This window comes from Mytilus trossulus, chromosome 5 (assembly GCF_036588685.1).
Source record: "Mytilus trossulus isolate FHL-02 chromosome 5, PNRI_Mtr1.1.1.hap1, whole genome shotgun sequence".
NCBI classification, from domain to species: domain Eukaryota; kingdom Metazoa; phylum Mollusca; class Bivalvia; order Mytilida; family Mytilidae; genus Mytilus; species Mytilus trossulus.
The window spans coordinates 7815483-7877476 of record NC_086377.1 but is presented as its reverse complement, the minus strand read 5'-3'; the positions used below and the strand labels follow the sequence as shown (position 1 = coordinate 7877476).

Below are 61994 nucleotides of genomic sequence, written 5' to 3'. Positions count from 1 at the left end.
ACTTCAGTTAACTGTGAATGTAGAATTTTTTGCAGTGTTAGAAAGTGGTGAAAATTCTAAAAAGGCTATCATTATCCCTTATGGCCAGGAAATACTACCGTGCCACCTTAAGGGGGATATATATTTTTACACTGAATCAATAAAGGAACTTTTTTTACCTATACAATTTGTAAGTTTATCAATACAAAGTTGATTAAGGGCAACTATGATAAAAACAAGCCTTAAATTCCACCCCTGAGAGTAAAAATTGCTGATTCAGCAAATTTTGCCTGATCTGTAGGTAATAATGTAAAAATTTACCTAGAAAGTAGAAATTCATTATTTTTATAAAACTTGCACTACATTTTTAATTATAAATGCTCGCTTTGACTTTTCGCAGTGTCTGACACATGTGCAACCACTGGAATTTGAGACGCGACATTCTTCGGTTGCATGTACATCCTATTATTTTCACCGAAATAAATAAATTGCATAATTTCTTATTTTTTTCAACACAAGTACAGCTATACTAGTTTTCTTGAGGTTTAATTTGTAGTTCTGATGCATCATGACACCAGTTGGAGCTTTAGGGGAACTAGTAAGAGGTTAAGGGGTCCTTACTTATTCATTAAGCTCTCATACTGGTCTGAAATAGAGATAGAAATAGGGGTTTCTTTACATTGAATATACCTTATTTTTGACAAAGAATGTATTTATGATGTTATATCAGCAAGATTAAATGGTTTATTCATTTTCCATGCAAATACCATTAGTTGTTAAGATTTTCTGACAGTGAAAAGCACAATAAAGGCAAATTGATTATGTAAGGGGACATAATTTAACTTAATGCATACATGAGAAATAGACAAACAGTCAACTTAGAGATGTGTTCTAGTACATGTATTGTCAAACAGATTTTGGAATAATAGTTAACTGCAATCTAAAGACTCTTGTTGTATTATTCTTATAATCTGAAAATGTTTGAAGTAATATAAGGCATGCTGTAAAATGTGGAATGGACTTTAATATCAGTTTTCATGATTTGGTGCTAAAACTGTTTCTTTCAGTCAGATTAACCATAAACAGAGTTGGCAATCCACTAATTCCTCCTGAATCATCATGTTTGACTTCTGTGTTGATTTGAAACATCACATATTTGGGTTTTGTTCACTCCTTAAGAAAAAATGGTAAGATGAAAAAAAAGTGAAAATCTGCCAGATGGGGTAGGGATGTAATGTTTCATTTTTTTTGGGTAAGAAATGAGTGCAGACTAGTATTCTTTATTGTAATATGTTCCAAAATAAGAAGTCTATGCATCATAGGTGTCATGACTGGTTTCAAGTTTGTTATGTCTTGGTTAAGGTGGCACGGTAGTATTTGCTTTCCAGAATTTAGGTTGCTCTTTTGTGTACCCTACTTAGGTAAATGTATCTAAACAGTGTGATTGGACAAAAAATACAGTATCAACTGAACATACTTTCCCAAACTGAGTGATGAATCAGGTGTAGAAAAATATGAAATAATTTTATATACAGATGAAAATTATTTTTTGAGAATTTTTTAAAATTTTGCATTCACTGCACCATAAAAGACCTAAAAGTACTAGTGGCCTTAGGATTTTAAAAATAGCAAAAAAGGTAAACGGTCATGGTACATATCCAAATTCATTTCTGAATGGTAAAATGAAAGTACTTCAGTTAACTGTGAATGTAGAATTTTTTGCAGTGTTAGAAAGTGGTGAAAATTCTAAAAAGGCTATCATTATCCCTTATGGCCAGGAAATACTACCGTGCCACCTGCACGCGTTATCTACCTTCTTTGTAAACAAAGATACTAGTTTAGAAGATCATTCAGGCAAAGACATGAATTATATCCGGATTTAAGAAAATTTGTGTACACCCACACGTACTAACATAATAAACCATAATTTTAGATGTATTATACTAATGTTAACGAGCCCGGGATAAGGTACCGGTATTTGATGTATATATATTAACAAATGTAAATATGTTAATAAAACTTAGTTTTAATGAAAAAAAAAAAAAAATCCTTTCAACTTTGCGGATGCAAGTGATGCCTTGTAGTTGCGTAAGCCTGCTCTTTTAAGGAATCTACAAATGTGTCTTTTAAATGCAGGATATATGACTCTCTATTAACACAGGGTCAGCCATTTATCACCCCTTCCGATGGACTATCATCGTTTCCTTTACATACTCTTAAATGTGGTCAAGGGAGAGCCAACAATTCAGTCCCTGAAATGTTCTCCCAGGACCGGGGATCGATCCAATTAAGAACATTCGTGTTAGAAGTGCGATCCACTGACCACTACACCACGGCTCTGAATTTTGCTTGATCTTAGTTGAATATTAATCAAAACTCGATTTGTACCTCAGTTATTTCTATCTTCTTCTGATTTAACCATTGAGGCGTCAGACCATGGTAGAGAATGTAACATAACATGAACATGCTCTTAATTCAATTAATTGAAACAAATAGATAAAGGTTGCATTCATAGTGACAATAAATTTAAAAAAGGAACATATTCCACCATTGCATCACTTGCGTTGTAATATTTCATCACTCTCGATCGTAAACATAAGTTTTAAGTTATAGTCCGGCCGATTGGTGCAGATATAGAGCAGAATTGCTCACTTGATGAGGAAAGCATGAAACTTTGCATAGTAGTTCTTGGTAATATACCCTTTGATTTCAGCTATGGACCCACTCTGAAAAATCCAATATGGCTACCATTTTCAAGATGGCGGAAAAAACGGTATAAAATTCAAGATTGTCCTAAAAGTATTCTATATAATTTCGGAAATTAAAAGTAATGATTCTTTAAAAATGGACTTCATGTTCTTAAATTTGTTATCAATTAATTTTAAAGTATAAAACAAATAATTTGGGTATTTCTATAACACATAAGTTGCAAATATAGCTGCATATACAAAAACAAATAGTGAAATTAAAAATGTTAATCAATATCATTATGTTACATGTTATTGTAATTGTTCTTTAAACGCTTTCAGTTTTAATGGTTGGAATGAAATAGGTTAAAACGAGTCGATTGACGTTAATATAGGTCGGTTAAATGTGGTGGAATAGTAGGTAACTCATCTGAACATTGAGGCAGTGCCGAGGCCACATTGTCTCGTGTCTCTTCAATGCCACGTCTTACGTCACTTATCGCGTTTGCATCTGCCGTACCCCACTACATCGTAAAAATATTCTATGTAATCAATAGGTGTACCTTTCTTCAGGCGGATTAGATGATTGCCATCCTTTAAAATGGTTAAGGGGCAAGTATTTCCTTTTCCAACTACGTGCTTAACCAATTTGCAACATTTCAGCGAGCATGATCCTAAAATGCAATCCTGGTCAGCTCTTTTATTAGTTTTAATTGTAACAGTCATGTTTGAATTTGGCGGAACTGTGATGGTTCGTTTTATGGAAACTAGCTAAGTTAAAATCTCGTTTCCACTATTAACAAATGATGCATTTATCTCTTTCTGTTAATGGTGGTTGTGAGAGTACTCAGGTTTATCACTGCGATCAGTGTGTCTAAAATAACTAGCCTAAGTATAACATAGTCTGTTAATGGCTCTTTGCACACATCCCATTGTTTGTGTACTCTATTAATGTCGAGAGTCGTTCCTTATAATCTTCTCAATACATCTGTTAACCCAAACCATGTAGCGTTACGTTCTCCAAATCTCCATTTTTAATGTTTTCATTTCAGCAGTGTCCACAATCATGCTCACATTCTGGTCATGTGTAGAACCTCGTACTACTAAGCTCTTTTAAATTACTCGACTGATGACAATATTGGACGAGGCAGTGGGACTCTGTTCGATTTCGTGATAAGATAATGTTTCATGGCCAATAGACTTTGGAATCTGAGTTGTCCTACTGGCCCGACCTTTTGCTCCATTGTTGAGGTTACACTTTGATTTGCTCCGTATCCTGGTGAAGGTGACCGTTGTCTGAAATATTCGGGATTTCTGGAGTTTGTCCGTGGAGATGCTAACCGTTGTCTTTAGGGACTATATGATCTCTAGCTTAGTGGGGGTGATGCTGATCGATAGGTATTAAGCTTGGGTGTACTTCTATCTGCCGATTTACCGCGATTGTATTGCTCTAAAGATCTTCCACGTTTATATTGATCAGGTGATCTTCCATTGAACTGGTGATCTTCCATAATTTTTTAACAAAAGAACCGAGATTATATTGATCGGCCAATCCAAAGTTATTCTGATTAGTTGACAGCATAACATCATCTAGTTTTGTGACAATTTGTGTGAGGTTATGCAACTCATAATCCAAAGGACTGCTTATATTTTCTTTATCGGTGGTCGATGGTCATAATTGGCACTTTTTTATCCATATATCGCCATCTGGTTTGCTTTTGAGGTTTTCAATTGTTTTAACGCCTTGTTGAATGTTTCTGGGTTCCTCTCTATTACATGCCTTGAAGAATCTTTGTCTTTACATCCTCGACGGAATGTTTTGGTTCCAATCTGGTTTGATCGTCTTCCTTGCTGAAGTGCTGCTCCTAATGAATGCTTTTTTAAGGCCTTGGAATCATCATCTGCGTTTACCATGCGAGCGTACTCACAGCCAACATCGGCCTGGCAATCTGGGGCCTACACACATTTTTCCTGATTTCCTATTGTCATCTACCGGCAGTTCGTTCAAATTGGTAAATGAGCGCCTCCCAAAAGATGGATCCTCTTCAATTGAGTTTTTGAATTTTTGGCATTTGTGGGCTTCGGCTCTGGTCCCTTGCACAAAGATTTTCTTGCCACATGGTATATTCTCTCTCCAGTGAAGAGACTGAAGAAGAGGTGTTGTCACACTCTTTTTCTTTCCTCTGCCCTTTCCTGGATCGGTCAATGGAGCCAACTTGATGTTATGTGAAGCATATTAGAGCTCCAGATGCGGACGTTGTTGTCATAATTGGAGTGATAAATGTGGGATTTGCCATTGACTCGACGGGGATGATACCGTAAGTAGGCACTGCATTCAACATTGGAGAAACTTGATAGAATCCATGTGCAGCTAATTGTTTCTGTAATAGTGTGCTGATCTAAACCAAATATTATAGACTCATAGTATATGGTTAGTGTGCGTAAGAGGACACATAAGCCTTTTGCTGGTATCCTTGAATAGTACTAGAGGTTTATAGTATGTTCTTAAATGGAGATTGTTGTTGAATAATTTGAACTGTTTCATGCAGGGCCAAGGGCCCTGACATAGGACTTTTGACTTAGGGTAAAGAGACCTTCAACATAGTTGGCGCGGTTTATGGTTCATGCGTACTACAATTGTGGAAAGACCCACGGCATGGATTTTGATGTGTACTTTTGGTAAACTTGCGTTGTACTGGCTAAGGTCAAATTTTGGCTTAGATGATGTGTCCATTGCAAAAATATTAACTTCTTCATTTCGATTGTCCACTGATTCATTCAAAACAGATGCCAGTTGTTGGAAGGTACCCTGCTGTTCAAATGTACTTTGAAATAGAACTGTGTCTCCTTCCTCAGTTGTTGTTAGCTTGTCCATTCGTCTCACCACAACATTGAATATCTTATTGGTCTGACCATCAATTCCGCCAAGCAATTATTACTAGCCTTGTGGTCTATCCTGTCTTCAGACAGCTGAAGTTGCTGAGATATTGCTTTCACCTGTTTTTTTTATTGATATTGATTGCCTCTTTCTGTGCAGCTTGAAACGTAATGAGACCAACACATATTTTATCTATTCGCGCTTCGCTCTGTTTTATATTGCGGTAAGCATCAGCTGTTCTTTTAGCATTTGATTTCTATTTGTTAAATATTCTTGGTACAATTGTTTAATAGTCATTTCTGAGCTGTCCTCTGTTAAAGCGTCTTCAGCTGTGGGTTTCTCAATATCCCCAAGTGATTAAGTTTCTGCCATTTCAATGTTCTTGTCCTTGTTGTCCTCAATTCCTGCCATTTCACTGATATGTGTTTAACTGATTCTTAATTCACAGTTTAATGTCTCAAATTGCAAAATATTGCGACCAAGAGATAAGATAGGCACTGATTAATATCTTAAGGCAGATAAATCCCTAATCATAGTTTTTTTGTGTGACCCAAGACAACAAATAGTGCAGCTTTTAATAAAAGCTACTACTGCAGCTTTTTATGAAAGCTACTACTTTGTGTATGAAATGACAAGCAAGGCAAAATCAGAAAGGACAGAACTGGGACAGATACCAAATGACGCTTTACATCAATAAAATGCTTATATTCAGGTCAATTCTCAATAATGAATATTTGCTTATTTTTCACGGCGGCCATTTTGAAAATAGCCGCCATTTTGTATTTCAAAAATAGATCAAAACATAATCTTGACACCAAGTCATTCAAATATGTTGATTTTTGTGCACCCAGCACCAAATCCACTGTGGTTTGTGCAATACTGGAAACTATTTTAGAACGTACGACAGCCATCTTGAAATAAGCCGCCATATTGAATTTTGAGATGGGTCCATAGCTAATATTGCTCAGTACACAAAAATGTACCATCATGCAAAAATTGGTGCTTTCCTCATTATTTGAGCAATTTTTTCACCGATCGGCCGGACTATTAGTCTCAGGTTATCATTTCTAAAATTGAATTGTTTCAGAGGCGAAATAATTTTAATAGTACTACAACCGATGTCGTGATGAATGTTTATATGCATTGCCTTCTATCGGTATAAGATGCAATATTTTAACGCTCTTTTTACCTCAAATTAGTGCTTACTAATTTTTATTCGGTGTGATCATATTCCTACAATTGAAATTTAAATAACAATGCTTGTTTACTGCACCCGATCTGCATTTCCTAAAGTTATGTCTTTTCGGTGACCTTGAGAAATCTTAAGCCCGTAACATATGCATCCTTGCATTTCAACAATATACAAAGTTATTTAGGTTATTATTTGATATGCAATGTGACTCTTTGAAGCAGTCATTTGTAAATTGCAGTTTTGACATTGACATACTTTATACAATTTAAATCATACTGTCAATAAAACGAGTTTACGACCTTGTAGAGACTGTTACATAAAAAGGACACACTCTTATTACAAATTATAATATAAAAACAAAGTTTGCATTCATCATGTTCGTAACGACAAAAAAAGTAACAGATTCCACCACCGTCACTTTCGAGCAGAAACATATAGGTTTTGATAACAAAAGAAGATGTCTTCGCATTTTATATTAATATAATTTCTTAAAAAAAAATAAAAGGAAAACATATTTAGAAAAATCTTCTCCTTTTGGGGGACAATTTATGTTACAAATGCGTGTTTTAATTTAATCAATTAAATTGATTAGTTACTGAACTTTATCGAGTTAAAAAGAAAATCTATATACTTAGGTTTCCTTATCAATATTATACAATATTTAAAACACCTTTCAATTTCAATATATACCATCTGGTCCTTTAACTTAAATATATTATTCAAATGGTAGTTAAATAGCAAATATGATGTACAACAACAAACTACAACCACTTTTTTACAGTCTGCAGGCTTCATACAAGTATATTTAAATTCTCCCTCGCCCTGCTCGTCCGAATTTAAAGTATTTAATCTCTAATTCAATAGGCTATATACAAGACAAACACAGATATAGGATTAGTTGCTCGCAGTAACATCTTATTTTCTCTTGCGATACAATATTTTATTTTACTGAATTGTACATATTTCTTCAATCGAAACATTATATAAACACATGACATATAACATTGTTCCTCTTTCGTATCGTTTCTTTTTTCCCCGGCTAATGCCTCGAACGCCTGTACGTACAATAAACATAGCAGCAACTGCACATATACCTATGTGACCAACTTCAATTCGACGTAACTGCGAGCACCTTCGATACTAATACATTTAAGTCCCAAACTTTATATAGTACCTTTAAACACCACCCATAAAAACCGCCAAAACTTTCCTCGTGCCTCCTGCACCTAACATCAAACTTATAAATAGTACATACTGTTACAAAACCAGTATCCGAACTAGCTATACTAGTTCCCATCTGTAAATATTAACTACAAATAGCAAACGGGTAAAACCCTATTTCAAACGAAATAAAATACATTTAGAATGTTGTGGTGTTTAACATACCAATCCTACCTTAATATTGGGGAGTGATGGAACAGTACAATATATAAACAAACTTTAATATATAAAATTAAATAGGAAGATGTGGTGTGAGTGCCAATGAGACAATTCTTCATCCAAGTTACAATTTATTAAAGTAAACCATTATAGGACAATGTACGGCCTTCATGACGGAGCCATGGCTCACACCTATAAAGGGCCCCAAAATTAATAGTGTAAAACCATTCAAACGGGAAACCCAACGGTCTAATATAAATTTAAAAAAAAAGGAGAAACGAGAAACACGTATAAATTACACAAACAAACGACAACTACTGTACATCAGATTCCTGACTTAGGACAGGTGCAAACATTTGCAGCGGGAGTAAACGTTTTAATGGTACCAAACCTTCTCCCTTTTTCTAAAACAATAGCATAACATCACAACATAGAAAACACACGATAAAATATCAATTAGCAGGCTTAACTCAATCAAAAAATGTAAATTAACACACTGAACGAATAAAATTGATCTGCGATATCTGAATGCAAATGCACAGTTAAAAAAATATAAGGGACAAACATTCAAGGTCAAAAAGCAAACAAACAAGTCCAAACAAAGCCATGGCACGACACCACTGCGAAATGTGTAATCCTTCGAAAATAATCACTTTTGAAAACAACCGGTTTTAATAATACAGGAAAATCTTGAAGTTTATACAAATGTAGTACGAAGATGTGAAAATTTGAAGATATTCCAAATAATCAAAGCTGGTATATATAGAAGATCCATATTAATATAGAATAACAAAAAAGCATTATAAACAGTATCAACAGGTCGAATAAACAAGAACATATGATTTGAGAGTACTCGCAGTTACTGACAGCTAGTTAAAAGCCAAAAACAATTAATTATAAAAATCATGCATCAGAGACTAAAATCAACTAAAACACATCCCAGGGATTTAGTATTTTAACGTCACGAACAGTCCGAGAAGACATGACTTGTGCAATGCCAAAAAAAAAAGGAACGACAGGTAGAAAGATAGTGAGGAGCGACTTATATGGAGATACATATTAACGTGTCTGTGTCTCTATACATCCCGCCTCAAAACAAGATACAATTTAGTTATGTTTTGATTTGCTAATGACAAAATCGATATTAGTGTCAATGTAAACTATATTCAGAGATCTAATTGCAATATTGGTACGAGAACCCTTACTTATAAGTTTGTTTAAAGGTTCGATAAGTGTACACGGATCACATGGTGATTTCCTCGCTTTAAGTACAACATTACCGTAAAATTTAGGATGTGAAATACCATTTAAAGCCTGAATGTCTTTCCCTAATGCAATTGGTTCCTTGCCCAGGTTTGGCTATACTATTTTGTCCTTTTTTTGGTTTATAGCTCTTCATTATTCTTATAATCTTTGGATTTTCAAACATTTTGGTGTTTTTCAGACTGTTAATGGCATCTTAAACTAAATCCATTGGTTTTAGGTGTGTACTGATTGTTATTTTAGTGTAAGATACATGATTTCTTCTTCTTCTGTTGTTATTGGCTTTAAACCCTTTGCACTAACAAATGTTTACAATCCTCTCCATCCTTGCGGTATTCATCCAACATTTGTTATAACAATGTTGCGCCATCTATCGGTTCAGAAAAGTGGCGACCATTAGGAATAAATTATTCTTGACCAATGGTGGAGTTGAAAACATGATAGCGCTAGAGTTTACAAATTTGGTGGAGCAGGAAACGTAGCAGAAAATTATATTAGTTGATTAAGAACAATCCAATTGTCACTTAATATCGTTGTATGTTTTGGGAGATAGCGGCATTTCTACATTTGTAAACACGTTATCATTTTATCGACGCTTTTTGATTAAATGGAGCTTGTTTCGAATATTGCAATCAATGAAATTCATTACCTCGTGGATCTGAAATTCTCTTTTAATCCTCTAAGGTGGAGGGGAAGAGAGTGGATCTTAACCATTGGTTAGCGAAGATGGCTTTGACTGTACTTAGTGTCTTTGTGGTTTGGGATGTATAAATACTAAGCCACGTTTTTGTGTTTTTGAAAGATGTATTTCTATTTTTATCCATCTAATGAGCCATTTTCATTATTTGTCTTTATGAATATTACTTTTACTTTTTAGCCTGATTTGGTGATTATTTATTTCACGTGGCTCTTTACTTATACATCCCGTCATTTTATCAATGTGCAATGTGTAAATTCTTGTATTCTTGTCTTTGATTTTTCCTTATGTTATTTGTCTTAGATACAAGCTTTTTAATTAGTTGTTAGTGGCTTTGAACTAGCTGTCAAAAACTGCGAGTAGTCTCAGAGCATATAAAAAAGAAGATGTAGTATGATTGCCAATGAGACAACTATCCACAAAAGACCAAAATGAAACAAACATTAACTTATTATACTTAGCGTCTTTATATTACTTGGATATATCATACATGTATACAAGTATCCAACCATTTCCGCTCTACGATACATGTATACAAGTATCCAACCATTTCCCCTCTACGATACATGTATACAAGTATCCAACCATTTCCGCTCTACGATACATGTATACAAGTATCCGACCATTTCCGCTCTACGATACATGTATACAAGTATCCGACCATTTCCCCTCTACGATACATGTATACAAGTATCCGACCATTTCCGCTCTACGATACATGTATACAAGTATCCGACCATTTCCTCTCTACGATACATGTATACAAGTATCCGACCATTTCCCCTCTACGATACATGTATACAAGTATCCGACCATTTCCCCTCTACGATACATGTATACAAGTATCCAACCATTTCCACTCTACGATACATGTATACATGTATCCGACCATTTCCACTCTGGGATACATGAATACATGTATCAAGCTATTTCCATTCCATATGAACGACACTGATGAGTCTTTAACTTATGTAGAAGAAACGCGCGTCTGGCGTACTAAATTATAATCATGGTACCTTTGACAACTATTTACACCACTGGGTCGATGCCACTGCTTGTGAACGTTTCGTCCCGGAGGGTATCACCAGCCCAGCAGTTAACACTCTGATGTTGACATGAATATCAATAATGTGGTTATTTTTTATAAATTTCCTGTTTACAAAAGTTTGATATTTTTTTTAAATTAAGGATTTTCTTATCCCAGGCATAGATAACCATAGCCGTATGTTTAACTGTCACACCACTGTCCCAAGTTAGGGGAAGGTTGAGATCCCGCTAACCTGTTTAACCCCACCACATTATGTGTATATGTGTCTGTCCCAAGTCAGTAGCCTGCAATTCAGTGGTTGTCGTTTGTTGTTGTGTTATATTTTTGGTTGTTTGTTCATAAACAAGGCCGTTAGTTTCCTCGTTTGATTTTTTTACATTTGTCATTTCAGTGCTTTTTATATGCGTGGGCTTGGCTCATTGTTAAAGGCTGTAAGGTGACCTGTTAGTTGTTAATTTCGATGTCCTTTGGTTTCTTGTGGAGAATTGTACTATTGGCAATTATACCACATCTTTTTGTTTATGTTTGTGGTAATAATTAAGTGTGATGTAACACAGGCACTTGTCTCAAAAAAAAATTTCCTGTATACCTTAATGTTATATTAAGGTATACAGGAATTTTTTTTTTGAGACAAGTGCCTGTGTGATGTAAGAGTTTTATAACCTTCAGTTGGGTCAAACTTAAGTTATAAAACAGAAACGAAATAGTCATTATCATGTTTTATCATTTGGAAAGGGGTATAAGTCTAGAATGGTGAAAGTGACGCCACCTAAATTCAAACTTTCATAACATTTGGTTGATGGAAACTAAAGTTAGAAAACGGAATCAAACTTCGGGACATACAGGTGGATTTAAGGACGGACATAGGTAAACCTTAATACCCACTCCACTACGGGAAGGCGAGGCAATGATACAGACTGAGTCTACGAATGCTATGTGCACATGTTCCAGACCGTATGAGCATTTGGACCGTACGCTTTCGGTCTGGACCGTATGAGTACTTTTTCAAAATACTCATACGGTCGGACCGTATGCGTACGGTCTGACTAATACTAAGAAGTTGAACAAGTTTATTAGAATCAAATGCATATTACGGATCACCATAACTTTACTCTCAAATTAATATAAAAAAGTTCAATTGTAATTGAAATAAAATTTTATATTCTAACTATTTCAAAAAAATCATGCTTTATAAACTCTGTTAATCTCTTTTATTTAGCATGTCGATCAGTTATACATTTATTAAATTACGATCCCTGAAATTGAAGATATATGAAGTAAACATAATATGGGAGGTCATTTATTTGGGAATGTTTAGCAACTTTACAAAAAGACTGCAAACGCAAAGGAACATGCATGAACAGCAAGCATGTACATTTTTAAAGTAAAAAATATTACGTTACTTGTTGTAGAAAGTGTCACATTGGGCTAGTGTACCGAAATAAGATTCAGATATACAATAAACAAATGTTTAATTTCAATTGTTCGTTTGTACTGGACGTATACGCGTAGACTCATACGGTCCGACGGTACGCGGCGTATGGTCAGACCGTACGAGTATACGTATACGTTCCGGATCGTACGCATGGTACGAGTACGGTCCAAACACTCATATGGTCTGGAACAGACAGCGCGAACAGACACACCAATTCATTATTTGCTTACAAAATGAGTTTTTTTTAGTACAACGAACTTTAAAGTTTAAATAGCAATAATATATTTATGTAACGACTAACTTCACGACTATAGTATTCATACATGTAAGAAGGTAAACGAAACAATTTTAAGTTTTCGCGGCGATTTTGCATTTTTCGTATTTTTTACTTATTGCGTTTGTCAATTACTGGTCTACCCACTTCTGAAGATTTTGTATAGATATGATCTGATTTGAAAATGATACGCAATTTTAAGAATTATGAATTGCGAAATGGCAAAAGGCGAATAGTCTAATCTCTGGCGACTTGAATTAATATGTTCATTTTTATCCATGACTTTTTTCCGCCGTTGACCTGTTCTTACATTCATACAAACCAAATACATTTTTCTTTTAATTTTAAAAGCAAACAATTTCATTATCCTGCAACGAAGGTATTGAATAATTTACAATTCACAATAAACAAATATTTGACTGAAATGTGAAATTATCATTTTTAGGAAACATTGTTATAAATCATGTTCTTGAAAATATATGCAAGTTATTTTTATTTTCTTTCTTTAATGGTTAGAATATGAAAATTTAATCAAAACTGTATCACCTGTTGAGATTTGATTGTTTAAGTTATTGGAATGTAGACATTTTAATTTTATGATTATTTATGATTATAATCTGTGTTTTCCAAGTTCATATAAAAAGTTAAAGTCATAATGATCTTCATACAAATTCAAATTCAAATTCAAATATATTTTATTGCTAATCAAAGCGCCCACAAGGAGCAGAACAATCAACATTAATTACATACAAATGATTACAAGTGATTCAATATGATTAAGACACAATGTTATAAAAGACAAATAAACCAAAAAAAAAAAAAAATATTTATCAACACAAATACAAGAATACAACAAGCACAGTGTTTAACAATATAAGGGGGGGGGGGGGGGGGGGTCACTGGGCATTTCTATATCTATATATTATTTAAGGAAACTTTCCTAAATGAGGATAAATTTTGCAATAATTCTCCGAGTTTCTGGAGTATGAAAGTATCTTCAGAGGACATTAGCCAAATAAATTGTGATTTAATATCTAAACCACTAAAATTTTTAAACCGTTGTTTTATTTCATTTAAAAAATTGAAACGAATATTTGAAAGTTTGTGGCACTGAAGAAGAAAATGAATTTCATCCTCAACCTCAGTACCACACAATTTACAGATACGTTCTGACACTGTCAGATTTTTGTACCTTCCCCTCTCAATCTCTAAATCGTGAGCACTGATACGGAATTTTGTTAAATGATGTCTATATCTAAAATTTTCCTGCAAAAGGTAATTTTCTAAGCAAAATCTGCTTTTAAAAAGTCTATAAGTTCTGAGCTTGTTACCATATAGTTTATTGCCTCTGAAATCATTATTAAGCTCAGTTTGCCATATTAAATCATATTTTGATTGCATCTTTTTACATAAATAGTTTTTTAACTTAGTCTTTAAATTAAGTGCATAATTTTCATTGATGCTAAAGTATTTAAATAAAGTTTGAATACTGGTATACCAGCTCTTTTTGTGCTCATCATGTAGAGATTTTGAGAGGTTGAAAGCTTCTTTTAATAATAAGTCATCAGATTTTTTCAAACGTATATAATATTTAAACATATTTAACAAAACCTCCAAAAATAGAGGATATCTGCCAAGTTCACCCATAACTGCAATATTAGTTGCTTTTTTACTTACTCCAAGTATAAATTTACAAAAGCTTAAATGAGCCTTCTCTACTGCCAGGTCTCCACATAGTTTTTTAAAATAGTTATCCCCTTGAGTGTTTAGTTTGTGAAAGTTAAAGTCACCCCATATTTCACTGCCATACATTAAGACTGATTTAACTGTATGGTCAAAAACATGAATGAGAGTTTTTATTTTTGGTTTATGACCTGAGAAACATTTTTTAAGTTTAAATAAGGCCTTTAACCCTTTATTATACATTTCATGCTGGGCATCTGTAAATTTGCCATTAATACTAAATTTAACACCCAAGTAGGTATAATTTTTTGTGTTACATGTATTAGCTGGTAAATGGTTCTAGTTTTCATTGGCATTGTATTAATTTCCGCCACCCCTATATGCTGGACAGGAAAAATGGGTAGTAAGAGGCTTTATTTGTGTATTATAACCGAGATACTGATTTTTCAGAACAACACGTTTCGTTTTTAAATGTTAAATAAGTTCAATACACGGATATTCCTCAGTCGCTCCGTCGTTGTTCCGGCACATTTCATACTTTTACTTTCACTTTCACTTTCATTTTGACAAGGACACACATTTTCGCATGCTGTTGTTGAAGAAATGTATCAAATTTGGTTCGTTAAAGACAAACAAATGTATTAGGACGATGTCAGGAAATAAGATAAAGACTGTGTTAATTGATCTTAGTGGGACAATTCACATTGATGACCAGGAAATTCATAATTCAAAAGATTCTCTCAAGAGGTAAAAAGTTTCTCTGGTTAACTTATACGAAAATCCTTCAATTCTGTAGGTTTTATACATTTTATATACTAGAGGTTGCTAGATGCAATCACTCACCATCTATTACAGGTTAAACTTTACATAGATCTCAGGGGCGGATCCAGGATTTGAGATTAGGGGGGGCTGAATTTTTATTTTGCCGAGCGGAGCGAGGCGAAAAATTTTGAGGTTAAATTATTGAAATATTCTTCTATAGGGATGCAATATTCCAACTATTGTGAGATAAAATTAGAGAGAAATTAAAGTTTCAAGCAGAAGCCGCCCAAATCCACTCTGACAACAATCTACAATCACTAGTGACTGACTGACGGATGGACGTACAGATGTATAACAATATGTCCCTTTTTCGTGAAGAACCTTGGAGTTATGATGGCAAGGTCTACTTCAAATTAGAAAAATCTACAACAATAATCTAGCACCCCTTACTTACGCACTCAGAGATTCATATTTCATATATATATACGAGTTAATAAAGCTGAAGCCAAAAAAAAAGAAAAAAAAAAGCTGAAGATCATGCGAACATTTATCTTGATTTTATGTTCCTCTGCAAAGCAATCAACAATCAAAACACAAGCACTTGTTGTAAAAAGATCTATATAGCAATTTAAGGTTATAAATATATCAACTAATCCTTGAAAGACATGGTGCTGGTAGTTGTGACAAAAGAAATACAGAAACATCACAACAATAAATAACCCTTATTTGCACGTCGTCAATGTGTCTAAGCCAATTGTATAGATGGTTTCAACAAAGTGTAATGAAGGGCTGACCGACGGCAGCAAAGTGAGACGAGATAGATCACAACAGCTCACCTGACCAATACTATAGTATAAGATTTTGCAAACGAAAATTTCCACTTTTCTCCGTGATTTTTAATTATCGCTATCATAATATCGGTTTTTACTTTTTTGATTTTCAGAGGTCGTGCCAGACTTTATATATACTGTGTTTGCCACAAACCACTCAAATCAGAATGAGATGCATTTACGAAGTTAATATGTTTATTTTCTGGGAATCCCATGCATGTAATACGGTACAGAAGTTGGCAAAATGTTTGACACCTTCCTTTTAAGTATATAATATTTAGAGAACTTAAATAAATCGCAGGTTAGGTGATTAGGGCTTATTAGTAATCAGTTGTTTCTGTTAAACGAACTGTTTTATATACTTTGAATGTTAAAAAAGATAGAATGGTCTCTTCTAATACATTAATAGGTTAAAGACAACCCATGCTTTGAAAATTTTAGTGGGGGCGCACGCCCGCCACGCCCCCGCCTAAATCCGCCCCTGGATCTATCGGCTATAAAAAATATTTCTGCCTTCTTTCTTCAACTTACTGATAGTCAGCATGGTCAGAGATTTAAACTCTGACGGATCTGACATCCAACAGCTGTTTTGCCAAATAGCTGGGGCATGGTACGTCAGAGCTTGTCCCATTTCAAAAAGTGGATATTTGCCTGTCCAAAGTAGATGCACTGCATTGTCGATTCTGGAGCCAACTAACGGCTTTGGAACCACTACACCAGCTTGTCTGGCAAAACAGCAGTTGAACATCAGAGTAAACTCGGACTATATTTAACTCACAGGTATTTGGGGAATGGACCCCCCTTTTTTTTGGACCTCACTAAAATAAAATTTTGGCGTTTTTTTTATTCATTTACAATTTTCTACAATGTATAAACATATATCAAGTCTCAACAATCCATTGCTAGTCGATTACAATAATTTTTTTACTATCCATACGAGCCCCAAGTGAAAAAAGAAGCTTCAACAATCCATTGCTAGTCGATTACAATAATTTTTTTACTATCCATACGAGCCCCAAGTGAAAAAAGAAGCTTCAACAATCCATTGCTAGTCGATTACAATAATTTTTTACTATCCATACGAGCCCCAAGTGAAAAAAGAAGCTTCTTTTTTCACTTGGGGCTCATATGGATAGTAAAAAAAATATTGTAATCGACTAGCAATGGATTGTTGAGACTTGATATATGTTTATACATTGTAGAAAATTGTAAATGAATAAAAAAAACGCCAAAATTTTATTTTAGTGAGGTCCAAGAAAAAGGGGGGTCCATTCCCCAAATACCTGTGATTTAACTAAGTAATGTAAGTTTTTACACCTTGAATGGAGATTTGTGAGTGTCAAAGTAATATTCTTAACATGCTAAAGTGTTGATTTTTACATCTGAAATCAGTCATTGTCAGTGGTGGATCCAGAAATATTCTGGCCTGCTTCAGTTATTCCCTTTATAATCAACCAATTTTTTTCCCACAAAAAGAGGGGGGGGATTGAAAAACCCTCTAAATCTGCCTCTGGAAATAGGTCACAATAAATGTTTGAGATTTTGGAGAAATTTGACAAAATCAGTTGGATTAAATCTGGTTTCAACCAAATTTAGATTAAGAAACAGAATGAAGGCTTCGACAAACTAAATATTCAAGTAGGTCATGTAAAATGTCTTCTTAAGATTAATACAAACATCATTTTAAAAGATGTTATTTGTCTATGCTCTGTTTGTTTCCTGTCCAACAATGGCCAAGAATCAATGAAATTTTAAGGGTAAAAAATCAAAGTGAGTACTATTAGTGACATCATGAATGAAACAAATCCCGGCCAGCAATTTACAGATGAAACATTGTTGCCTTGGACTGATATTAAGACAAATTATATATTATATACAGAATGTATTTCAGCCTTGAATCACCATCACTGGTGATCTAATGGATAAAATCTGTCTCATAATAATATGAGGATGTTATATTAAAAAAGCCACAATACTAACATAAAATGTTTCATTGTTACAGATTAAGAAGCCAGAATGTAAATATTAAATTTGTGACGAACACAACCAAAGAATCAAAGACATGTTTACTGAATAGACTAACTGGTATAGGGTTCAACATCAAACCAAATGAGATATTCACCTCACTGACAGCAGCACGACATCTTATAGAGAAGAGAGATTTGAGACCGTTAATGATAGTGGATGATAGAGCATTGGAAGATTTTGAAGGTAAATGTAGTTAATTGTTAGCAAAAGCAGTGATTGGATCAAGAAAATTCCCTAATGTTAAATTTATACATAAAAAAGGGATGCTGTAAATTTTGAAATTATTGCATGCATTTATTATAATAATTGCGCTTTTTGAAGAAAGTACAATAATGCAAAGGAGTGGGTCCAGTAAGGGCCAATTTTGGCCTCAAATTTCAGGTTCATCTAACGAAAGATTTTGAACACTTTTTAAACAAGTGTCTATTTTAACTGATTCAATTAGTTTATGTGAAAGATTGTAACTGATTAAGTCATTTAAAACGCTCCGATTCAAGCTTAAATATGAAAAATCTATCAAATATGCCAAAAATAACTCACTTTTCAGTCACTTTTTGTCAAAAATAAAAGTAGCTGCTGTTCATCTTCAACCTTTATATATGTCATGTATGTATTATCATCAAATACAACTTATGTTTAAATATTATGAATGAACATGAATGTGGCCACTTTCATTTAAGAAGAAAACCGTCTAAAATTTAACTAAACTGCTAAAATTGTGAAGATTTGAGTAATTTAGCATGACTTGATGATGCTAGTACAGGATATATTTGCATTTCATTGTAAAAACAGCTCATATTTATGTAGCAGAAGCATTCTTCTTTCCAGTTAATAGCTAAAAGATTATATTTTCACAATTTTGAAAAACTGCTATATTTTTGGGCCAAAAAGGGGTCTTACTGAACCTACTCCTTTATTACTATTTCAGGAAAATCTGCATAATTTTATGTGCATTAAATATTGAATGAAAGTTTTTATTATTGTGATTATCACCAAGTCACATCTTTGGCAAAACTTGTAAGTTTACAGACTCTGAGAGCAACCACTACAGTACTGTGGATTCATTTATTTTGGTGGGTATCAATTTTAGTGGATTGTGGAAAACTAGCATATTGGTGGATATTTGATTTCATGGTTTTGGCAATCTCTGTATACAATGCCTATTAAAATATGTGTTTCGTTGAACATTTGATTTCGTGGTTCACCTGTACCCACGAAACCCACATAAATTGGTATCCAACGAATAATAATGAATCCACAGTATATAAATTATAAATCCATCAATACAAAAGTATTTAGAAATGCCAGATAATTCATATGGTCATGAGAAAACAATATCCTTAGGGAAACTAAAATTGAGAATGGAAAAAAGGGAATGTATCAAAGAGTCAACAACCCTGACCATAGAGAAAACAACAGCAGAAAGTCGCCAACAGGTCTTCAATGCAACAAGAAATTCCAGCTCCCGGAGGCTTCCTTCAGCTGGCCCCTAAACAAAATAAACTGTATATTATTTGAAAATAAAAAGTTCACCAACAGAAGTTGAAGAAATGTTTTTACAATGCAGTTCTGCACATAATTCCTTGTACCTAATACATTATACACATGCATTGTGCTTTATGGTAGTGCACAAAAAAGAAATGGACTTCAGATCCCACTTCAAAAAATAATTTTAAGGCTGTTACTAATGCTTTACTTTATTATAGAAAGTTGAGTTATTCCCCTTATAACAAATAGACATAATTTATTTTAGGAATACAAACAGACAATCCCAATGCTGTGTTAATTGGGCTGGCACCTGATAAGTTTAACTACAAGACAATGAATACAGCCTTCAGGTAGGTACCAGAAACATACTATATATTGAATACGCATGTAAACCATTGAAAAAGCGTGTATTACACGTGAATTATCATGTCACTTGACATGTATATTATATTCTACATTTTTATATGTTTTTTTACAGGTTCAAAGAAAAATAACTTGATTGACTATAGGTTAAATTTAGTACAGTGTTCTGAAAAAATAGTAACAAATATAATTCATGCTTTGTGTGCGCATTTCAAATTACTTAAGTGTTGATAAACACAAAACATGAAAAAATATACTGGGTATATGTCAAAGAAACAGCGCACCAACAACACAAAACATCAAACACATACGGAAAAGACTGAACATTGGCAGTTCCAGGGGAGGTTCCAGTGGTTGGAACCCCCCTTTTTAGCTCACCTGTCCCGAAGGGACAAGTGAGCTTATGCCATCACTTGGCGTCCGTCGTCTTCCGTCGTCCGTCGTCTGTCGTATGTCGTCGTAAACTATTTCAAGAATCTTCTCCTCTGAAACTACTGGGCCAAATACTTTCAAACTTTAACTGAATGTTCCTTATGGTATCTAATTTATAAATTGTATATGAAGTTGTGATCTATCAACAAACATGGTCGCCATTGCTAAAAATAGAACATAGGGGTCAAATGCAGTTTTTGGCTTATAACTCAAAAACCAAAGCATTTAGAGCAAATCTGACATGGGGGTAATATTGTTTATCAGGTAAAGATCTGTCTGCCCTGAAATTTTCAGATGAATCAGACAACCCGTTGTTGGGTTGCTGCCCCTGAATTGGTAATTTTAACGAAATTTTGCTGTTTTTGGTTATTATCTTGAATATTATTATAGATAGAGATAAACTGTAAACAGGAATAATGTTCAGCAAAGTAAGATTTACAAATAAGTCAACATGACGGAAATGGTCAGTTGACCCCTTTAGGAGTTATTGCCCTTTATAGTCAATTTTTAACAATTTTTCGTAAATCTTAGTTATCTTTTACAAAAATCTTCTCCTCTGAAACTACTGGGCCAAATACTTCCAAACTTTAACTGAATGTTCCTTAGGGTATCTAGTTTGTAAATTGTATCCGAAGTTGTGATCAATCAACAAACATGGTCGCCATTGCTAAAAATAGAACATAGGGGTCAAATGCAGTTTTTGGCTTATAACTCAAAAACCAAAGCATTTAGAGCAATCTGACAAGGGGTATTATTGTTTATCAGGTCAAGATCTATCTGCCCTGAAATTTTCAGATGAATCAGACAACCCGTTGTTGGGTTGCTGCCCCTGAATTGGTAATTTTAACGAAATTTTGCTGATTTTGGTTATTATCTTGAATATTATTATAGATAGAGATAAACTGTAAACAGGAATAATGTTCAGCAAAGTAAGATTTACAAATAAGTCAACATGACGGAAATGGTCAGTTGACCCCTTTAGGAGTTATTGCCCTTTATAGTCAATTTTTAACCATTTTTCGTAAATCTTAGTTATCTTTTACAAAAATCTTCTCCTCTGAAACTACTGGGCCAAATACTTCCAAACTTTAACTGAATGTTCCTTAGGGTATCTTGTTTGTAAATTGTATCCTAAGTTGTGATCTATCAACAAACATGGTCGCCATTGCTAAAAATAGAACATGGGGGTCGAATGCAGTTTTTGGCTTATAACTCAAAAACCAAAGCATTTAGAGCAAATCTGACAAGGGGTATTATTGTTTATCAGGTCAAGATCTATCTGCCCTGAAATTTTCAGATGAATCAGACAATCTGTTGTTGGGTTGCTGCCCCTGAATTGGTAATTTTAACGAAATTTTGCTGTTTTTGGTTATTATCTTGAATATTATTATAGATAGAGATAAACTGTAAACAGGAATAATGTTCAGCAAAGTAAGATTTACAAATAAGTCAACATGACGGAAATGGTCAGTTGACCCCTTTGGGAGTTATTGCCCTTTATAGTCAATTTTTAACCATTTTTCGTAAATCTTAGTAATCTTTTACAAAAATCTTCTCCTCTGAAGCTACTGGGCCAAATACTTCCAAACTTTAACTGAATGTTCCTTATGGTATCTAGTTAGTAAATTGTATCTAAAGTTTTGATCTATAAACAAACATGGTCGCCATTGCTAAAAATAGAACATAGGGGTCAAATGCAGTTTTTGGCTTATAACTAAAAAACCAAAGCATTTAGAGCAAATCTGACGTGGGAAATATTGTTTATCAGGTCAAGATCTATCTGCCCTGAAATTTTCAGATGAATCAGACAACCTGGGGTCTGTTGTTCAACTTGTCGTTAAATTAAACGAGTCGTTAAATTTTACTAATCACTGCGTTGGGTTGCTGCCCCTGAATTGATAATTTTAAGGAAATTTTGCTGTTTTTGTTTATTATCTTGAATATAATTATTGATAGAAATAATTTGACCAAAATTGTCAATTGACCCCTTAAGGAGTTATTGCCCTTTAAAGACTTTTTTTTCACAATTTGTTCATCATGTTGACTTACTTTAAAAAATCTTCTCCTTTGAAACTGCTGTATCAATTTCAGCCAAACTTAGGCTAAATGAGTTTCAGAGTATCTAGTATAAATTTTATATTTTATTTCCTTGTATGTCAAGAAACATAGCTCCTATGGCTAAAATAGAACATAGGAGAAAATGATTATTTTTTTTGGCTTTTGAAGAAAATAGGACGATCCAAAAAACATTTAATAATCATTGAGAGATTTAACCAAAAGAATTAAGGTGAGCGATTCAGGCTCTTGAGAGCCTCTTGTTTTTTGGCCGATCAATGCATTTGAATGGGGACATATAGTTGGAACCCCCCCATTTGACCTGGGTTGGGACCCCTCTTTTTTTAAATGGCTTGAACCGCCCCTGCTGAAGGTTTACAATAACAAACAGAGTTTATGTCATATGCCATGCTATAAATGGTATTGATTCCTCAATAATATAGTTGTTACTTTTTTAAAAGAACTTATAGAATTAGCAATTTTTATATGTATGTGAAAATTTTCAATTTTTATATGTATGTGAAAATTTTAGTATCAGAAAGAAAGTTCAAATTTAGATGACCTCTTATGCTGTAAATATAGATTCTACCACTGCATAGAGCGTGATAGGATATTTATCCACTCGAGACAATTAAATTTTAAATATTTAAAATTTAACAGTCGAGAGTGGATAAATATCATATTACACAAGATTTGGTGGTAGAATCTGTTTCTCTAATGATTTTCAAACAATATGCAGGCAAAAGTATTCCTTCTTTTCGAATGATCTGCAAAAAGATGCGTACTTTCTATGTGCCGTCACAATAGGAAATTCAGAGGAAAACAAGAAAACTTGACGTCATAATTAGATTTTAACCAATGAAGAACTGAGATTAAATTTTTTTTATACAATCTTTGCAGAAAGGGATAAATTGACGAAGAATTAGAGAAATATTATTTGTATCATTCATGAGCTTAACAATTAAACTGTGTTTACATTTTTTTACAGATTGATCCAAGATGGATGCCCTTTGATAGCTATCCACAAAGCCAGATATTATAAAAAGACAGACGAACTAGCTCTAGGACCAGGTATTTAACATAGTCAACTCAAAAATACTAAAGAAAGTACTAAAACATAATATGATAAAGTAAGGGCATGAAAATGGGATACAATTGGCCCTGATACCCCTCTTGTCTTATGGGCAATCATACTACATCTTATTTTTTTATGCCCAACCTAAGATAGTAGAGGGGAATGATGTTTTCTGTTAGTCCGTATGTTTGTTCGTCTGTCTGTCTGGGGTTGGTTGTACCGTGCTTCCGTTCATTCTGTTTCAGGTTAAAGTTTTTAGTCAAAGTAGTTTTTGATGAAGTTTTTGTCAGACGTCCAATCAACTTGGAAAATTATAGTGCCAGTGGGGCATCCGTGTACTATGGACACATTCTTTTTTATCTTTTATTTTATCTTTTTGAATATTTTCTATTCAATTTTAAAGGATACAATGGTGTTACAACAACATGTTTTAAAACTGCTGATTGTGGAATACTATTCATATGATTTATTAAGATTATTATGGGATTACATGCCCTTTTAAAGGAATTTATTGGTGCATAAACTCGACCAACTCACTCACAAACAAATAAAAGTCTGAAGATTAAAAAATAAGGAGAAACTTTAAAATTGAATAAACAGCAAGACAAGATCTACAATCTTGTAAAAATCATCAGTTAAATTCTTATTTGAGTTATCACCCTTTAATGTTTCTTTTACCACACAGTAGTTTTTTAACATGTATGTGAGTGGCACAGGCTCTTTAGAGCCTCTTGTATTTAATATGTTTTACACAGGAAAGTTCGAAATAAATTACAACACTCTTGTCTATTTTTCATTATTGGCAAGCAGTGAAACTTAAGTGCTGTATTAAATCATAGGCCAGTGCAGATTTAGACAAACTTAGAGGTTGTTTTAGATCAGAAAAAATAACAACATTTGTAGGCTTAAGTCATAAACAAAATCAGTGTTTTAACCAATAGGGATAATAATCTACCATTTTCCTAGAAAACATAGGTCCACCCCTCTAGGGAAAAGTGAAAGTTTAAAAAAATACCACTATTTTTGTTTAGCATGCATGTCTTTGTAATGAATGAATTATTACTTTTACATTAACAGGTCCCTTTGTAACAGCTTTAGAGTATGCTACAGATACAACCTCACACATTGTAGGTAAACCTGAGGCTAGCTTCTTCCTGTCATCAGTGGAAGAATTCAACAGTCAACCAGAGGAATGTGTTATGATTGGAGATGTAAGTTAAAACAGATTAACTGAAACTTGGGTGTACAGGGTTCCAAAAATATGAACCGAAATTAAATAACAGGATAACATGCCTGTTTTAAATTCATCAGTTTAAAGATAGTTAGTGTTGTTTTGTTTTTGGTGGGTTTTTTTTTTAATTTGGGAGGGGGGGAGCAGGGTAGGGGTAAAGACATATCTTCATAATTCTCAACAGTTACTCCAGAGTTTTACAACAGTTGTCTGTCTTTGTTCTTTTTTTTCTAGTAGGGATAATACCACCAATTTTGTTGCACTGTTGTTAAAGTTAATTGATATTTTGTACTTTTTTTCTAAATTGAAATAAAAACATTTTTTGTAAGAATTTTGTATAAATCAATATCCTGCCCTTTATTACAGTGAAGATTTCAACATGTTAAAACAGTATGTCATTGCAAATAAAAAAATAAACTTGAAGGTAGTTTATCAAAATTGTTTTGCTGAAGAAAAGAAATGGCATTACTATTTTAAAAAATTCTGAATTTTTAGAAAAAATAAAATGATTAAAGGAACTTAAATACATTTTGATATTTCAGGATGTGAGAGATGACATTAATGGTGCTCAAAAGACTGGTATGTTAGGAATTCTAGTAAAAACAGGTAATACTGAAGTGATACAAACCTGGGTTGCATACCTGCCAACTGTCACTTTTTTCAGGGGATTTCCCCCATGGAGGTTCCCAAACTGAAATTTTGAAAGAGCAATTTTGTCCACAATTTAAACAAAACAACTAGTTTTACAATATCTTTAAACTTATAAAAGTATGAAGAAGCCAAAAAGCAACATTCAAATCTATTTCAAAGCCCCCTTGACGGTTTTTATGACTAAGACAGCCATCTTGCATGCAAAACCCCCGTGGGCATTTTGAAAAGTTATGGGGTTGCTAGAAAATTGGGTTAAAACAGGTTGTACAATACACTGGTTTGCAAGGAATACTAGTTGGAACAGGTAACACTGATTATTGGAGTGCTAGGAATTTTTGTTTAAACAGGTGATAGTGAATATAAAAAAGAAGATGTGGTATGATTGCCAATGAGACAACTCTCCTCAAGAGACCAAAATGACACAGAAATTAACAACTATAGGTAATTGTACAGTCTTCAACAATGAGCAAAGCACATAGCGCATAGTCTGATATGCTTTGAATTCTTATTGCAACAGGTAAAATTCAAGTGTGACATGCTTGGAATTCTGCTTAGAACAGGTTGTTGGCTAGGTGTTATGGTAAGAGCAGGTAATAATAAGCACTGGTGTGCTCTTTGTACCTCGATGCTTAAATATAATATGTAGGTTGAGTTATACAGATATAGTTAGCTATTAATTATGTCTTAACTGGTGCTATTGTCAGTATTATAATTTTGGTGAGTAGTGTGTGGTTGATCCATTTTCAATGTCTGACATATCAAGATGAAGAACAATATTAAAAGGGCTGTTCTGTTGCTTTTCCACCGTTTCTAATATTGCTTTTGTTGTTCATCCTCTGTCATCAATTGTATTTTGATAAATTTTACAAATATGTTCCAACATTAAAGGGCCAATTGAAACCAATGTGTCCATGATCATCCTTGGAGCATCTTGTTTATAAAAAAAGTATAACATATATATGTATAAAGAGAAAGGCCTTATTGTTGTTTTACATTTATTATAATTTTTTTATTCAGGAAAGTATAGAATTGGAGATGAAGACAAAATCAGCCCTCCGCCATTTAAAGTTGTTGACGATTTCCAGCAAGCTATTAATGTAATTGTAAATGAACTGTTGTGAATATATAGGACAGTTCTATGATTTTAAATACAGTATCTGTATAGAACTAACCATTCAGATCAATAGACTGTTGTGATCCTATTGGGCAGTACTATGAAGTTACCCACAGTATCATGGATACTGAACTGACCATTCGAATCAGTACTCAACCATCGAAACTTGTCAATTTCTATCATGCTGGGGGTGTAATTGTTATTGAACAGTTGTGGTCCAATGAACCAGTGACAAATTCAAGTTTGGATGTGCACAATCCCTTTTCATTGGAACAAATATTATTTTGAAAAAAAATCTTGTCCAATTTTTAACAATTCCTGAATTTATAATAAACTGTCATTCACAAAGACATAATATATTTTACTAGAGTGGTATTTAGATTTTTTATTTGAACGTTCTCAATTCCCCTCTTTTTGTGGCCTTTGAATATAATTTGCTAGTCCTCACTATAACATGTATTTCCGTTGCAATGTCCAAAACATTGTGTGAGTCCTTGTAAAAAACCTTTGGACCACCATTTTTGGAGAACTCTGTGTTTTGGTCAGTTGAAAACAGATTCAGACCAGTTAACAAAAGTATCCCAAAAATGACAAATGTAGTTTGTTATCTTTTATAGCAGATGTGGGCAACTTGGTGATGTGCAACACGTGGAGCAGGATCTGGCTACCCTGCTAGAGCATCTGAGATTATCCCTGTTATTTGTAGGGTCCATGTCCCTCAGTCTTTAGTTTTCCATGTTGTGTCTTGTGTATACCATTGTTTGTATTTCTAACTCTGTCCTTTTTCGATTTTTGCCATAGCGTTGTTAGTTTGTTTTTTGGAAAGATAAGAACTTGTTCTAAATCTTTACTTAGGCACCAGCCTCCCTAACAACAGGACAGGTTAGCTACTGTTACCATTGGTTTCTAAATGTATATACAATGAAATATAGTTCCCTATGATTCTTATGTTCATTCCCCCCCCCCATTCCTTAATATGAGATAATTCAAACTACTCCTCTAATCTTTCCATGAGTGATTTCCATCACTTTGATTGGTTTAGGAGTTTGAATGTCACTTTGTTATCTCAGGTCCCTCTCTTAATTATTAATTTCAAAAGTGAAACGTCATGATTTAGGCAAACAACATGTAATGGAGAACAATTCTGATAGACTGTCAACAACCACCACCAATAGAGTACAGTGTCCTGACTTGAAACGAACGTACAGAATGTGGTTGGTTCAAATATTTGAAACTTTGTTGGTTCTTAAAGCTCCCCTAACCTTGCATAATGGTGTAAAAGCACAACCATATATTGTTTACAAAAACAGATTTGATAGCTATAGGAAGATGTGGTGTGAGTGCCAAGGAGACAACTCTCCATCAAAATAACAATTTTAAAAAAGTAAATCATTATAGGTCAATGTTCGGCCTTCAACACAGAGCCTTGGATCACACCATAAACTACCTATAAAGGGCCCAAAAATTACTAGTGTAAAACCATTCAAACGGAAAACCAACGGTCTAATTTGGTTTGGATTAACAGTAAACTGTCAAAGATCTACCAACAACTCTCTTTTACACATTTATATAAATAGAAATGGTGAATAATTTTTATATTTATTTAAAAATAAAAATAAAATACATAAATTTATGAGATTTTTATACAATAATTGTTTACATACATAATAATTAATGTAATTACAGCAGATATATTCAGACCAGCTGATATATAACAATTTTGAAACGTCAATTGATTAATTAACATATGTCTAAAAACAAAAAGACAACATATAACTTATTTTGACGATGTCGGTCAGTCCCTGTATATTGTTAGGTTCTTGCAATATGCATATACCTAAAGACAAAATAGAGCCATCAGGCATTACCAACCATTGACTTCATACATCTCAAAATATTGATAGTGGGCAATAGTTATGGGACAGAGCTTTAATGACAATGTTATGGGACTATTGTCCAAAATTGAAGAGAAACATATGTACATGTATGTGCTATTGACGGGCATTTTACGGGCAAGTCAGGAATGTGACAGTTGTTATCCATTTGTTTGATGTGATTTGACTTTTGATTTTGCCTTTTGATTTTTGATTTTCCTTTTTGAATTTTCCTCGGAGTTAAGTATTTTTGTGTTTTTACTTTTACTGTATCATATGACTGACTTTTAATATCAAAACCTAAATAACTAATTTGTTTGAACAAACTATTTTATAAAGAATATATGGAATATGTTATCTAAATACCACAGTTACTCTTGTTTGATTACAAAACCAACACCATAATTATCAGTCAATAAACTCATGAAAATAGGCTTGTCTTTTAGACAGAAGCACAGAAATCGCTGGTCTGTTATATTATTACACCTTGCTATTCATTAAAATGGTTGCATACGTGTATTCAAGAAAGAAATGGTCATCATGTAGATGTATCGGTTTTTGCTACAGTGTTAAAAATTTTTGTCACTATAACCTCAGATTGATGATCGATGACAGGGGCGTATCCAGCCATTTTAAAAAGGGAGGGTTCCTAACCCATAAAAAGGGGGGTTCCGATTACATGTCCCCATTCAAATGCATTGATCGTCCAAAAAAAGGGGGTTCCAACTCCCGGAACCCCCCTCTGGATCTGCGCCTGGATGAAAATTTATAAACGGAAGCTTTTAATTGTTCCACAAGTACTTGAATTGTCACCACCTCTTAAATCCAGCATAACCTCGCTTCCGTTTGAGGAGTAGGAGTTTCTAGTCCATGACTGATGTTTTGACAGGACCTGTAGTGTTTTATCTTTACAGGCTTCTAATGCTGTAGTATCATCTATCTCTGTACCGTCATCCTCTAGGACTATATAGGCATGTGTTACATCAAACACTTTACTAGCTGAAAATAAATCACATGAAATTGGTTTAACAGTTTACTAGTATATATTTGTTTAGAAGCCAGCTGAAGGACGTCTACGGGTGCGGGAATTTCTCGCTACATTGAACACCTGTTGGTGACCTTCTGCTGTAGTTTTTACTATAGTCGGGTTGTTGTCTCTTTGACACATTCCTCATTTCCATTCTCAATTTTACTGAACTTGGTAGATTCAAAAGAGAATATGTGGTATGAGGCCAATAAGACAACTCACCACAAGTGACCAAATTAAACAGAAATTAACAACTATAGGACACCGTTAGTAGATTCGTTTATTTGCATAGGTACTTTTTTCACTTTTTCGGGATTCAGAAATTTGTATTTTCATGCATATTTGATTTTGTGTTTATCATAAATTTCTGAAACACATTCATACTGTGGATTCATTTTTTTCCGCGGGTATCAAATTTTGTGGATTGCTGAAAACTTGAATGTTCGTTAACATTTGATTTCGTGATTTTGCCAATCCCAATTCCAATAATGTACGCAAAGCCTCTTGAAACTATATTATTCGTTTACCATTTGACTTCGTAGTTCATGTGTAACAACGAAACCCACGAAATTGGTATTCAACAAATAATAATGAATCCACAGTATTTGATATTCTTTCAGCCTTGTTTTTTGTGGTTCTGACAACATTGTCCCATGCAGAATATTAATTTCTCTTCAATGATGTATTCACATTTAAATTATTTAAAAATGAACTTAATACACACTTTGGATAAACGTTATAAAAATCGAGGAACTTAAGATTAGATAAAGGATTAAATGATCCAGAGGGCCAAGTGACCTATCATCTGTACATTAGATAAAATAAAAGTGAGAGATCTGTGGGGATACAAAATGGTTTCAATAAAATCATAATTATAGATTACCTTTTTGTTTTAAGTCGATCAAATCGAATGCAGTTATAAACTTTCTCAACGATCTATCTTGTGACCATACTTTATAAACATGTCTGTAAATACAATTAAAAGAATTCAATACAATAGTTATGTAATTTTATATGTGTGTTAATACATTTTCTAACGTTAAAGTGACTGGTTTTTACATCTTCAGTTTCTGTGTATAATTTTGTGTCATTTTTATGCCCTACCTACGATAGTAGAGAGGCATTATCACGGTTTTATGATCTGTGAGTCTGTTCGTTCGTCCGTCCGTCTGTCCTGTTCAGGTTAAACTTTTTGGTCAAGGTAGTCTTTGATGAAGTTGAAGTCCAATTAACTAGAAACTTAGTACACATGTTCCCTATGATATGATCTTTCTCATTTAAATGCAAAGTAGAGTTTTCATTCCAACTTTACGGTCCACTGAACATAGAAAATAATAGTTCGAGTGGGGCATCCGTGTACTATGGACACATTCTCGTTTTTTTTTATTTTTTTCATTTATCCAATTTGCTGTATATAAAAAAGAAGATGTGGTATGATTGCCAATGAGACAACTGTCCACAATAGACTAAAATGACACAGAATTTAACAACTATACGGCCTTCAACAATGAGCTAAGCCAATACCTCATAGTCAGCTATTAAAGGCCCCGAAATGATGTAAAACAATTCAAACAAGAAAACTAACGGCCTTATTAAAAAATGAAGGGTTATGGCTAGGTTATGTCATTTAACACGACTGGTGTCTTTCAAAACAGCCATTGGACGTCAAAGTTATCTCTTGACTACATGAAATGGAACAGAAACTGATCAACCCTCTGGATCACCTGACCGCACCTGTAGTCTTCAGTTTCTGTGTAGAGTTTTGTTATTAGTTTTCTTGTCGTTTTGCTGTTTTTTTTTTTATTTTACCCATGCTGTTCATTGTTTGTCTTGGAATCCTTGGTCTTTCTGTTAATTTTCATAACCATTCACGTCAGTAATGAAAAGTTTCCGTTGTTATTTCTATTACAATATGTGTATGTCATATCTTAAAACAACAAGAACGGCATTAAATTTGAAAGGATGGGTGTACTAAATGGACAAACTATAATTAGTATATGTATAACAACACATGAAAGTGAATCTTACGGTTGATTTTCGAGATTCGTTTCTTGTTCCGTGTATCTTGTTTGCATTTCTGCTGAGTATGTTTTCTGTCTGTTGCCTGCATTCAGTCTACATGGAAAACACAATCAGATATAAAAAAAAAGAAGATCAAAGGGGTCGTTTTGAAGTTCTCCACCATATTCCGTACATGGACGCTAAAGTTATATTTGTTTAAGAGCAATAACAACACATTTATTACCATAGCATGTTTATTTTAAATAGACATAACATGCATCATCATCATTCAAAGGGACACGACTCACACGACTGAACTACAAAACACATACGACCATACAATACAGATACATAACAGTGGTATAATTTCAAATGAGACAACTAACTCTCCACTATAGACCACATGACACAGACACCGTACGGCCTTCAACAATAATAAAAGCCAAAACTGCATAATCAGCTATAAAAGGCCCCGAAATGACGAATGTATTTGAACAATTCAAATGGGGAAAATACGGCCCTATTTATAAGTTTGTTTGCATACCGCATATAAATACATATTGTGTTTTCTCTTAAAATTTGTGACTTGGGTGGAAATTTGTCTCATTGGCACTCATACCTCATCTTCTTATATGTATATTTGTGTCATTCTGGAACTCTTCATTTCAAATCTACCACTCGAGACTATCAAAAGACCATAGAAACATTTTCATATATACTAAGAGATCATTTGAGAGGATGACTCAATGCTTACAATTCATTTACACTATTTGAAACAAATTAGGAAAAATGCCCAAAATACAGACTAAAAAAACAACAAAAAAACACTTATAGCATTTCAATATATTGATAAGAATAGGATACAATGTATAACTGTTAAGTTTTTTTTAATTATTTGATAGTGTTGGTAGGAGGGTTATCTCATTGGCACTCACACCACATATTCCTATATATAGCTATATCTAGTAACCCCAACACTGATATTTATTTCAGAAGTACATCTGGCGGTACAAACAGGGAAATAATTCGTCCACTTCAAATATAAGTCCCCAATATTTACATCTAGTGAACATGTTAATCTTTACTGATAAAGACACCATTGTCAAATGATAAAACATTCTTTCGTGTATATCAGTCAGTATGATACGTCACACAAATACCTGAACATTTCTTGTTTACATAGATATGTAGATTCGACATCAATATCTATATGTTTATCTCTATAAGGGCAGATGTTTCAGTAATAGCACCACTTAAGTTTTTTTCTCAAGTATTCGAGATTGTGGTCCGGGATAAAGAAATGATTCTTCCCCCTACCGTGTATTAAAACATCTTTAGTTCTGACCTTGTTTTCGTTTCGTTTTTCATATGCTATGTTTACTCTGTAACATTGCTTATTTGTCCTGCTTGTTATATGGTGTTTTTTTTTTGTTTGTTAATTTGCATGTTAAATTGCATTTTTTGTTGTTTTTTATGATGTTCGTGTCGTTCAGTCTTTGGTTTTCTTTGTTGTGAATAATTGTTAATGTACATGTATGTGATTTTTTACACGGAAACTTCGGTTTGTTTTCGACTTTGGCTTTTGGATATTTCTTCGGTATATTTCGCCTGTCATTTTGCCCATCAAATAGTTATCAAAGGTACCAGGATTATAATTTAGTACGCCAGCAAAAATTGTTTTTAGTTAGATAAATATTCTTATTCATATGCATAAAACTTTTAAAATATGCATTGTATATGTCTTTAATGGGTGTTAGGACTGTAAATAATTACCTTTTGTCTGTTTGCTCTGAAGGTAATTGTTTGGTTTGTTGTCTGTTCCTGACTATGATACCAGTAATTATGACGACAAGAACAAGACACGCCCCTCCCACCGAGAGTCCAATGATCAGCTTGTAGTCTTTCGGCTTTACTATCTCTGGTTCTGTAGAAAATAAAGTTGCATTTAAGTTTACCCTATGCTTCAATATAGACGTCGTTTCATTCCCAGTTTTGATATTTTTCAATAGGATGGGTTGCTTAGATAAGGAAAGCAATTTTGCATTGAAACAGGTCACTTACATGCCAATAAAAAAGTTGTTTCAAGTGGTTTTTACATGCAGAGATCGAGGCAATCTGTCTACTCGGGGATCGTATTCAACGCCTAAATTTTGAAAGTGACCCCCGTTTCAATGCGAAAAAAGGTCACTCACAGGCCAATCAAAAAGTTGTTTCAAGTGGTCTTTATATGCAGAGATTTAGTCAATCTCTCTTAACCGGGGGTCGTATTCAACGCTTAAAAAATGGAAAACAACACGTTTTATAATTTATTGCGTCCGAAGCGCTTTTATGGATTCACCTTCATCAGGAACGATCAAAGCCAAACATTTGAAATCCGAAGATGTATAAATTGTGAACGGACTTGGCCGTGTCAACTCGCACAGTCAAACGGACGACCACTGACCAGGGTTTTCACTGCCAGTCGAAAAAAGGGCGAATCCAGCCAAAGGGGTTCCAACTTGTTCAGGGCCCCCTTTCAAATGCTTAAATCGGCAAAAAAAATGGGGGTTCCAAACCCCGCCCCTTCCCCCTGGATCCGCGCCTGATCACATTTCTATCGCTTAATCACATGAAGGGATTACATAAAAGGCATTGTGATTTGGTGATATTAAGAGAGAGTTCGTAAACAGAACATACAGAACATCAGTCTCGTTTTCTTTTCTAATTGGAATAGGCGATTAGAATAGTGCTTTCGTACATTTTTTGCTCTTTTTTTCAAGCTTTGTTTTTCTTATTAGGTCTTTCCACTTTTCCGTGGAAAGACCTATTGGATTTCTTCTGATTATTATTATTTTTTTTTTTTTTTCTTCCGCCTAATTTTTTCCTTCGCTGTTTTTTTGTTTCGCAAGATGTCGCTTAGATTTTTTTAATATGATATCGAACAGTTTATACGCTTTTGAAACCAACTCTGCTTAACCGAATACTTTCCCAAATAAGAGTTATCTCCCCGAACACTGTTTTTCTTGTTATCTCTAAGGCTTCGCAACCGTATAAGAAACAGACAAATTTATTTTTCCAAATTGCTCGTTATATCCTCAGGATGTTCTGTTTTATTTTGACCGAAGCCGTATAGAGATTCCATATGAGAGTTATTTGCCCTTTTGTATTTGAAATTTTGAAATGTATTTAAAACTGGAAAACCATAAGTGATAGAGGTCTAGGGTCTTTTGATTTAAGATCCTTGGTCCAAAAAAATGAAGATGAGGTCAGGGTCAAAGGTCAAGGTCAAATTCTAAATTTTGATTTTGGCTTGTTATCACTTATTTTCAGCAATCATATAAGATATCGACAAAATATTTTCATACAATTGTGAGTTGCGACATGTCGTAACACGTAAATTTTAGTTAAAAGGGTACGTAAACATTTGATGCGAGTTTTTCCCCTTTTATATCTTATATTAGTTGTATGGTAATATTACTCATTAACAATATACAGTAGAGGAACCTAGGGTCTTTTGATTTGAGGTCCTTGGTTGTTGACCTTGAAATTGAGCTCAAGGTCATAGGCAAAATTAACGTTCTAGATTTTGACCTTTGCTTTTACCTCATATGTATACATGATAAAGACATGGGACCTTTTGCAATGAGTTGCAAGCAATGTGACCTTGTAAAAGCCAACCGGAAGTGACCTTTTGTTTACCGGAAGTAGCTATTTTTTGTTCTAAATAAATGTAAAAGTATATAGAACCATATATTTTTGGAATCAGTGTCACTTAAACTATCAAACTATACCGGAAATAACATCGTTTGAACCGGAAGTAAACAATTATCTCCCTTAACTATATCTTTTTCCATAGAAAACATACATTTTGGGGATCAGCGTTCAATAAGCTGTCATTTGACGGTACAATTGACATTTAAAACCAAATTTTAATATTTTCATATAAAAAAAGATTCTTACTGGTGGAAAGACCATCAATGGTTCTCTGAACAATTGGTTTTTAATTTTATTTTGTATTTGTTTCAAGGTGTGAATGTTTTCAATTGCATTTTCAAACTTACCTTTACATGTGGGTTTGGCACTACTCCATCGACCATTTGGAAGACATGTTAGAGTATCAGCTCCACTCACTACCAATGCGTCATCCAGACAACTGACTTTGGCGACGGTACCGACAGCTGTATTATAGGTCGATAGTTTTATATTATAGATGGTTACCTTCGATATAATTCCTGGGGTTCCGTCTGCCATCTTCTCACAGTCTATAATTATATTTAGAATGAGTAACCATTTATGTTATATACTCATCAAATTATCTTATTCTTATTTTAAGAAACTTAAAATTGAAAACGACGTGAACGCGCACGCATGTTTACTTCGATTATCAGTAATGCGCTCATAACTAGATTTAGACTTGTATCTGTGTCACTAATCACGAGACTTGTTTTTGTGGTCTAGAACCTTATCACACCAGAAAAGTGGCATCAACATTAACATTTAACTGATTTTGTTTGTTTCTTGTTGTAATTTTGTTTTCCGAGTATGACCTTTGATACATTTATAGCAGAAAACGATAACACTCGACTCACTCCGTAAGGTTGCGTTTGAAAATGATCCCTTAATGATTCATCTCATGTTTTGTATATTCCAAATGCCTTTAGGAGTTTTGAAAATCTGGAAACTACTCTGTCGAGAGACGACTGGAGGCATTTATTCCCGAATTCCATAAACAAAAATCTTTCCCGGTTCCCGAAAAATTCATTCGGCAATGATTTCCGAATCCCGATATGGTAAAATTTTAATGCCCGCAAAAATAAAGGATCTTTCCCGAATTCCCGCAAAAGAGGTATACAGTCATGTAATTCCGACGTCCCGAAACATGTATTTCCAATCCTCTGCTGTTATTTCTATTATTTGTGTACTGCAGAGTGCTATTTTTCTTCTTCTAATAAATGTTATATACATACAATCGAACATTGGTCACTACACTTTATTGTGTCTTATTTTTACACACAAGAAAATTCCAATACTGAAAATAATGTAAAAGTTTAGAAAATAGCTCCATTTTTTTATTACATGTATAATAAAGATGTCTTATCTTTTCGTGTTTGTCGATGTTTAGCTGTCTGCTTGAAGTTTTTAAAAAGTTATCAGAATAAAATAATTAGATGGTATATAAACATACTTGTAAGCTTAGGAGGGGTTGTTGGTATACTATACAGTGGAAGAATCGATACAAACACAGTGTACAGTAGTAATAGCCACATCCTGAAATAATAATAAAATAAATTAGCAGTAATAGCCACATCCTGAAATAATAACAAAATAAATTAGCAGTAATAGCCACATTCTGAAATTATAAAAATAAACAAATAACTTAGTATAAAGAGCCATACCCAAAAATAATCAAAACCATTAACATAAATAGTAAAACAATACAATGAGTAACAAACGTGTCAATTGGAACAGTTTCATTGTACAATCAAAATGTAACAGTTTTTTTAATATTTCGATAAATTCCATAAACTGCTGAAATTATCTAAAATTTAAAAAAAAATAGAAATTATCAGCATGCGTTAAAATAAAACGTGGTTGAATCTTTAATTTCCATAATTGTTACAAACATTCTTAGGCTAGCGAACAGAGACAACAAAATTAAACACAAGTCGTACTTGTTCTTTCAGTGTAGTTCAAAAGCACACAATTTTATCGGGCTGCATAATTTACAACGACAATTATGTTTGTCAAATTTCCTTTACATCTATTAAGTATGGCAATTGCTTACATTTCTAGTGTATCCGTTTTCTATCAACATTCTCCCTAATACCTGAAGTCATCATATATAAAGCAAACTAAACTTAAAAGTTAGATGCATTGCCATACACAGAGTACTAGCACAATACACGATACTTTAATTGACTTAAATTATGTCAAGTTCAAACTTTTTCTCACAATTTTAACTTTAAGAAGCTTGCTCTGACTCATAAAAGCAATGAAACTCAAAAACATGTTTAACTTACTAAAGAACAAAGAAATATTAGTTTACAAACCTGGTGAAACTAAACAGGTCTATATCAATTCAAGATTTTATTTTTGATACTATAATCATAAAAGGGATGTTTTTTTCCAAAAACTTTTCATATTTAAGAACCTAATACCGCGTTCTGATTGGACACTTTTTTTTTTATCAAACCAATGAAAGTACTGTAAATTCTGAAATTATTGCTTGCACTTATTATTGCGATTTTCTTATTTTAAACTCAACTGCGTTCTTGTACAAATTTCTAAATGTCTTCCTTCAAACTTTTCTATTGGTCAAGTTCTATAGTACCGAAGCTAAATTACTTTGTGGTTACGTTTTCTTGTTGTCTTACAAGCGCATGAATAATATAACTGATTAAAACCTTATATGGAAGGCCCTTAAAAACTTATTAAACTTGTTGAAGTGATTTTAATATGTTAAAAGAGAGATGAACATACCAAATGCACATTCAAACTCATAAGTTGAAGACAATCTGAAAACGCCATGGGACTTTACAAAGGAAAGCAGTCACTAGAACAATGCATAATAAAAGAGATATTCAGCATCAGGTGTATATATATAGACAAACAAAAGAGAAAAACAAACAATAGACATTGAGACATTGAACTACAAAATGCATAACGAACTACAGTAAAACAAGTTACAAATTTCGTCCAAAGGACACTGAAGGCCATATTCTGACGGTCTCAATATGAGTTTATTCCAGGCCTCACTTTGGCTATGTTAACTTTAATTTGATTTCGTTTAGTTAAGGCTTAACTGTATCCTTGTTGAAGGCCTTGACCATTGTTACTTTGTTGAAGGCTTCGACCATTGTGACTTTGTTGAAGGCTTCGACCATTGTGACTTTGTTGAAGGCTTCGACCATTGTGACTTTGTTGAAGGCTTCGACCATTGTGACTTTTTTGAAGTCATTATTAGAACTTGACGCCATTACTGTGACTTCATGCAATTCTAATATAGGACTTTGTTGAAGTCCTCATATTTGTTACTTCGTTGAGGATCTCACTGTGACTGTTGACGGCGTCATTATGTTGACAGCATCATTGCTACATGTACATTTGTTGTACTTTGTTGATGGTCTCACAGTGACGTTTGATGGCTTCATTGTTATTTTGTTGAAGGTCTCACTGTCACTGTTGATGGCTTTATTGTGACGTGGCTGAATGTTTTAATGTGACTTTCATATCAGAATACCAATTAAATCTGTATGAATGTTTGTTCTTTTATGTGCGTGTATTGAAATTTTGTCTCGTATTAATACTGATACCTTCTCTATTTTTACAATAACAAGACAGAGCAACCATGATTAGTCAAACAAGCAAGACACATACAATAAACTAATACTGTTCCCTTATTCTCTAAGGACCAATATTTTCTATAGACCTATATTCTCTGTAGACCCATTTTCTCGAAATTCTCAAAGTTGTAATAAACGATAAACCTCTGTTCTGTTACCGAAAAAAACAAAGTTGTAATAAACGATAAACCTCTGTTCTGTTACCGAAAAAAACAAAGTTTTAATAAACGATAAACCTCTGTTCTGTTACCGAAAAAACCAAAGTTGTAATAAACGATAAACCTCTGTTCTGTTACCGAAAAAAACAAAGTTGTAATAAACGATAAACCTATATTATCTTACAGAATATCTCAAAGTTTTTACAAAGGATAGACCCCTTTTTTCCTACCGAAAATTGCAAATCTGTATTTTAAGATAGACCCTTATTACTTTATCGAATATCATAAAATTCTGAGACTGATACCAAAATGTACTTTACATACACTGTAAAAATATGGGGATGTCGTTTTATTGAAATAAGAAAATTATTACTGGTCTCTAATGGACCTTTAACAAAGACTAAAAGCTTTGCTGTAAGCTGAATATGGCCGTATTAAAATAGTTTTCAACCCGATTCAAAACAGTGGCTAAAAGGACTTTGAAAATATTTGAAGACTTTGTGAATGAGGCTGTCATTAGGCTGACCGGTATACAATTTGTACATACGTCTTAAATGGATAATAATTGTTTTTAGATTGCTGTCTTGTTGACGTCTGGTCCTTAATTATTCTGACATTTAAAAAATAAATACAACTGTACCAGCAACGGGTTTGTTTCTGCTTTAATAATTTTACAGGTTCTAAACTCGTGTAGTACATGTACATTCACCACACGTGATTGTTTGAAATACCTTTATCAGTTAAGATTGACCGGAAACCAGTCGACATTTATCTTATTAAACCACAAACAAGAACTATTTTAATTGCCAATCATAGAATGAATTCCACATATATATATTTTTTAGCTTATAAAATAAGTAAGCAACTTACCTTGTAATTAAAAGGAGTTAATCATTCGGGAGGTATTTGACATTATCGTAGTTTGCACTGCAATGAGATAAAACAATGCACCCTTCCTCTTCGTTATCTGTGTTATCAGCCAAAGTTGTCTAAGGCTATCTTATATTGAAGTTTATTGGTGGACTGTGTCATTATCAGTTTTAAAATCACACTTTCGGAAAATCAATTAGATTATATTAAATATACATATCAAACTAAGGCGAACTTCAAGTACGGAATTAAATTTTAAATCTATTTGTCGTTTCAAAAGAATAAAATGGACAGAATTGTCCTTGTGATAAAAAGATCAAAGCGTCCCTGGATTAAAAAGGTTATTACATCTAGAAAACATATGGCGACAATGATGCATAAATAAACGTCATAGTATAACAAATAATGGAACCCTGAAGCGACGGTGAGAGCAGACTTCACAAATTCGTACTTCACATAAAATTAACCCTGAGTACAAATAAGATATTTGCCACTGACAGGTGATTACAAGAGGGGCAATCAAAAGTCACTATTCAAAGAAAAAAATAAACAGCACCACGACAAAAAGGAAAACAAGACGCAAACAAACACTGCGCAAAACACTACAGGTAGAGCATTAAAACTCCCATTAAAGAATTTATGGTAGATCGAGGAGTTATTTTAGACGAAACGCGCGTCTGGCGTATATACAAAATTTAGTCCTGGTATCTATGATGAGTTTATTTACAATGATTTCGCACAAGCAGCAGTATCCCTCCAAATAATTTTTAACCACTGTTTTCGACTTGATGACAAATATAAAATATATGTTAACGATACAATTAATCTCATGAAGGAATTTTTTAAAGAAATTAATTTATTAAAATCAGTCCACAGGCACTTGTCTCAGAAAAAAACCAAACATTCCTATATACCTTAATATAACACAGGCACTTGTCTCAGAAAAAAGACCTATGTGTTTATACCTTGATATAACAAGGATTTTTTTCTCAGACAAGTATAATAAATAAAACAGATATATAACACGCTCACTCGTCATGACATTGTACAGGAGAATGCTTAAATCTTTTGATTACGATTGGTACCCGGTTTATTTTTGGAAGCATTAGTACCCGGACGATTCTCAGATTTGTGTGACCCTATGCTTTGTTTCCTTGTATTCTTATTTACATCTGCTGATTTTAAAACGTTTCCATCACCCATCTTTGTTGTTTTCAACATTTTTAAGACGCAATCGAGCTTATTGTCTAGCTGATTAAATCGATTGCTATGATCGGTTTTCAATTGTTCCATAGCAACGCGTGATTCAGTCGCCGCTTTGTCCATGGCTTGGCGGGTATTCTGAAGATCAATTTTAAGTTCTCGTATCTGCTCATTCAGTGTTTGAATCCTTGCGTCTTTTTCTGCACTTTCATTCTGTAACTGTCTCAGATCAGTTTGAAGAATGTTCATCTGCTTTTTATAAAACTCTCTCTCTTGATTCAAATTCTTCATTGTAACTTCTTTATCGCTGATAGTTTCCTGTAGATTTCTTTGAACTATTTTTAAATGAGCGTTTTCCTCCTCTAGCGTTTTACACTGAGCCTCAACTTGATCCAACTTCCGGAGATGTTCTACGCATGTCTCGTCGACATTGTCTATCTCATCATACTTCTGTTGGACATTTTGCTTTAAAAGTCGTACGTCCTGATTCAGCTTGTCAATTTTGTGTTCTTTCAGATAATTTTCATTCTGTAAAAGCGTACAGCTGACTTCCAGTTCTTTGACTCTTTCTAAATACATTTCTTTTTCCTCATAGAGCTGGATCACCTCAGCTTCTTCAAACTCAACCTTAAAATATAATTCATAAAAGGTAGGCATTGTGATGTTACACTATTGTTTTAAATAAGGGAAAAGGTTTGGTACCATTAAAACGTTTAAACCGCTGCAATTGTTTGCACCTGTCCTTAGTTAGGAATCTGATGTTCAGTAGTTGTCGTTTGTTGATGTGGTTCATCAGTGGTTCTCGTTTTTCATATAGATCAGACCGTTGAAATGGTTTTACACGAGTAGTTTGTATGGCCCTTTATAGTTTGCTGTTCAGTGTGTGACCTATAATGGTTTATTTTTACAAATTGTGACTTGGATAGAGAGTTGTCTCATATGCACTTATATATACGACAGCTTCTTATATCTTATGGTTTCTACGTGAATGAAGATAGATTAGAGACTTATTCCTGTGGGTTCATGCATTCATTAAACTTGATAACTACACGTTCGTATTTCAATCAGATTATTTATATTTCAGGCTATTGACTTGACTTAACTTTCTCATTTATCTATTTATTTCCGAGATAATTTTCATGTTAAAGAGATGTTTCCTTGTTAAATTCAAATATGCTCGTATTTGTTTTTGATTTCGACGTAGATTTGAATTCAATTATTGAATTTAAAGTCTAGTGCCCTCATATCAGCCAATGTTAGAGCGTATCTATATGTCAAAATGTCCATATAACTTCATATGTACCTTTCCATTAACTGTAAATGTATCTTCTTTCACGTGCAAAAAGCTTGTGTCGTCTGCAAGTTGATATGCATCTGCTGCAATGTAAAATAAAATAAACCCATTTTAAATCCATTAAATTTGTTCGGTGGATGATTTTACAATTATTGTGTAAACAAAGAAATATATTTAAATTCATTTACATTGAAAACTAACTTTAAACTATTATCTACAAACAATGGTGCTACGCACGCATGATACAATACACATAATTATTTTACTTTTTAATTGTTTAATCGACAGGTCGATCTCATTAGTATTATAAGTTTAAAATTCAAAATACAAAGATAGTAACATAAATATTGTAATTTTACAATGTTTATTATAAACAAAAACCAATATAATAATACAAATTATATTGGTAAAAACAGAAAGAGTTCCTATTAAAAATTGCGGAATCTAAAAACGCAACTGCATTTTACAAAATAAATCTTGAAGACTTGGACATTTATGTAATATCCATCTGGTTGACGAAAAAAAGAGCATGAAGTCAGATAAAAATATGATGTGAAAACAAATTTCGGATAAGAAAAGGCATATTAACAACAGATAGACAGGAAGGGTACATACCAAAGCATTGCACAGAAATAATCTTGTATGGATGGGTCACAACTAGTCCAGAATACCGCTAAAAACAGTTTCTTTATTTGCGTGGAACACGTTAGGGAGCTACCATTTGATTTTTATCGGGGGGGGGGGGATACAAGTCATTATAAAACACCGCTTTATTATGTTCTTGGTCCTATTCAAAGCCGTAATTCTAACGTAAAAAAAAAAAAAAAAAAAAACTTGCAGAAATGATAAAAAAATAACGCAAAGTAATATAATATGCCTTTTTCATGCATATACCTATACAGATTTGTGGTATGGTTGCAAATGCGACAAGTATTCACCAAAGTTCATATAAAAAGTATCTAAGCAAATACAAAAGTATATCCGTACATGCTACCGTACGACCTTCCTTATCAGATAAGAGCTTACTTCTGGCAGTTACTTAGTTTTAGAACTAACACATACATATGTAGTTTTATTAACTGGACATATACAGATATGAAGAATCATTTGAATTATGGCGATACCAATGCAAATTGAGTAAACTAAACATTGTGCGGTGCGAATCTGTCATTCTTGAATTGGCAAATCTGACTTTTTATGATAAAAAATAGTGAACTTTTTTTTTCGACATCCGTAAAATTAGACAAGAGGAATCTTAAATTAAACATTGTGCGCGACAACTTTGACATTCCGGAATTGACAAATTTCATTTTTTACTGGCTTGAGATATCGAAATAGTACTTTCGATATACAAATAATCAGGATCAGTTTGAGGTTAGTTAAGTGGAAACATATTCAATTTACCTTTCTGTAAGTCTTTATGTTGTATTCGCGTAGCCACGTGATGATTCCCCGATACTTCTAAAGCCTCTATGAATGATGTGTAAGAATTACCGCCTCGCTTTAGTAAAATATCAAGAAGCTTATGACATTGCTTATCTGTCCTCTTGGCAGACAAAATATCAGCTCTTTCGTCCATTCCAAGACAATCATCCTCTATAAGTTTATCCATGATTTTCTCTAATTGTGTGATATTGTCTTTGATAAATAATAAATTCTTCGTTATGCATTTTGATTCTATGGGTTCCATTTTAGATTGCTGGTGGTCGGACGACATATAATTTCGTTTTTGAAACCGAAGACAACAAGACTGCATGGTTTATTGCACAAACATGTATAGTATACCAAGGTCATAATTATTGTATTTTGAGACCATATTTTGCTAATAATAGTACTATGACAGGTAGGTATACTATATTTATTTACATTATCATATTTCATATACATTGTAGATCGTTTAAATCTCTACATTGGTTAGAGGTATAGGGGGAGGGTTGAGATCTCACAAACATGTTTAACCCCGCTGCATTTTTGCGCCTGTCCCAAGTCAGGAGCCTCTGGCCTTTGTAAGTCTTGTATTATTTTAATTTTAGTTTATTGTGTACAATTTAAATTAGTATGGCGTTCATTATCACTAAACTAGTATATATTTGTTTAGGGGCCAGCTGAAGGACGCCTCCGGTGCGGGAATTTCTCGCTACATTGAAGACCTGTTGGTGACCTTCTGCTGTTGTTTTTTTATTTGGTCGGGTTGTTGTCTCTTTGACACATTCCCCATTTCCATTCTCAATTTTAGATACCAAGATATGTGCCTATATTAGTATATTGACATCGATTAATGCACGTTAGCTTACGCCTTGAATTCTTAGTCGCTCAACTATACAAATGAGAACAAGGATATATGCCAGACAAAAACTGTAGAAGATTACGCATATTTATGTATGTAAGATACGTCGTATAAAGGTCTTCTACTTTCGTCAATACAACTGGCCTCTGAACAATATTCTTTAGTTCTATGACGTCGGGTAACTCATTCCTTTTTCTGGTTCCCGATAAAATTCAAGCAACTAGTATTTGAAATATAAAAGTGAATCAAGACCATCTAAAAACGTTGGTATTTGAAGAAGAGAAATGTAGCCAAGACCGCCAACTTTTGGCTAACATTAGATAACACTAAAATAAAATGATAATAAAACAACAAAAAAACATTACAGATGTGTAAGTTAATCTTTATTATTATTGATAAAGGACATAATTTTAACTATTAGTTAAAGACTAATAAACAAGAATGTGTCCCCAGTACACGAATGCCCCACTCGCACTATCATTTCCCATGTTCAGTGGACCGTGACATTGGGGTTAAAACTCTAATTTGGCATTAAAATTAGAAAGATCATATCATAGGGAACATGTGTCCTAAGTTTGAAGTCGATTGGACTTCAACTTGATCAAAAACTACCTTGACAAAAACTTTAACCTGAAGCGGGACAGACGGATGGACGAACGGACGAACAGACGAACGGACCGGAAAACATAATGCCCCCTTCTATCGTAGGTGTAATAAAAAATTCAACAAAACTAGCAATGTTTTGATGAAAACTGTCGACACATAACATACATGTACAATTGTCATATTTCTTACAATTGTTGAGAACACGAATTTGTAGCTGTAAAAAAAAGGGAGAGAAGACGACTATAAAATAGTTCAGTAAAAGAAAACCATCTTTACAAATCCCTAAGGGTTGAAAGATTTTTCAATATTTGATTTAGTTCTTATATCGATTAGATTTTCCTTTTTTTCCATACGCATCTTTATGACTTTTTACGGAAGGTTTGCTTTTTTCAACACTCTTAACCAGATTCGGTATTGCAGGTCCTTGCGCTGACATCATCTTTATCAAGATATCTATCTTGTCTTCCAGTGTATTAAATCGCTTGGAGTTGTCTTTCTTCCCGCCCTCCATCTTGTTTTCCATCTCTTTAAAGCGTTCCAGCTGTTCTTTATTCCACTGGTCCATTATGCGTTTTTGTTCGTTATTGATCCGTGATAGGTTCTGTTTACTGGCTTGTAGGTAGTTCTGGAGTTTCCCTACCTATAAGAATACGCAATAATTTTAAAAAGTTGAAAAAAAAGTTTGATAGGAGTAACAAACGAGTTGCAAAAGTGATTTCTCGTGTTCTGTGTACATGCATTTAACTGTTTTAAAATTGAAATAAACTACCTCGTTGAAAAGTTACATTGCATGTAGTTTTTTAATATTTTTCATATTTTTAAATGCTTCGGAAACCTATTTATTTAAAGTCAATTTAAATCTCCTTTGAAAACAATTATAGCGAAAACTAAAGTAGAAATGGAGCGGTGTCATGTCAAATGCTCATTACATTATATCACACATCAAGCTTCAAATCATCCCGTCTATATAAAGAAGTAAAACAGAGAATGCAATCATTTTCAGTTAAATAAGAAAACAAATGTTTGTAAAAAACGACTTTGTCAACCATTCACAACACTTGTGAAAGTCGCATTAGTGTACTGTATGTACTATAGTCCTTGTGTCTCTTTTGATTGGACAGTGCACGTAAATTAAAGACAAGTGGACCATTATGATTGTCTGTCCTTTTGCAAATAAACCAAGGAGATGTGGTATGATTACAAAATGACGTAGATATATCTATTAGGTCTATAGGTCTTTGTTCTTCGTTGTTCACGCCATGCCAATTCAATGTGAGCTTTATAAAAGAAAAGGATAATTTGTTTTGTACTTTCCCTATCACAGATGAAATCGGATATGTTCCTTACGTCGTAACTACAATCCGTTTCCCGTTTTATGAATGTGAACTACCGAATTAGACTATTTATCGAATTACTTATAACATGAGCAACACGACGGGTGCCACATGTGAAGCAGGATCTGCTTACCCTTCCGGAGCACCTGAGATAACCCCTAGTTTTTTGGTTGGTTTCGTGTTGCTTATTCTAAAGTTTTCTATGTTGTGTCGTGTGTGCTGTTGTGTGCCTGTTTGTCTTTTTCATTTTTAGTCATAGCGTTTGCAGTTTTTTTTCGATTTATGAGTTTGATTGTCCGTCTGGTATCTTTCGTCTCTTGTATTTAGTAAATACCTGGTTTCTAAGTATCATTATTCTAGTATCCTTTTCACTGTTGTCGTCTTTCTGTTTCTTAACTTGTTTTTCTACAATGTCGAGCTGGCTTCTGTAGTAATCTAAATCCTTTTGCAAGTTGTTAACCTTTTCCTCCTTTTCGTCTAACGCTAACTGTAGGTCACGTACCTGAAACACACGTTTAATTTGTAACTTGATTAACTTGCGAATAAAAATGATTGTTGTTGGGTTATTGTCTCATTGGTTACATCTAAATACGTATACACAATAAGCCTGAGATTCTGGCGCACTGCTCGACAGTCGCCAAGAGGATAGATTAGGGTGCACGACTAACCATCAACATATTGTGTTGTTCTTCTTTCGTAAAATATCGCATACTGTTCTAAATAACCGAGCAAATTAATGAATGTTTGAAGTAATACAGATCAAACATGCCATAATGAGATAACGAAACCTTAGACCGAAGACTATTAAATTGTTTTTTGTAAAAGATGCGAATACTTAAGACGGACATTTTAAAACTGAAGATGAACGCGGTTCAAGTGAACCGGAATAGGGGTGTATTGTATGTTAATGAGGGGGTCGTTAATTAAGGACAAAAACGAAGGAAATAAGAAATCGTATATCCAGTCAGTGTTTTATATTCTATGAGCCCATATCCCTTATGACGACGGCCGAACCAATAATTTTCATTTGCTGCAACAAAGAAAACAAAGTCATATAAAACTTCATATTTTTTTTACACAGCTTAAATCTGTTCACTGGGTAATCAATCAAATTTCATTAAAGGCTATATATTTTATGCAAGTATCATACCTATTTATTCTATATTAAAACAGAAAACTCATATATGGTAGTGATTATAACGTGTTCTTCTAAATTTATTTCTTTGAATTTCGTTTTTTTACAATTATAGGAAATATTTGACATCAAACACGTGACGCGATAAATGATGAATTTTCAATACCTTTCTCATCAGTTCCCTGGTATTTGCACCGGTATTTATCCTGCGGAATATGTCGCCTTCCAATGCGTCGAAACTGTTCTCTAACAACCCCTTCCTGTTCTCCTCAAGGTCGATCTGTAGTTTGTGTATCTCTTTGTTCAGACATTCTATGTTATGTTCCTTGACGGTCAGTTCTGACTGGAGCTGCTTGTAGTTAGTTGTCATGTCAGACAGCTTCACTTTATACATCTGCTTTTCTTTATAAAGATGGAGTATTTCGTCTTCCCGGAAGTCACCAGACTGAAATAAATATATTTTCATGTTTTGTGTATTAGAAAGCTGCTGCCTAAAAGTAACAAAAAACACCTTGATATGAATAATGCGTTATTCCTTGACGAAAAGTTTACCCTTCCTGAGCACCTGATATCACCCTAAGTTTTAAGGGGGGTTCTTGTTGCTAAGTTTTAAGTTTTCCATGTTGTATCTTGTGCACTAATACATGTATTTGTCTGTTTGTCCTTTTCTTTTTAAGCCATGGTGTTGTCGTTTTGTTTTGGTTTTTTTTTTTTCGATTAATGCGTTTGAATTTTCCTCTTATATATTTCGCTAATAATTAATTCAACCTTTGAAAGGTCTACAATAGAAATAAGATGTAGTATGAGTGCCAATGAGACAACTCTCCATCCACGTCTCAATGTGTAAAAAGTAAACACTTATATGTCAAAGTAAGCCTGTAATTTAGTGGTTGTCGGTTTTTTTTAAGTGTTACATATTTGTTTTTCGTTCATTTTGTTGTACATTAATAAGGCCGTTAGTTTTTTCGTTGTTTTACATTGTTATATCGGGACCTTTTAAAGCTGACTATACGGTATGAGCTTTGGCCGTACGGTTACCTATATATAGTTGTTAATGTGATTATGTCTGTGTCATTTTGGTCTCTTGTGGACAGTTGTCGCATTGACAATCATACCACATCTTCATTTTTATATTCAACACGGATTCTTGGTTCACACCGCACAGCAAGCTATAAAGAGCTATAGAGAGCCCCAAAATCGCAATTGAAAACAATTCAAACAGGAAAACCAACGATCTAATCTGTGTATAAATAAACGAAAAACGCAAAACAAGACTGAAACAATTAATCAAGAAAGGGTGACACTTTAGCACTCGAACTAAAAAGGTAAATATTATAATCTAGCTAGCAACCCTAACAATTTCGTTTCGGGCAATACATTATAATTTGAAACGATTAAGAATAAAGAGATTGTTTTATTTAGAAAAGGTTATTAGACAGAATGTGTCAGACTATATACATCTCTATATTGAAATTATTAGCAACACACCAATTATACAAATTTATACTAAAAAATTACGCTTTGGCTGAGCAGTACAGCATTAATGCTTCATAAGATATAGACAAGATTTTTATTGACACCAAGTCTCGTATTTACGTTAATGGTATCATTGTTACATGTACTTAAATTTGTTGTTTTTTTTCGCTTTTCACGAGCCATCTAACTTGCTATAATAGTAATCATTCAACTTACCGTGCTATCACTGAACGAAGTCTCCTCTCTTGACATGGCTGTGTCCTCTGCAATATGAAATACATAATCTTATAAACGATGGTTTAATATCAAATATTTCTCAGAAGATCGATATTTTTTCTACATTTTTTTTTACATAACATATGAAATAGAGAATGGATATACGGAATGCATCAAAGAGACAAGAACCCGAGCACAGAGTTAAAATGACAGCCGAAGTCCAGCAATGGTTGAGAGATGCAATGCAATCATATGCTGTTTTTTTTTATTATTCAAAAACGCACAATAATAATTTACTATGAATGTTAAAAAAAATATTGCAGGAGAAAATAGAGAAAATATGCTGTACGATTCTGTCATCTTGACATGAAGATACAATTGAAATAAGCTCAATTAAAAGCAATAATTTGAATGTACAAATGAACAGCAAAAAAACTCACAAAAAAAAAACACCAAAAAAGCAAAAGAACAACGCTTTCATTATTGTTGTTCTTCGTCTCAAAGTCACTGTAAGAATTTTAACAAGAATCACTACAAATACAACCGTCATATAAAGAGCCGAGGATGTGGTATGATTGCCAATAAGACAGCTCTCCACAAGAGACCAAAACAGGCACATACACATACAGTGATTGATTGCTGCTTCTAACATAGATATATAAGTGCAAATGAGGCAACTAACTAGTACCCAAGTAACAATTATATAAATGTAACCATTGTAGGTTAAGATACGGTATTCAACACGAAGTTTAGGCTCTTACTGAACAGCAAGCTATAAAGGGGCCCAACAACTACTCGTGTAAAACCATTCAAACGGGAAAACCAACGATCTAAACAAAAAACTAGAAACGAGAAACACTTATGAACCACACAAAGAGACAACAACTACTGAACATCAGATTGCTGACTTAGAACAGTTGCTTTTTTACTCACCCGACGAATCTGTCTGTAGTATCTGATCTGCTATACGTTCGTTTCCGGTGGCATTCAACGATTCTACAAAAGAGGTGAAGGCTGTGCCGCCGACATTGATAAGCTTCTCCAGTAAGATGTTAATCTGAGTCATCTTTGATGGTGCTGAGAGAATGTTTGTCTTGTCCACAAGTGTTAGGATCTCATCTTCCATTAATTTGTCTACAACTTTAGACAAGCGGACGAGATTATTTTCGATAAAATCACAATTTTTCGTTATTTTCTTGGACAGACATGGATCCATTTTGAAAAAAACAAATTTCACTTCGATTTCAACTTCGTTCTGCAACAATTAAAACCTAAACTAAAGTAAACAAAGTGTTTCGAAAATTCTACTACAACTTGTGTGAAACTACGTTCTATACTAATTAAAATCTGAAATAAACGTCAAACAAAGTGTTTTAGCGCTGAGGACTTTTTTGTCAAATTTGGCAAATATCCTTTTTCATTAGCTAGATAACAATAAGCAGTTTGAGAATATTAATAAAGGAACTGAATGTTGTCCGGTTTGTAAAGGACATAGAACTCTTATTTTCTTTTGTGATGTTTTTCTATCAATTGTACCGTGCTTTGTCTTTAAATGTTATTATAATCTTTAATTATTCATTATTTAGTTTATTTGTTGTAAACTTGTCATAATAATGTCAAATTAACAAATTTTGAATACATTTATGAGTATTGAAAATGTTTGAGATGAACGGATAAGAAAGAAGAGAAAGTAAATTAGATTTGTGCACGAACGTTTTACTGGTAGAAGTATTTTAGTTGGCGTATTATGGTATACAATTTTGCTTCAAATTACATAAAAATTATATATCATGTGTAAATTAACTGCCGGGTGTTTATCAGAAAATTATTATTATAATGAACATATTAGATCGTTGGTTTTCCCGTTTGAATAGTTTTACACTCTTTCATTCTGCATTCACACTGCAATATTTTTGTTCTTTTTTCTTTTCTATGTGAAATTTTTACATCTATGTGGGGAGATGTGGTGTGAGTGCCAATGAGACAACTCTCCATCCAAATAACAATTTAAAAAAAAGGTAAACCATTACAGGTCAATATACGGCCTTGTTTTCCCATGTTTTCTTTTCACAACTTTTACTGAAAATCCTCCACAGATTACAAATTATTAAACCAAACCTTATTTAAAGATTGCAAAGGAATGATTGGTGGATTGTTGGTTGCCTAACGTCCAGTGAATAATATTTCATGCATGTTAAGGACGAGAACAAAAAACAATAAATTCAATAATGGTTCTGTACTATAGAGGCCATAATTGATAAAGGTCGGTGAAATTTTAACTGCTACTGGGATATAAAGGTAAATTGAATAGGGACACACATTTTGCCTAGCAAATTTAAAGGCCCTTCTACGATCCCCTTAAAGAGTCGTCGTATGGTAATCACACAGAGTGTACTCTATCTACACTAGGCATCATGTTTAATGTCCCTATGTTGATCGAACTGGTTGCGTACTTGTATACATTCCGTACCCCAAACGTACTGGGTGAAATTAGGATATTTTTGCCAATAGCGTATAAGGACAGGAGTTAAGCCAAATTAATTTGACAATTAAAACATATAATTCATCTAACAAACAACAACCGTTAGGTTCTCCTTATGATTAACATATTAACACTGTAATTGTGAAAAAACTACTTTAACAACCAGCATGTACTATAGTATTAATGAATACATGTAGGTGTTTTTATAATGGCCCTTTTATGTGTCCAAGGTCTGTAACAATAGTCGAGGAAGTCTGTAATGGCTCCAGGCAACGCCGAGGGCCAGTATAGACATCCGAGGCCATTATTACTGACCGAGGACATATAAAAAGGCCTTATAAAAACATCCAATGTTTAATACATTTATTCACCAACTGAACAACAGTGTATGTGTTGCTGCCAATTTGGTTTACTCTTCACTCTTTTAAAGACAGTTTAGTTTGAAAAAAAATATGTGTACTTCACCATGATAAAGCTTTTAAATATACCAAATATCCAAGATATTAAGTTGAAAGAAGTTATGTGTTGAAAACTGGATGAACAGTGATCCCTGTATATGGTTACTAAATAAAATAAAATACAAAAAGGTATTATACTCTTTACAACTTATTGTTATTAACTTTATCAAAGATCAACAAAGACCCTAACTTGGCTTAATACAGACAAACTGGGCATTAATACAGGTCCATTACAGAAAACAACAGGGCCATTACAGAAAAAAAACATGGTAATTACAGAAAAACAGGGCCATTACAGAAAATAAGTAATTTTTAATAACCAGCCATTAATGGCTATAATGGACTTAGTTGGTTGATAAATATCAATATGCCAATTTAACCGTAATACGTACGAGTAATACAATACATGTCAATAACATTATGGGTTTAAAGAAATATAAACCTAAAAGGAAATAAAATTAACATAGAAATTAGGAAAAATGGTATGATTGCAATTAGTTATCAAAGGCAACAGGATTATAATTTAGTACGCCAGACGCACGTTTCGTCTACATAGACTCATCAGTGACGCTCATATCAAAATATTTATTACGCCAAGCAAGTAAAAAAGTTGAAGAGCATATTAGACAACTAACAAATACAGAAGAAATCGGCTCACCTTACGAACGAATAGCAAAACAAATAGAAAAACCAATACAGTATATATATGTTTGAGTTGAGAATAATAAATGAATGAAATAATGAAAAGTATTGATGTGTTTACGAGGTCGTCCTTTGTAAGTCATCAGACCAGTCTACACAAAAATGAAATGTAGAAAAAAAATCACATTTGACAGTTGACCTCACAGATAAAAAACATAATTGCTTTGGTCAAGCCAAACACGAACTACCTAAGTAGTTGGATCGTGGCGGCGGTGGATATGCATAATTGCTCTATGGATATGGTTCACTGGCTCTGTGTTTGTTTCTTTGTGTCGTTATTCCTAAAAATGACGTCATAAAAATTGGCCTCACCTCGGGAGGCTACCTCTCAGGAGGCTACTTTTCCCCCATAAGATTAACATTAGCAAAAAGTCGTCAGAACCCCAACTATAACAAAATCAAAACAATACTTAAAAAGTAAGGAATGTTAATATAAAACTATTCTTTAATAAATAAATAAATAATAAACAAAATTTTACAACAATACAAACAGTAAAAGAAAAATAGAAAACTATAACAAACAAATAAACAAAAGAAACAAAGACAAGACAAACAACTAGATGAAATAAAACAATTGTTCCTGTATGTACATGTGTGTATTATAGATTATCGTTGATCATCTCAACGAGATTGATTTTCTCGCTTGAGCTGGTACAGCGAAAGTGAGAAAAGCAATCGAGTTGAGATGACCAATGATAATCTGTTTATCGCTTTTTTACCTATGAAGACGTTGTCAATTTCATGTCAATTTCGTTAGCAACGCCACGTGGCCTCCTTATTTTTTAGCGATAGTTTTTCCATCTCAAGCGAGAAGCATGATATGAAATTATCACAAAAAAGATCAATGGAAAAATGCACAAAATAGCGATAATGCACTTTACATTATCAGTACATGCTTGATATATGTGATATAAATATTGACCAAGTTCTAAATTTTGACTTTTCATTGTTCTGACATCTCTTCCGTAACCGTAAAAGAAAGCGCCATATTTAATTAACCTTATTGCTCGTTATCCAAAGAAAAGTTTTACAAATTTTAACGAAATCAATTCGAAGACTCCATATTACAGTTATTTCCCCTTCTGAATTTGACAAAAGTTATGTCAAATATCACATGAAGGGTGAGTAAAATCCTGGTAAAATTAATAAAAATGAAATTGAGGTCAGGGTAAAAGGATAATATCATCTTGTATGTTTTGACTTTTCAATGTTCCGAGATCTCGTGTGACACTCTTAAAGATATATTTACAAAGAACCAAATGCTTTCCTCATTGGACTGAAGATATTATCCAATTAGTTTAAAACAATCCAATAAAATCTTTTAGGAGTTATTGTTCCTGAAATGATTCAATTGTCAATTGATTATTTCACCAACATAGTACATGCTTACGCCATATTTATTTTTTTGCAAACTGTTGGTTGAAACATTGATAAATATCACCCGTAAATGACCTTGAGGAATCGGAAGAAGCCATTTTAGCCCTTGGAAAAGTACATAGAAACCAATACAACAGAAGCTCTTTATTAGTATCTTGTTCGAAACTATGTGAATGTTTAGTATTATATAGTAATTTTTTTTTGAATATGCATACATATTACATAAACCTATCAAAAGAGACTGGATGTGACCTTCACTTAACATGAAGTACCTAATATAACAATTATTACAGGGGGAAGTATACAGAAACCATATATTCGAAATAACATCAAAGAAGTGGCATTTATTTTTCAAGTAATTAACAAGCTCTATATATTAAACTGAACATAGACAGAAACAAATATAACAGTAATTCCTTAAACAACATTATTGGTGAAGGTATGTATGAATTTTTGAATAATAAAAAATAATACGCAAAAGGTGCAGAAAAGAGGGCAACAAATAAAGAATAGAGACCAATTATCAAAAATAACTAAGAAATAAATCCTTCAGGTCTTGCTCTATGCTCATTTTAACATGGGTAGGCATTATATTTGTCGATATTTTACACTGAACGTTAGCGAGGTGTAAAATGTGGTCAAATATAAGGCCTACCCATGTTAAAATGAGCATAGAGCATAATACGAAGGAATTATTTCGATTCTAATAGGACAAATACAGTAATTTATAAATCGAAGAGTACGAAAATACTGTAAAAATGTTTGGCTTTTCCCGTTTCCTCCCCGAGAAGTTTGTGCATTACTTTCCATATTTGATAAGTTTAAAAACTATGAGCAGGGTAAATATATGTTGTTTTATAAAATTATATAATAAAAATTTATGCTAGCTGCTTAAATGTATACATTTTAAAGGATAGCGATGGAAATAACGTTAATATACACAGTAGGTTCGTGCGCATGTGTTATAAGGACGTCATATTAGAATACAAAATATAGAATATTGTTTAAAAAAAATATATAATAAAGAAAAGGGGTATACAAATCGACTGGTAAAAAGTAGTTGGGGTCCATCCTTCTAGGCCCTCGATTATGTGGTCCATCATGCCTAACGACCAAACTTTTTATTGTACTTGTTTTGTTTTTGGTTTCTGGGAGATTTTATCGGATTGATTTCCAGTTGTCTCGGTGAATTTCTGTTAATTGTAAGTAGTTTGATTACATACTCCATTTTGTCGTCTATTTGATCAAATCTTTCATCGTGAATTTTCATATTGTTTTCCATATCTTTGCGGAGTTCTTCCGACATCTTCTCTCTTTCTTGACGCCCAGCTTGAAGATGTACTTGTAGTTTCCCAACATTATTACGGAGAGTCATAATATCTTTATCCTTTTCATCTACGGTTGCTTTAAGTTCTTCGATTTGGTCTTCTAATGTCGCGATCAAATTATTATAGTGTGTCGCCTCTTCGGTTAATAATTGAATTGTGGTAGTCTGCTCTTCCATTCTGCAAAGTAATCCTTCGGAATCAACTTGATCCCTTACATCGTTCGGAACCTCTTCCAGCGGACCATCAACCGCATCAATTCCAACATCTTTTCGGTCTTTAAACAACTTTGGTCTGGGCTCGACATGTTTGTCCTTTTCTTTGTCTCGCTTTTTAAGTTCGTCTTTTATATTTGAAGCTTTCTCTTCAACCTCTGCCAACTGACACCGTAACGAATTGATTTCCTCGTTCAAACTTTGTATATCCTCCGATTTGGTTTTATTATCAGTTTTGATCGTCTTATACTTAGTAGACAGTGCAGTGTACCTCATTTTGACCAATTCTCTCTCTTTAATTAATTGAATTATTTCTTCCTTCCGGTCATCAAACTACAACGCAGATAAAATTGTTTTTATTATTACATTATGAAAAAGATCACAAAAAAAGATCAATAATTTGATTAATACACAACAACCACGTTTTTGTGTTCGAATTCACGAAGTATCTACGACTGCGTACATTTTCAGAATAAATTTCAAAACAGCTGCTAATTCTTTTATGAAACTCGTAAAATTCAGGTTGTTGAATTAAATGTGTGATCTAAAATGTAAACTGCTGAACGCAAAAAAATAAAATGGCTCAAGGCGCCACTTGATCCCTAAACCTGGACAGTGGTGTAACAGCACAACACAAGAACAAACTAGACTCCGTGTTGAAGACTGTACTTTGACCTTTAATTGTTAACTTCTTGCACATTGTGACTTGGACACCACATCTTCTTAGTTCTATATACAGATTCTGGTGGTGTCCAAAATGTTTGACATTGCAGGGTATATATTTTTACATCCCTCATAACAAAAATCATAAAGCAAAGAGCTACGATTACTCGCAATTAATGTGAACTAAATTAAAGCAACGAATAACTAATAAAAAAGTCATGTATCGTAGACTTCACTATCATTCAGTACACATGCAATATCTGGATTTAGTTTAAAGACGTATCAAACTTCTAATAATAGTTTGTTCGCTTTACAGTTACTAAATGATACTATTCTTTATCTCGTTTTCTTTAAACCAAAATCTGCAGTATTTTAAACACGTGTTCAATATTCATGCTTTGTTGTTTATTGTTTACTATAAGGTGACAACTGATAAACTACGACAAGACAATTTATTTAGCTGCCGTATTTTCACATCATAACAGACCGAGAGTTTTTTTTTACGATTCTACGATATGTGTGCATAAAAAGTAATACAATCGTGCGTAGAAGACTAAAGCATTTGATATATGCATGCATTGTTTCAAGAATTGCATAAACATAATGGTTTAATCGTCATTCGTTTCAATTGACTTTAATATGCTTACCACATAAAATGTATCCTCTTCCTGTAATTGATTTTTATCTAAAATATAACAAACGAACATGTATAAGCGACGTCCACAATTACGTTTTTTGTTATTAAAACCATTCATGGGGTTATTTTTTAAATAACGAAACCAATCTTTGTGATTTAGTTAACAACATACTAGTATATACATTGTAGCTAATGAATATTCAGATATTGATGAAACGTGTAGTATTGCTTGGACAACGAAAATGCATTTATTTTTTTAGTTGTTTGACGTGTAAATAAATGTATCTGCTATCATTTTTATTTAATTAGGAGGGTATGCATGTGACTTATCCACATTTTCTACATTTGAAAATGCCTGTACCAAGTCAGGAATATGACAGTTCTTTCCATTCGTTTTTGATGCGTTTTGTTATTTGAATTTGCCATGTGATTATGGACTTTCCAAATAGTTTTCCTCTGAGTTCAGTATTTTTGTGATTTTACTTTTTACCTAAAAGAGAATAACGTACAAAAATTAAAGGCTAGAGAAAAATGAACTAAAAAAAATAACAAATAGACGAGATTCCTCAACTATACAAAGTCGTTAAAGAATGTTTGATGACAAAAGAGAAACCGCACACTTCACAAAATTTCCAATATTGTTATCTACAAATATATTTCAAAAGTTGAGTTATGATTGTCAATGAGCCAATTTTCCACCCGAGTTCAAAATGACGTGGATTTTTGTTGTTGTTATGATATTATCTAACTTGAGTGACATGAAAGTACCCAAATCCCAAACGCTTAAAGAACTTGTTGTCTTGATTATTCATACCTTTACGACAGCAAACATCAGTTTTCAGTATTTTGTCAGCCACGTGACCGTTCCCAGATATTTTCAGAGCTTCAATCAATGAATCAAATCCACCGCGCTTCATCAACAATTCTAGCAAAATATGACATTGAGTGTCCAGACTTTTTTCTGTTAGTATCTCCGCCTTTTCCTCCATACGTATAGAGTCCGTCTCGATTAACTTGTCCATTACTTTACTTAACTGAGTGATATTTTCCTTGAAGAAAACTAGATTTCTTTGTATACGTTTTGCAGACGGTGCATCCATTTCAGTTATTGTTCACTGCAGCAAATATTTCCCCTGTTCTCTTCTCTAGGTATCTAATACTTGTGACTTGAAACTAGTCTAACAGATATTCGTACTGAACTTCCGAGGACCTTTAACATTTCATAATTGTCTTTGATGTATTGTTTTAAAAATTGTTTGGCTTTAAATGTGTGCGTGTGTATATACATGAAATTGAATTGAAATTGTTAAAAAATGAATTTTAAAAATAAAGACTAATTTGTAGCAAATTAAATTATTGCATTGTCATATGAAATTGGAAAAACCGCAGGAGGCGTAAGACACGTGACCTATTGTCATTTCAAATGATAAAGGAAGAAAAATACGAATACAAAGTATACTGTTCTGCATTATTACAAACACTTGTATTATAACTAAAATAGAATAATTACAGTAGTTTCTAGTTACTAGTTGATAAAATGTTAGAGAACTATAAATAAACGGTAAAGTAGGGTTAATGTCACTGTGACTCAACCCTAACGACATGCACTTTTATTTTAAAAACATAAGAGTCTCCAATAACAGACCGGTGTTTGTACAGACTTTACGTTCATCATGTGAATCATTATCTATTTACCCTTCCGCGGAGTACCTGAGATCACCCCCGTTTGTGTTTAATTATCTATGTTGTCTCTTGTGTACTACTATTTGTATGTTTGTGTCTTTCTGGTTTTTTTTGCCATGAGGTGTCAGTTTATTTTTTATCTATGAGTTTGACTGTCCTTCTGATTTCATTCGCCCTTCTTTTTTCAACACTTTCGTAACACGCTAAAAATGATTTAAATCATTACTCTAGTTCTCATTGAAGTCTCATGATAATCTGTAGATGTTCCAAATGGCTTAAAGTCAAACAATCAACAAATTGAAAAAAAGTCTGAATATATACTATCCAAATTGTGAGAGATTTTGAAATTCATTTTTTTTTGTGTTTTGTTTTAAATAAAATGGCTTGAAAGTTAAATCCTTAGCCCAACCAACTTAATCATGTTAGAATATAGGTATTGTGACTTTCGAACATTTATTTCCTTTTGAAACATTCTTCATTGACATTCAATTTATCATTCACAAAGCATGTCAAATGTGCAATTTTGACTTAACTACCAATGACTACTATTTTGTCTCGAATTACATTTTAATTCGACGAACGAAATTTGTAAAAGCGACAGGAATATTTGCTCTCTCTAACTTGTATTGTAAGTAAACCAATGCTTTATGAAATCTTCTTTGAAAATTGGAGTTATCTTTCTCTGTCCAGAATAGTAGTTGAATCAACTCAAATTAATGCTATATACAATGTACAATGCAAAATTCACTTTACTACTAACTGATAAATTAAAGCAGTCTTTAATAACCATTCAGTGATTACAAGCACTTTGATTATCATTCTAGGGTTATTCCCTTTTACAAATGGAAAAAAATGAAGAACTATTTAGTTTCTTAAGATTGTCTCAACTAAATTTAGTGAAATGTGTATATAATGCTTATTACCTCTAAACTCAGTTAAGTTCAATTTTTGGCAGCTTCACTTTTACAGTTCTTGATTCATATACCTTTATATATTATATATGCTAGAGGGAACATCATCCCCATGACTGTATGACAATTTATATTTTAATACTTTATGATGTATTTAAATGAGTAGTTGAATAATTATTGTTGCAAACTCCATTAGAAATTTGATTTGAGATCATACGACCGCAAAACATGAAAATATTTTGGTTGTATATTGGTATCACGTTGGTGTCATCGTCTTTGTCCGAAGACATTTGGTTTTCACACTCTAACTTAAGTAAAAGTAAATAGAAATATATGAAATTTAAACACAAGGTTAATGACCATGAAAGGATGGTTGGGATTGATTTTGGGTGTTTTGGTCTCGTCAGTTTAGGAATAAGGGACCAAAAAGGGACCAAATTAGCATTTTCCTTGGTTCTTGCTCTATAACTTAGGTATTAGTAAACAGAAAGCTATGATATTTTATTATAAGGTCTATGGCCGCAAAAGGAAGGTTGGGATTAATTTTGGTAGTTTTAGTTCAAACAGTTAAGGATTGAGGGACCCAAAATAGGTCCCAAATAAGCATTTTTCTTGGTTTTTGAACAATAACTTTAGTGTTAGTTAATAGAAATCTATAAAGGTTTATGACCACAAAAGGAAGGTTTGAATTGATTTTGGGGGTGTTGGTCCCAAGGAATTAGGGGCTAAATTAAACTTTGTTTGATTTTAACAAAAATTGAATTCTTGGGGTTCTTTGATTTGGTGAGTCTTAACATGTTCTTAGATTTTTGATATGGGCCCAGTTTTCAAGTTGGTCCAAATCGGGGTCCAAAATTATTATACTATGTATTGTGCAATAGCAAGAATTTTTCAATTGCACAGTATTCTGCAATAGCAAGAAATCTTCAATTGCACAGTATTGTGTAATAGCAAGAAATGTTCAATTGCACAGTATTGCACAATAGCAAGAAATCTTCAATTGTACAGTATTGTGCAAAAGCAAGAAATCTTTAATTGCACAGTATTGCGCAATAGCAAGCAATATCTAATTGCACAATATTGCGCAATAGCAAGAAATTTTCAATTGCACAGTATTGCCAATAGCCAGAAATATTCAATTGCTCAGTATTGTCCCGTTTTCAAATTGGTCTACATTATGGTTCATAGGGTCTAAAATTGAACTTTGTTTCATTTCAACAAAAGTTGAATATATGGGGTTCTTCAATATGCTGAATCTAGCCGTGTATTTAGATTTTTAATATTTTGGCCCGGTTATCAAATTGGTCCACATTGAAGTCTAAAGGGTTTAAATTAAACATTATTTGATTTCATCAAAAATTGAATTCTTGGGGTTCAATGATATGCTGAATTTTACCATGTATTTAGATTTTGGATATTGGACCATAATAGGTAAATGTCCAATTTAATTTTTTTAAGTTGAAGTTCTTAGACCACAATCATTCTGTGTCAGATACATATGTTGTGTCAACTATTTAATCACAATCCAAATTTAGAGCTGTATCAAGCTTAAATGTTGTGTCCATACTTGCCACAACTCTTAAGGGTTCGACCTCTGCAGTCGTATAAAGATGCTCCCTGTGGATCATCTGGTTGGAATAAGGGAAAGGGGAGGGGGAAAAATTGGGGGACAAGGGGAGGGGAATTTTTCTCATTTCAGATTTCAGAAATTAAAAAGAAAATAACTTTAAGTAATTTTGTTTTGAAAGGATTAATATTCAACAGCTTGGTGAATTGCACAAAAGAAAAAAAAATATTTTAAGTTAATTAGACCACATTCATTCTGTGTCAGAAACCTAAGCTGTGTCAACTATTTAATCACAATCCAAATACAGAGCTGTATCCAGCTTGAATGTTGTGTCCATACTAGCCCCAACTGTTCAGGGTTCGACCTCTGTAGTGGTATAAAGTTGCGCCCTGCGGAGCATCTGTTCCATTCATTTATTTATTTCTTAATTTGTGTGAATTAACATTGTTACAGTTAAATTTATGTTAATTACTACACTTTCATACCACAACAAATATTGTATATGTATCACTTATATTTGTATCCATATAACAAAACAAAAAATGAAAAGGAATAATTTTGCAATACCTTTTGAATACTATAGATTTTTAGATATTTAGACTTATTAAGACTAATTAAGTAGATGT

At 33.4% G+C, this 61994-nt stretch overlaps 5 protein-coding genes across 5 annotated transcripts; 1 reads left to right on the top strand and 4 right to left on the bottom strand.

Moving 5' to 3' along the window:
• The first annotated feature begins 15077 nt into the window (after nucleotides 1-15077).
• Nucleotides 15078-26869, top strand: LOC134719386 (haloacid dehalogenase-like hydrolase domain-containing protein 2). The gene is made up of 7 exons (XM_063582393.1): nucleotides 15078-15263; nucleotides 18111-18319; nucleotides 19890-19974; nucleotides 23463-23545; nucleotides 24627-24760; nucleotides 25323-25386; nucleotides 26449-26869. The coding sequence occupies exons 1-7, from the start codon at nucleotides 15103-15105 to the stop codon at nucleotides 26550-26552; spliced, it is 840 nt and encodes a 279-aa protein (XP_063438463.1). The 5' UTR covers nucleotides 15078-15102; the 3' UTR covers nucleotides 26553-26869.
• A 1366-nt stretch (nucleotides 26870-28235) lies between these two features.
• On the bottom strand, nucleotides 28236-40160 carry LOC134719385 (uncharacterized). The gene is made up of 7 exons (XM_063582391.1): nucleotides 39798-40160; nucleotides 36612-36694; nucleotides 35488-35688; nucleotides 33221-33371; nucleotides 31475-31561; nucleotides 30330-30412; nucleotides 28236-29418 (listed from the first exon to the last, which is right to left on the bottom strand). The coding sequence occupies exons 2-7, from the start codon at nucleotides 36691-36693 to the stop codon at nucleotides 29186-29188; spliced, it is 837 nt and encodes a 278-aa protein (XP_063438461.1). The 5' UTR covers nucleotide 36694; nucleotides 39798-40160; the 3' UTR covers nucleotides 28236-29185.
• A 361-nt stretch (nucleotides 40161-40521) lies between these two features.
• LOC134719384 (rho-associated protein kinase 1-like) lies at nucleotides 40522-44120 on the bottom strand. The gene is made up of 3 exons (XM_063582390.1): nucleotides 43699-44120; nucleotides 42304-42377; nucleotides 40522-41627 (listed from the first exon to the last, which is right to left on the bottom strand). Exons 1-3 carry the CDS (start codon nucleotides 44048-44050, stop codon nucleotides 40857-40859), a joined length of 1197 nt encoding a protein of 398 aa, XP_063438460.1. The 5' UTR covers nucleotides 44051-44120; the 3' UTR covers nucleotides 40522-40856.
• Nucleotides 44121-44973: 853 nt separating this feature from the next.
• LOC134718499 (myosin heavy chain, clone 203-like) lies at nucleotides 44974-50658 on the bottom strand. The gene is made up of 5 exons (XM_063581074.1): nucleotides 50282-50658; nucleotides 49349-49395; nucleotides 47823-48101; nucleotides 46856-47023; nucleotides 44974-45827 (listed from the first exon to the last, which is right to left on the bottom strand). Exons 1-5 carry the CDS (start codon nucleotides 50562-50564, stop codon nucleotides 45501-45503), a joined length of 1104 nt encoding a protein of 367 aa, XP_063437144.1. The 5' UTR covers nucleotides 50565-50658; the 3' UTR covers nucleotides 44974-45500.
• A 4814-nt stretch (nucleotides 50659-55472) lies between these two features.
• On the bottom strand, nucleotides 55473-58337 carry LOC134717552 (microtubule cross-linking factor 3-like). Its single transcript, XM_063580042.1, has 3 exons — nucleotides 58022-58337; nucleotides 57218-57255; nucleotides 55473-56240 (listed from the first exon to the last, which is right to left on the bottom strand). Exons 1-3 carry the CDS (start codon nucleotides 58305-58307, stop codon nucleotides 55473-55475), a joined length of 1092 nt encoding a protein of 363 aa, XP_063436112.1. The 5' UTR covers nucleotides 58308-58337.
• Nucleotides 58338-61994: the final 3657 nt, after the last annotated feature.

Coding starts and splice junctions, on each gene's coding strand:
- LOC134719384 (XM_063582390.1), bottom strand. CDS start 44,050: ATGCAGTCTTGTTGTCTTCGGTTTCAAAAACGAAATTATATGTCGTCC. Junction 42,378..43,698: donor ACATAAAGACTTACAGAAAG/GTAAATTGAATA, acceptor TTTACATTGCAG/CAGATGCATATCAACTTGCA. Junction 41,628..42,303: donor CATTTACAGTTAATGGAAAG/GTACATATGAAG, acceptor TTATATTTTAAG/GTTGAGTTTGAAGAAGCTGA.
- LOC134717552 (XM_063580042.1), bottom strand. CDS start 58,307: ATGGATGCACCGTCTGCAAAACGTATACAAAGAAATCTAGTTTTCTTC. Junction 57,256..58,021: donor TGATGTTTGCTGTCGTAAAG/GTATGAATAATC, acceptor GTTATATTTTAG/ATAAAAATCAATTACAGGAA. Junction 56,241..57,217: donor AAGAGGATACATTTTATGTG/GTAAGCATATTA, acceptor TCTGCGTTGTAG/TTTGATGACCGGAAGGAAGA.
- LOC134719386 (XM_063582393.1), top strand. CDS start 15,103: ATGCTGTTGTTGAAGAAATGTATCAAATTTGGTTCGTTAAAGACAAAC. Junction 15,264..18,110: donor TCAAAAGATTCTCTCAAGAG/GTAAAAAGTTTC, acceptor TCATTGTTACAG/ATTAAGAAGCCAGAATGTAA. Junction 24,761..25,322: donor AATGTGTTATGATTGGAGAT/GTAAGTTAAAAC, acceptor TTGATATTTCAG/GATGTGAGAGATGACATTAA.
- LOC134719385 (XM_063582391.1), bottom strand. CDS start 36,693: ATGTGGCTATTACTACTGTACACTGTGTTTGTATCGATTCTTCCACTG. Junction 31,562..33,220: donor TCAGAGCAAACAGACAAAAG/GTAATTATTTAC, acceptor TTTTCCATGTAG/ACTGAATGCAGGCAACAGAC. Junction 30,413..31,474: donor ACGAATCTCGAAAATCAACC/GTAAGATTCACT, acceptor TTGTATTTACAG/ACATGTTTATAAAGTATGGT.
- LOC134718499 (XM_063581074.1), bottom strand. CDS start 50,564: ATGGATCCATGTCTGTCCAAGAAAATAACGAAAAATTGTGATTTTATC. Junction 48,102..49,348: donor CTTCGTTCAGTGATAGCACG/GTAAGTTGAATG, acceptor TATTTATTTCAG/TCTGGTGACTTCCGGGAAGA. Junction 45,828..46,855: donor TAATGATACTTAGAAACCAG/GTATTTACTAAA, acceptor GTATTCTTATAG/GTAGGGAAACTCCAGAACTA.